This window comes from Dermacentor andersoni, chromosome 3, assembly GCF_023375885.2.
Source record: "Dermacentor andersoni chromosome 3, qqDerAnde1_hic_scaffold, whole genome shotgun sequence".
Classification (NCBI taxonomy): Eukaryota; Metazoa; Arthropoda; class Arachnida; order Ixodida; family Ixodidae; genus Dermacentor; species Dermacentor andersoni.
The window spans coordinates 178,065,365-178,137,453 of NC_092816.1; the positions used below are offsets into that span (position 1 = coordinate 178,065,365).

At 47.1% G+C, this 72,089-nt stretch overlaps 1 protein-coding gene and 1 long non-coding RNA gene across 2 annotated transcripts; both read right to left on the bottom strand.

The window, feature by feature from the left end:
• Positions 1–6,086: 6,086 nt before the first annotated feature.
• Positions 6,087–24,400, bottom strand: LOC129382959 (uncharacterized). The gene is made up of 4 exons (XM_055067167.2): positions 23,675–24,400; positions 21,561–21,597; positions 14,100–14,163; positions 6,087–6,355 (listed from the first exon to the last, which is right to left on the bottom strand). Exons 1-4 carry the CDS (start codon positions 23,850–23,852, stop codon positions 6,149–6,151), a joined length of 486 nt encoding a protein of 161 aa, XP_054923142.1. The 5' UTR covers positions 23,853–24,400; the 3' UTR covers positions 6,087–6,148.
• A 394-nt stretch (positions 24,401–24,794) lies between these two features.
• LOC140216480 (uncharacterized) lies at positions 24,795–45,215 on the bottom strand. Its single transcript, XR_011893166.1, has 3 exons — positions 45,129–45,215; positions 34,080–34,218; positions 24,795–24,835 (listed from the first exon to the last, which is right to left on the bottom strand). It is a non-coding gene; the product is annotated as an uncharacterized lncRNA (long non-coding RNA).
• Between the last annotated feature and the right edge of the window lie 26,874 nt (positions 45,216–72,089).

Genomic DNA, 72,089 nt, shown 5'->3' on the forward strand with positions numbered 1-72,089 from the left:
ATATGTATGCGTTAAGAGACAAAGCTGGCAATATCATTACTAATATGGATAAGATAGTTAAAGTGGCCGAGTAGTTCTATAGAGATTTAAACAGCACCAGTGGCACGCACGATGATAATGGAAGAGGGAATAGTCGAAAGGAATTCGACACCCCACAAGTAGCGCCGGAAGAAGTAAAGAAAGCCTTGGGAGGACTGCAAAGGGGGAAGGCAGCTGGGGAGGATCAGGTAACAGCAGATTTGTTGTAGGATGGGGGGGGGGCAGATTGTTCTAGAATAACTGGCCACCCTGTATACGCAATGCCTCATGACCTCGAGCGTACAGGAATCGTGGAAGAACGCCAACATAATCTTGATCCGCAAGAAAGGGGCCGCCAAAGACCTGAAAAATTATGGAGCAATCGGCTTACTGTCGGTTGACTACAAAGTATCTACTAAGGTAATCGCAAATAGAATCACGAACGTCTTAGACTTCTGTCAACCAAAGGACCAGACAGGATTTCGTAAAGGTTACTGAACAATAGGCGATATTCGCCCTATCAATCAGGTGATAGAGAAATGTCTGGAATATAACGAAACCTTATACATAGGTTTCATTGATTACGAGCAACCTTTTGATTCAGTCGAAACCTCAGCAGTCGTGCAGGCATTACGGAATCAGGGTGTACACGAGCCCTATGTAAATATACTGAAAGATACCTATAGCAGCCCCACAGCCACCGTAGTCCTCCATAAATAAAACAATAAAATACCAGCTAAGAAGGGGGACAGGCCGGGAGATACGTTCTCTCCAATGATATTGACAGCGTGTTTACAGGAGGTATGCAGACACCTGGATTGGGAAGAACTGGGGATAAGTGGCAATGGAGAATACCTTAGTAACTTGCGATTCGCTGATGATATTGCATTGCTTAGTAACTCAAGGGACCAATTTCAATGGATGCTCGCTGACCTGGACAGGCAAAGGAGAAAGGTGGGTCTACAAATTAATCTGCAAAAAACTAGAGCAATGTTTAGCAGTCTCGGAAGAGAACAGCAGTTTACGATAGCCAGCGACGCATGGGAAGTGGTAAGGTCAGATAGATCACCCTAGGCAGATCTACTTAGGGCAGACAGTGACCGTGGATCCGGATCATGAGACTGAATAATCAGAATGAGAATAGGCTGGGGTGCGTTTGGCAGGCATTCTCAGATCATGAACAGCAGGATTGCATTATTCCTGAAGAAAAAAAGTGTAAAACAGTGTCTTACCAGTACTCACCTATATGGCAGAAACCTGGAGGCTTACGAAAAGGGTTCTACTCAAATTGAGGACGACGCAACGAGCAATGGAAAGAAGAATGATGGGTGTAACGTTATGGGGGGATAAGAAAAGGGCAGATTGAGTGAGGGAACAAACGCGAGTTAATGACATCTTAGTCAAAATCGTGAAAAAGAAATGGGCCTGGGCAGACTATGCAATGAGCATGGAAGATAACAGATGGTCATTAATTGTTAGGGACTGGTTTCCTAGAGAAGGAAAGCGTAGTAGGGGGCGGCAGAAAGTTAGATGGGCGGATGAGATTAAGAAGTTTGCAGGGACATGGCCACAATTAGCACATGACTGGGGTAGTTGGAGAAGTATGGGAGAGTCTTTTGCTGTGCAGTGCGCTTAGCCAGGCTGCTGATGATTATGATGGTGATGATGATGACTATCAAAGTGAAGGAAATTATCTTTTTTCAAGAAGTGCGAAAGCCTGTAGGCTTTGTCCATACCGCAGGGTATGCTGTTGGGGCGCGAGAGGGGGCGACGCATCAACATCAGCAAAATTTGGACGCGGGAAACAAGGAGGGGAGAGAGCACAGGTGTAATCGAACAGGGAGTAGTGATAGGCGAGAGCTGCATATGATAAGGCATTTGTCCATTTCCTCTGGTGACGTCACACCGCAGATGCTGTCTACATGAAGACATCGCCAAATAGCTAAACTGCCTACGCCGAGCGAATATAAGGGTCCTACTTCTCAGCGTCGGCTAGTCACCCATCGTCCCCTTTACCAGAAACGCAGGTTCGTGCACCATGTGCTCGGATTCTGTGGCGTCGCAACACACCAAACGCGTACCGACCACTGAGACCATTTGCCTGTTCATTGTTACTTATATATTTTATGCTCTTCACTTGCAACATTTACCTGTGGTAATTCTTGCTGTCATTGGTGTCGCACTATTATAATAGTATTTGACGTATATAGTAGCATTAGCCAACATGAATGAAATTGAAGCAACTGTTTTTAGAGACTCACTGTGGATAACTATTCCAAACGGAGACCAGTAATGCGAAGTCAATTGTAAGGTTGACCAGCGTTCATTCGTAAGTTTCTAGCTATCTTGCCAGGCAGCGCAGTATATTGTCCGCTTGAGCAATGGTTACTACACCTGCTATATTTATGGAGCGTAAACGTATACTTTCAAGCAGTCATTCTAAAATGCGTGTCGGCATGTGAATCGAAATAAATAACGAGCAAGGTATTTTTCTAGGAGCAAAACGCTTGAGGGAAACTTAAGCTTTTTTCTGGTACGCTTTCTTTTCTTTTACGAAACCGCATGCCCGTAATTTGTGGGAACGTTTCACTGGGTGAAGTGGGCAAGTATGAAACGCGCTAATGGGCAATTTGATTAATGAGGCGTTGCGCAGTACAAATAATAAGGGAATTGTGGGTCTACAAACTTCTTTCGATAGCATGCAGTTGAAACTTCGCCTACTGCGTACTCCCACCTCATCGGTATGGCCAAAAGTCCAGAATACGAAGTTTGCAGATGCGAAGATAAGATAGCGCTGCTTCGCAGTGATTGTTGTCGTTTCGATTCGCAAAGTCCACAGCACACACTGCGCAATATTTACAACCATCCTCTTACGGAAGCGAGAATTATATGACCCTGGTCGCAGCCGACGTCGGCCCGAGCTCGTTTAGAAGCGCTAGAGCGGTTTTTAAAAGAGATAAGACTCATTGGAAAACTATAGAATGTGCGAACGGATGTGACCCTCATTGGTTAATTCTCTCTTGTTTTCCTTACCTTTTCTTCCCTTGTCCTATCCTCCTGTGCGATGTAGCCAACCGCGCACTTAATCTGGTGAACTCACTGCCTTTGACCACTTGTGTTCCCTCCTTCTTCCTCCTTCTCTACGAGAGCTTCACTTTGCACATGGATTGCCTCAACGCTGCAGACAAAATTGACGGAAACCACGTATAAGTGGACTGAATAATTTACTTTTGATGCTAATCCGTGGGAGCTTTAACAAAGACCATTGATGTAATTTTAAATGAGTTGAATGTTGGGCTAGTTGGCTACTCTTCACGAAGCTTAGGAGCAATACTACTCCAGAGGCATGAAGGTCGTCTGCACCCAGTATCTTACACAAGCCGTAAATTACTATCACGTCAATCAGCCTACTCTACAATTGAAAGCGAAGGCCTTGTTCTAGTTAGAGCAATTCATAAATATGTTTTTCTGTATGGCCGACCGTTCACACTGTAGTGCGATCATCTCCAACTGACATACGTTGAATCAGCGAAACACTCTAATAACAGGTTCCTGCCTTGGAGTTTACTCGTTATGGAGTAGAACTTGCCAGTTGAATATAATCGCGGTGTGGACAACGTCGGTGCTAACTATATGACTCGGTGGATTTCACTGAACCGTTGAAACGTATGGTCGTTGTACACACCGTCTCATTCTTGAAGCATGCTTGTGGTGCGCTGTTTCGTCCCTTGTAAGGTGTTGTTACTTTGTGCTTGAACTTGTATCCCACGTTCAGGAACTGCTAGCTAAGTCTGCACAACGTATTGAAGACCGCGGTTAGTGTAGTAATAAAGTAGTATGGCTACCTAGAAGAAGCCAACAGAAGCCACGAAGAACTGAATGCGCGTGCTCGCGACGAACGTCGATGGAAGTGCGCGGCTCTCGGAACGGAACACAGCTGAGCTACCGCTGCCAGGCTAGCCATGGCGTGTACAGGCTCAACCTGAGGCACACCACGGACCGTATCGGTGCTACTAGAGCAGGCAGGACGAGACTGGCGTGTTCTGCTGCGAAACAGTGTTCGAGGATAGAACTAAGGTGCGGACGAGACAGAACGGGTCGGTGTTGTTCCTGCGATGAACGAGCGTTCGAGCCCGGCGGTAGCAGGGTACCCTAGTCGAGAGTGCGATGTTCGAGCGAGCCACGTGAAAGGGTCCAGCACAACCCGCCTGCTCGTGTCGGGGCCAGGGTGCCGCGTTGCTGTCAGCGTGTGCCTGCCATACGGTCACACGAGCAGTTCTATCTCTGCTCGTGCGCTGGTCACCCGTATGATTTCGTCGTAGAACTGCACTGCAAGTCTGCAAGCGCCGATGCCTCAGATCTGGTCACCAACTACTGTGAGTGACCATCTTAAGAAGACTCATCGTATCGTCAGTAAGGACACGAGTTGTAACAACTCACATGAGCCATAGACAGCGCGGACGGCTATAGAATAGTTCATCGTCTTGCCGGCTCATCATAAGTGTAATTGTTGCCGCCTGCCGTTGATAAATTTTTGTTGCCCCATCTATGACTTTGCTACCTCTATCTGAGACCCTCTGCGCACGAGCCATCACAACCACGCATTTCGGATGCCACGCATTTCGGATGGGACTAGCTAGGCAGGGGGCAACCCCTTGTACAGGACCCGAATAAAGTTTTTTCCTGTCCGTCCGTCTGTCTGTTCATCCATCCGTTTGCCTGTCTGTCTGTCTGTCTGTCTGTCTGTCTGTCTGTCTGTCTGTCTGTCTGTCTGTCTGTCTGTCTGTCTGTCTGTCTGTCTGTCTGTCTGTCTGTCTGTCTGTCTGTCTGCCTGTCTGCGTGTCTGCCTGTCTGTCTGTCTGTCTGGCTCGCTATCTGTTTGGGTATCTGTGTGTCTGTCCGCTTTCGCCGACACACTGACTCCCTGTCTGTACGTCTGTCTGTCTGTCTGTCTGTCTGTCTGTCTGGCTCGCTGTCTGTTTGGGTATCTGTGTGTCTGTCCGCTTTCGCCTACACACTGACTCCCTGTCTATCTGTTTGGGCCTCCACTAGGTATGTGCTCCATGTTGTTATGCATCGTAGTCGTGCGATTGTCGTTATTGCAGCTCCCTGACCTCACCCATGTAATGCCTTGGTCGTCACGAGTTCAACCCCAAACGTATGGCTCAAGTTGTCTAACAGCTTATGCCCTGAGGTAAGGAATCATGGTCGAGATGCGGTCCTGGTCGCTGCATCCTCGTCATCCTAGCTTCATCATCAGACACTCGTGTTGTCGTGTCGTGGCACCATGTCGTCACGCAGTGGCCATGCATTCGATGTCACACCACCATTCCGATGCCGTCATGGTCTTTCAATCGTCATCATCCCAGCTTCGTGGTTTTACGCGTCATACTGTCGCCGCATGGCCTTTTATTCCGACCCAGTGGTCCAAGCTGTCCTACAGTCTGGGTCCGTTATAACAGCATCATAGTTTATGTATCGAAATCTTATTGTCCCCATGCCGTTGCTCTTACACGCCTAAGTCGTTCCACCGACATAACTTCGTCATTCCATCGTCGCTGTGTCGGTGTCATATATTCGTCGTCATCCCTCCATGGTCATGGGCTCCTAGGCAAGCGGGTGCCATAGCGAAGTGGAAGAGTATCGCAGTACATGCCATATAGCAGTGTCAACCAAAGGTTGAGAGTCACTAATAGATGTGTTAAACAATATTCACTACAGGAATATGGTCTGTCCCTACATCGCTTGATTGGGTTTCGCATTACCGTCGACATTGATCGTGAGCTTAGTCCCACCGTAATATTGTTGTGTGGCATTTTCTAAATTCAAACTGGTTTCGTGCAAACCACTATTACCGTCTCCCGGGACCTGTTCAAGCTTCTTTCGTTCAATGCATAGTTGCAAGCAGAATATTACTTTTCCTTAGGGATTTATCTGTTATTATTTTGTGTCTAATATATCCTACAAGCAGCCCGCATTCTTCTCCAAGGCCCAAACCCCGTTAATAGAAGCAACTTTAGGGAGTGCTGTCCAAAATGTACGCTGTGTCGACACCTCATAGTGAGCTATTTAACTTTATTAGAGTGCGCACAGAATCAGGGCAGGTGATTCTGCGCTTGAATTGCAAGTTTCAATTGGCGGTAGGCAGATCTGCACCCTTCTTTACCGCCAGCGTTGCCGCCATTGGCCCGACTAGGAGACTGCCACCATCAACCGGCAGTGAGTGACCGGTGATGAATGAGGCGCGGTCCGAGGCCAGAAAAGCAATTACGCGGGCGGCTTCTTCGACGGTTCCAATGCGACCCATCAGGTTTGATTTTTCCAGCCGAGATCGGAGCTGAAAGAAATAGAAATATTGCAATGAATAATAACTCTTACACTCTTGTAGGCGTTGGCGAGAAGATTGTTAGAGTTATGGAGAATTGGCGAAAAGATTTTTCATTTTTTATTACGATGTCGTTTTCTTGACAATGGAGAACTCCTATAGAGCTGTGGCATCGTGAATTTGGGCTCTGTTAGCTGTATCAGGTCGCCAGGTGCAGTGATGGTAAGGTCTTGCGTTATACGCATGGAGTTTATACATAACCCGTCTTCTCACTGTGACATGGCAACTGGTGTTTACTTTCCCAGTTATTTTCTTAATGAACATCGTCTAAGGCCAACAAGCGTAGAAGTTGTTCAATCTAACCTGCAGATGTTCGCACGTATTCAGACGATTTACATTCCTAAAGAACGAATACATGTGATATTGAGAAGGGTATATTTCCCAGGACAAGTGCAGCCACTCTCTCATGTAAACTAAGAAGAATTCTTCAACTTTTAAGCCCATTTCTCTACCACACCGCATAGTTCTTCGTTTGCCTTGATACGAGGCTTTTTCGCGGTGTCCTTCAAGAGTGCTACGAGTTCGAGGAACAGTCAGACATCGTGAGGCGCTGTCTCGAAAGACACCAGCGACCAGCAGCGCCAGCAGAGCGAGTCGAGCGCCGGCGGTGTTGCTGCACGCAGGCGCGTCTTCTTCTTAACAATCGTCCTGCAAAAAAGAGCCATCCCGGCGGCCTAAGATGTTGGAGGCTGAAGGTAATGGTAGGGCTTGGGATGCACCACGTTGGCGAGGTCACATCCTCCCCGGCGCAAGTCGTAATTATGGTGAAGAAAGTTGCCCGATCAGAAAATTCACCGGCGACGCCCGCTCCAAGACGTGGTAAGGCCCTTCATACTTTGGGACTAGTTGTGAGGAAAGCGCGCGGGAGTTCGCCAACAACAATAAAACACTAGAGACCCTGGGGCATACGTGGGATCTGCAATGGAGTTGGCGCGGCCTTCCTTCTGGCGCTGTTGTCCTTGTGATGTAAAGGCACGCGCCACTTGACGACAGTCTTCGGCTTGTTCGGCAGCCTCGTGCTCAGGCGGGCACTCGGAAGCGTGAGGACCGTATGGAAGGAGACTGTCAATGTTAAGCGAATTAAGGCTCCCGTCCGTAAGGAGGAAGAAAGGTGAAAATCACGTACTAACTTGTATCGCGGTGTTCTATGCCAACGTTACAATAGGGATTACGCAGACCTAGTTACCATGATCAGGTACCACGTACATCGTGAGCGTATGACTTGAGAGCGCGGTTAAACTGTTCTGTGAGCCCGTTGGTCTGCGCATGGTGTGCCGGGCTCGTCTGATGAATAATGTGGTAATCCTGAAGCAGAGCTTCAACGACTTCGCAGAAGAAGGCACGACCTCTATCAATAAGGGGTTCTCCAGGTTCACCATGCCGACGGATAAAGTGACGTAGAACGAAAGATCCTACATCCTGCGCTGTAGCAATTGGTAAAGTAGCAATTTTGGCGTAGCTTGTCAAATGGTCCCCATCAACTATGATCCTCCGACTGTCATCTCGTGTGATAGGAAGCGGGCCGTAGAGGTCAACGCGGCAAGATCGAAGGGTTTGGCAGGACAGGCAAGTGGCTGCACGGCGTCAGACGCACGTAAAGGTGATAATTTGTGTAGTTCAGAGTCAGAGCATCCCTGAACACACTTTCGTACAAAAATGTTCATCTCCTTGCAGCATTAGCGATGGCGAATACGTTCGTGTATCTTAAGTACTTTGGAGTGACACATTGCGTATCTTCTTGAAAGGAGGAACATATTTGTTATCTTAAGCCGCGGGAATGACCAGTAGCTATGCTAACCATCTACGCCATCCATCTAAGCCCTCTAATAACTAAGAACACTTTTCTGTAGGAGGGATCGAGATCAGGGATGGACCATGATTCAGAAAGATAGGTGAAAGGAAAAGTGGTCGCGGGGTCATGGCGTTGTTCGGTGCCAAATTGAATCAAAGCAGGAGATGACACAGAGTGGGTTCAAGTGGTTCCTCAGGTCGAGTCAGGAAGTAGAGTTGAACAAGACAATCCCTGCGTCAATGTGCTTGCGTCCGCAGCGGTAAGTGACGCGAATATTGTACCCCTGTATTTCGAGTGCCCTGGATGCTACACGGCCAGATGGATCTGTCAACGTGGCGCGCAACAAAGCACGTGGTGACATGTTACTAGGTCAAATGGGTCGCCGTATAAGTATCGGTGGAACTCGCCAAGCGCACAAACTAGAGCCAAGCACTCTTTTTCAGTCACGCTATAATTGGATTCTGCTTATGTCAGCGTACGACTCGCGTAGGCCATGACCTATTCGGAGTAGCCGGGCTTGCGTTGGCGAGGACGGAGCCAAGGAGAACCCCGCTGGCATCTGTATGTACTCAAGCTGCAGCTGTCCGGTCGAAATGGCGAAGACTAGGTGAAGAGGTAAGAAGACGACGCAGCGTTGCAAACGCGACGCATGAGGTGCGGCCACTGGTGGCTGGTTGTGTGAGCGACGGGAATAGCTTGAGTGACCTCTTTGGCAATGGCTGTGCGAAGCGTTGAATGTAGATGACAGGGCGGCTACTGAGTCAAGGGAAGTTGCCGAGACTTTCTCGCCCACGCCGTCCTGAGTCTGCTGAAGCTGTGGATACTGTTCCAAAACGGTAACAAGACTCGACAGCGAGTCGGCGGTGGACTGAGGCTGTCGAGTTCGGGTGCGTTGCTTCTTCAACTAATCGTAGCTCTGACATAAGAAGACGACTTCCGGAGTGGTGCGCGGATTCCTGGCCAGGAATGCGTGGAATTCACCATCGTCGATGCCCTTGAGAATGTGCTCAATTTTCTCAGCTTCGCGCATGGCAGCACTCACACGTTTACAAAGGTCGATGACTTCTTATACCTCTTGTAAGGTTCGCCAGTCTGCTTTGCAGGGGTCCGCAAGTGCTCTTCACGGCATACATTGCGGACAGCAGGTCGACCAAACACCAAACGCAGAGTTGGCGATGTCGGCGTGTTGCTTTCACGGTTATGGTATCAGAGCTGGGCAATGCCAATAAGATAAAACATGACATTAGTCAACTTCGCGCGTCGTCCCACTTGTTAAGTGCGCTAAAGCGTGTGTACGACGTAAACAAGTCCACTCGTCGGTTACATCTGTATCGCTGAAAACTTTAGGCCCAAACAATGAAACGTTCCTTTCCTTCGAGCGCTTCCTAACCTTACGTGAGGCCTCCTTACAGCGAAGGACCGATGGAGGAAGCAAGCGTACTCTGAAAGCTCCCTTCACCGTCCTCACGTAAGGAGCGGTTGTCGCACGCCTGGGTTCGAGATGATCTCTTAAAAGCTTTACGCGAACACCATTATTCAATAAAAAATGATGTATCGTCACACAATTTTAAAGTTGAAGAGCTAATATAGAGATGCGTGGGTGTGTTTTGTAGTTTTGTTCACTAAACGTAAAAAAAGTACCACATCACAGTGCAAAACTTGATGTGCTCCAGCAACGCTGGCACGCCGGCGTCGTGCAACGCCCACCAAGGCCTAGCAACGCTTTCATGCCGCACGCGTGACTAAAACGAACATGCCTGGCAAGACGTACCATTCCCGCGCTTCTCCGCAGGTGGACGACAGCGCGCATGCGCAAGGAAACGTCACGTGGCTGTGCGTTGAGGTGAAGCGCTCGTTCAGGGCCAGGAGCGGCGTAAGGACGCATGAAGGTAGCTTCGGAGCTACCTTACGCTGAGGAAGCACCAAGGAAGCCTTCATTGAGGGCCCCTCAGTAAGGAAGCTTTCAGAGTGACACAAGGCGGCCTCACCGCAATGAAGGCTTCCTTACTGAGGTAACGAAGATCTTGTTGTTTGGCCCTTAGTATCACGTTTCCGAGGAACCCCTGTGCCCATGACGGACTCGGGCGAAGGCACCGGGAGGTCTGTGTTGTCGTCCATGATACGCGGAAGCGTTCGTGCTCCAAGGTCCAGGGTGGTGGCTATGGGGGAATTTCAGTAACCTCCATCAATCGATAAGAGGTGTACTGGCGGTGTCCTTCAATGCCACTGCGAGGTCAAGGAACGGCGAGGTAGCGTGAAGCACTTTCTAGGAAGACACCAGCGACCAGAAGCGCGAGCCAAGCGTTGGTGATGTGGCTGGACGGAGGCGCCTCGTCTTCTTCCCAACCTCTTTATTTAAATGTCCATATTGTGCCTTATACTCTGAATAGCAGATCACGTAGCTGTTTTTCCATCTTTGTAAAAATTGTTCAAATAATGTCAATACAGCATCAAGAAACCCTTATCTACGGTTTACTAAACTCCCTGCGCAATACCACATAACACAAACGGCTACCATGTTTGTATATCATAAATTTACAGAAAGCGTCGCAGACAGAGAGAGAGAGAGAGAATGTATTTGAAAGAAGGCAGAGAGGTCAGCCTGAGCTGACGCGCTCTAGCCTGCTACTGTGCACAGGGGGAGAGGGAACGGGGACATAAAGGTGTGATGAGGAGTGATGATGACATAGAAAGAGGGATGCACAACGGTGAAGGAAAGTTCAAGATTGTGATGATAAATATTCAGAAATGTCATCTATGCAGTCACTATCGGGTTACGTACTTTGTCTGTGGTCATTTGTTCAAGTGAACCTAGAGATAAAGGCGCTAAGGCGAATCTGGTGTGTGGGCCTCCCCTGCGTGAGCAGCACAGGCGCCCAACCAAAACTTTACAACAGATAAAGAGTTGCGATAAGCGGCTGCAGTACGGAGAGCGCCTGCAGGACAATTTTTTTTAATTATGGGGTTTTACATGCCAAAACCACTTTCTGATTATGAGGCACGCCGTAGTGGAGGACTCCGGAAATTTCGACCACCTGGGTTCTTTAACGTGCACCTAAATCTAAGTACACGGGTGTTTTCGCATTTCGCCCCCATCGAAATGCGGCCGCCGAGGCCGGGATTCGATCCCGCGACCTCGTGCTCAGCAGCCTAACACCATAGCCACTGAGGAACCACGGCGGGTCCAGGACAATTTTACCGGTCGTATTCTGGAGACCACCGAGAATCGCGCGCATTGAGTGGACCAGGTGCTTCAGCATTTCCTGAAGGCTGTCCTTCAAGCTTTCTTTCCTGAAGGCTTTCCTTCATCTCCTTGCTTGCCCGTAGTGTCACCAGTTTTAAGGGCTCTATCATTCTTGGCTTCATGGCGAGGAGGACCACCAGGGCTCGCTGTCATGGCTGTGGGTGTAGAGGGCAGCAAAGACTATTCTGTGTCTGTATCAGCCGGCGTGGGTGAATATTCACCCCGTGCTCTCATCGACCTCGAATTACCAGTAGGCGCCGTTAGCGTCGTCGATGTACGCACAGATAGAAGGGGTCGTGACGCCTGCGCCTTGCTATGTAGTTCATCTGAAATGGCTTTGTGGCGCTTCTTGTTCATGTTCACTTTGGCGAACAAATTGAGCAGCCGCTTTACGTGAAAATTGTTGTCCTGCCATTTTTCGAAGAATAGGAACTTCTTGTTTCATCTTCGGGAATTCCTTAGAAGTCACTCGTGAGAACCAGTGCACTTGCGGTGAACCTCAAGAATGCGCACCGATGGCCTCAAAAGAGTCTTGAGGTCCGCATATTTGATTTCAAGCTCCGCGTCTCAAATCGCGCCAGTCGTTATCTCCTTCCCGTAAGTACTAAAGGAGTGGACGGACATTTCGCCTAACTGCGGAGTGGTCTTTAACTTCTCCAATATTGCGGAATTTTTCACATTTATTGTCAGAATAACCTTGCGAGCGTTGATCCTGATCTCGTTGCTTTGCCCAGGGGCCACACTTTCAAAATATACAGTTAGAAACTGCCTGCTGAGGGAGTTCATGCTGTGTGACGTCGAGAGTGGCACGTAAGAAACCATGAAGGATTCCTGCTCACTCTGATTCGATGAAGTCGTCTCAGTCGACATGCGGCGCATCTTCTTCATATGGCGGCTCATGGCTACGGTGTACTCGCTGTCAGAGACCATGACTTCTGGCAATGAGCACTCCCAGCAATCAAGCTGGTCCGAGCTTCGAAAGGCACGTCGTCCAAGATTATCGATGAAGCAGATTACTTCCCTTGTTCAGGCGGTCATGGGAGCGTCTTCTTGCTCATCCTTGATGAAATGTCTCTCACAAAAATGGTAAACACGTAAAAAATGCACAAAGGCGTCGCAGGCTTACAAAGCGACGCAGGCGCTGGTACGTTTCACAAAACGGACTGGCCTCAGTGAGCTATTATAGGTGTGATGTTATGAACAACCGCACGTATTCATACTAATAGTACGTTCTCCTCTCCCTCTGCTTTCTTTTCTTCCCTTAAACCCTTGCCCTTGTATAGGGTAGCAAACTGGACGTGCGCTCGGTGACCCCCCTATCTTTCCTTTCTTCTTTTCCTCCTCATCCTCCTCCTCTTACAGAAAGCGCGCTATGAGCTATGTCGGAAACACCACGAAGATTGTGCATTTTTGCGAACCTGTTCAGCTCAACCTACTACAAACCTCTGATATCACCAACAAGAAGCTTAAAACACGAGAACTTCGGCACTGCTAAGGAAAAACGCTTTGGAAAAGCCTTTTCAAGCACGTATTTTGGTTCTGGGTAGTAGTTAGAACATTCTAGTAAATAACAGAGCCAGCGTCACACAAACACTCATTGTTCCAGTTTTGTTCTGGCTCACCAAAAGCGGTTCAGTTGCGGTTGACCTCCGGAGAAAAAAATAATGGTTCAGACCGGTTATAACCAGTAGAAGGGTACTTGCATAACCGAGGAACAATTGCAGCAATACAGGCCAACTTTATTCTGCACGAAAACTCGAAACTGCAGCTAGGCTGCACTCTAAGGTTGCGCTTCCTGTTTGTTCTTCACGCCGTATGTAGTTACAAAAGAATTATACAGATCAAGCACCAATGCCAAAATCTCTGCGAAGCGAAGCTTTAGTGAAGAGAAACAGAAGAGTCTATTGAGGAAATGCAGAGAGGCCATGCAGCCTGCTGCTCTACACAGGGGGAAAGGCAAGAAGAGAGAAATAGTGGACTGAAGAGTAATGAGGAGGAGGGGCAGTGGGATTCGTTTGAATTACACGGCCTTGTTCGAATGACCCACTCACACCTTTGTATATAGGACTATGTCAACTAAATATTCTCCGATTTCTGATGGCTTGCTTCATTATTATGTCCGGTCGATGGCCTGGCAACCGTTCTTTACTGGACAGCCTGTTGGTAATTGGCGCTAACGTACTGATCAACACCTACAGTCCAACGTCAAGCTTCGTACAAGCAAAAAGTATATGCGCTCTACGTCGCAGGTACTCCACATGGCAGTTGCTTTGGACAAACTATAGTCTGACGAGTCCGTGCGCAGGGTGTGATGCAAAACACACCCACGTTATCACTACACCTACTCGCCTTCACGCAATACGCTGAAAAGCGTACTAACGGTATGATCACTTTTAAACTCACGGGATGACGGTGTATATTTATCAAAAGAGGCAGCACAGTTGAGTCACAAGTACAGGCGATGCATGGATGAAAACATGCAGAGAAGATATAGAACGTGAACCACATATCGATATTTGTTCTTGTGAGTGAAAAAAAGTATTGTTTTTATTCAGTTGCGGTGCGAGCAAAAATAGTTTTTTTTTCGCTTTTCGGATGAGTTCAAACTCGATGCCCTTGATACAGTCATTCTTTATATGATGCGCATCAGCAGGGCTTACCGTTTTTTGTGTCTCGGAGCTCATTTCTTCCCTGAACACCATTTTCGTTTCAATTGGTCCCGGGCTGAAGAAAAAATGAAAAACAAATTGAACCAGAAACGCACGTGTTATGTATAAAAGCAGTTTCTCAAGGCACAGAAAGTGTAGCGCTTGCATTGCGGTAGATGCCAAGTTCGTACTCAACCTTGAGGCTATAGGCCTTCTTTTCCACACTTTACCATGTGTCTGCGAGTGATAAATGTCAAAAAACATTATAGCAGAACTCATCTCTAAATGTTTGTGGATGGCAATGCTATTAGTAGTGACACACCGCATATCAAAAATTACTTTTATTTAACATCTTTTGTAGCCATCGTGACTACCTCTTTCGGCTACATGCGACACACACTGTACCCGTTATCAGCCCATTTTCCTGTACCACTCAAATACCAAGGCGTGCCATCAGCGTGATGGCATAACAACGACTCGATTGAACGACGAAGGTCTCATGGCGATGGCGCCATGACAACAGTGAGATGGCAATTTTGAAATAATGACAATACTGTAATGAATACAGGCTGACCACATCAGCTTCTGAGGAATGCGAGGACGACGAGTGCGGGATGACGGTGGCATGCCCATGACTGTATCACCAAAAGTGTATGAGCGTGACGATGACGGTATGACAACAACCGTATGACGAAGCTGCAATCCACGACGGCATGACGGCGTTAGTATGACGAAGCTGCAATCCACGACGGCATGACGGCGTTAGTATGACAAGTGCATGACATCGACGGAACGATGAATTGAATTGAGTTTATATCCGAGAATGTTGCGGGAGACCAGAAAAAAAGCTGATCAAACAACTTGATAACTGCGGCCACTATAGGCACACGTAGGCATTACGAATGTTGCAACAAGAAAAAAGAAACAACGCAATGACAACAATGACATGACAATGCCGGCCTAATTACGATTCAATAACGAAGAACTACTGACGTCGACGGAACGACAAAGGTGGCATGATGTTAATGTCATGACGGCGATGGGTCGACGCTTGTGAAGTGATGATGTTGGTAAGACGACAGAACTGCGAAGATGGTATGACGATGGTGCTTCGACTCTATGCGACCTACTCCGGTATCGTGCCGATTTGCTATGGCGCTTGCTTGCCAAGGTATCTCACGGGCGTGGCTTCATGATTATGATTGTATGACGCTGACACAGTGATCACGATGGAATGACAAAGAACGAATGACATGGAATAAACAACAGAGGGCGCTTAATGACGACAGCGTGACGACAACATGAGGACAATGCGATGACTAGGGTGTGACTGTGACGTAGTGATAATGGTGTGCACAGTCATGCACACGCGCAAGCATAGCGTTGTACGCCCCCTTGCACGGTGGCTACATAATCCCGGAGAATACTGGCGAAGAGCTGTGAGTTTGTTGAATCGGAAGAGCATACGCTGAGGGGAAGAGAATTATCCTTGGCATAAAGGACAAAAAGCTCCAACAAAGGCATGTTTCGGAAAACGCTTCTTTCGCCAAAACAGTTAAAATTTACCGCTCTCGAGAGCAAGGGAAAGAACAGTGCGCGGAAATCGAAGCAGGCTATAAAAGCCAAGCTGAAATCTACGCAGTCGAGGAATTTCGGCGCTGTGGAAAGTGGGCCAGAAATCATTAGGCTAATAACTGCCCAGCTAAAAGACGCGCATGTAAAAAGTGCAGCAAGAAGAAACCATCTCGCTGCAGCCTGACAAATGAAGAGCGAAATGCTGCACAAATCCAAACAAAGTGTCTCAGCTGTTCCAAAAGGACTTCTTCTTGGGCAAGTTGGTGCTTAGATTTCCTAGGTATACTTTGTGGCGCAAAATACATTTCTGGAAAAGGGACAGAAGAAAGGGAGACAGTGAAGCGCCAATGGCGCTTCACTGTCTCCCTTTCTTCTGTCCCTTTTCCAGAAATGTATTTTGCGCCACAAAGTATACCTAGGAAAGTGTCTCAGCGGTAGAGTCCCGGGATTAAAAACTTCTGTATAGAAGCTCCATCACAGAACGGCAAGAAAGAGGAGCGCTTGTCAGCAACTATAAAGATAAAAGGACGCCCGTTCTTTGTAAGCTAAACACAGGCGCAAATTGCACGGTGATAGCACGAAGCAAACTGCGAGAGGTAACGAAGAAAGAAGACGAGAGCTGTGACGTTGTCTTGAATACCTTTTTCGGTCCTCAGGAGCAACCGGCCGCATCCATCTTCATCTTAACAAAACTGATGCTTCCTTTGAAACAGATTTTTTTGTTGTCGAAGACGACGTCCCATTGACTTTGAGTGGATCATTCGTTGAGAAGCTGGGTTAACTCCGCAGAATTTTCTCAGTGGAGCAACCAGCGCTCTATGAAGCCGGGAAACGTTATGAAGATGGTTTGAATGGTTTGGGAAGGCTGAAAGGTATCGCCTACCATATTGATGCATGCATATTGCGTGTTTCTTGTGGTCGACGCACTTGGGCGCTCCGACGAAGACGACGAACGCTCTGTGGCTCTCGAGCTGTCGGCTGAACTGGCCAGTGCTGCATTATACCTTGTAAATATACTTTGTAAACAGTCGCCTGTCTTAATCCTTCGTCTGCGTAACATTTTGGTGGAGGATGCCGTTCCCCGTCCTCGCCATGGAGCTCCGCAGCGGCCGCACCGCCCTGCTTTCCGCCATGGCTCCCGGTGACGACACCTCGTCTCCTTCTACTCCTGCGACCACGACAACAACGTACGTTACGGTTACCAATCCTCGCGATCCGTTCGCATTGATGGTCACCAAGTAGCCGCTCTTGTTGACACTGGCTCCCATTTTTCAACATTAGGCTAACAGCTCAGTGACGAACTAAGCAAAGTGAAGACGCCATGGCACGGGCCCAGCATAAGAACCACCGGATGTGAATTGATGACACCTGTTGGGAAATGCACGGCCCGACTCTTAATCCCGAGTTCAACCTTAGTCCCCACCCTCGTCATCCTTATTGAGTGTTGTAAGGAACTTATACTGGACGTGGATTTCCTACGCGAGTGCGGCACCGCGATTAACATCCGTGACAGAAGCGTCACGTTTGCCACGAACTTAGTGTCACCCATAAGGAGCAACAACCTCGCTTACGTATTGCCGCGGATGACGGCAGACTTTTGCCTCGGAGTTGCTCTCTCGTAGCCGTGCACTGTGACAGCCTGCAGAGCGAGACTGGAGTCGCTGAACACATCAATGCGCTTGCACTGCATTGCGGTGTCTCCATTGCCAGAGAGCTTATCAATGTAATCCATGACAGCTACGACTATTGTAGATGTTTATCCGACATTAACGGCGCTTGAGTGAAACCGGCTTCTCGAACTCACCTATCAGTACCAGGTTGTTCCTTGTCTGCGTCAACAGTTGGTCAAACGACACTTACCAAGCACTGCATCTTTACTTATGTCGACGCCAGACCCTTTCGACAAAACCCTTATCGTGTGGCCCTAAAGGAACGCGAAGCAATACAAGAACAACTGAAGACGACTGCGGAAGATGCCGTTATTCGACACCCTAACAGTCCGTAGGCATCACCTGTAGTTTTAGTGAAAAAGAAGGCCGGTAACCTGCGCTTCTGCGTCGACTATTTGAAGCTCAATTAGGTCGAAAAGAAGGACGTTCATCCGCTGCCACGTATTGATGACTCCTTGGATAGGTTGCGAAACGCCTCCTACTTTTCGCCAAGCGGCTTGAAAAGTGGTTATTGGCAGATCGAAGGCGGATGACAGAGGCCGTGAGAAAACCGCCTTTGTGACACCTCACGGACTGCATGAACTTCAGGTACTTCCCTTCGGCTTGCGTTCGGCGCCAGCAACATCTGAGCGTCTAATGGACACTGTGCTCTCTGGAATCATGCCTGGTGTACCCGAACGACGTCTTTTCCGCAACGTTCGACGAAGTTTTGCGAAGGCTGAAAACTGTTTTTGAAGCAATACGCTCTGGCGGTCTCACTTTGAAGCCTGAAACGTAACATTTTTGTTTTCACGAGCTCCAGTTCCTTGGTTACGTCGTCAGTAGCCAAGGAGTCCGACCTCATGCGGATAAAATTGCTGCCATAGCTAATTTCCCAAACCCATCAGTAAAAAAGGCCGCGCGATGTTTTCTGGGACTCTGTGCATATTACCGGCAATTAATTGCGAATTTCTCGCGTATCGCATGGCCTTTAGCACAGCTCACCAGAGAAGATATCCCTTTTTCTTGAGGCGAAGCCTAGCCCCGGGCATTTCACGAGCTCCGGCGACGCATGGAAGCGCCTCCCCTGCTAGCACATTCGATAAAGACGTCCCGAAGATATTGCATACAGACGCTAGTAATGTCGGTCTAGGGGCGGTGCTCATACAATGGCAGTTAGTACGAGCCAAGGCTAGCTACTCCACCACTCAAAAAGAATGCCTCGCAATGGTACGGGCCGTTCTGAAATTTCCTCCGTATTTGTATGATCGGTCTTTCACCATCTTTAGCGATCAGCATTCTCTCTGCTGGCTCATTAATTCGAACGATCCTTCCGGCCAGCTCGCACGCTGAAGACTTCCACTCCAAGAGTTCGCCTTTATTGTCGCATCTGGTCAGGAAAACAGCACGCAGATGCCGACTGCCTTTCTCGGTCTCCTCATGAACCGGCAGCACAAGACGATGACGACACGGTCTTTCTGGTGCTCGTGGACACTGCCGATCATTCACGCCAGCAATGGGATGACATCGATTTGCTGCCGCTTATTGATTACCTGGAAGGATGAACCAACAGCGTGCCGAGGCTATTTGCAAGAGGGCTGGCATCATACTGCGTGCACCGCAACGTCATCTGCACGAACTTCTCACCTAGCGACAGCAACTACTTACACGTTGTTTCTTCATCGCTTCGACGTGAAATCTTTCACGCCTACCACAACGAGCCGACTGTTGGGCACTTGGGCTACACTCGCATATTGACACGGATTTAGCAGAATTATTACTGGCCGAGACTCACTGCGGTCAATAAACGTTACATTCATACATGTCTGGATTGCCAATGTCGCAAACCGCCACCCGTCAAGCCAGCCGGCCTACTGTACCCTGTTGAAGTACCGGCCACAACATTTGCACAAAGAGACGAGGATTTTCTGGGCCCCTTCCCAATGTGTACTACCGGCAATAGGCGGATAATTGCCGCCACGGAATATTGCGCTAGATATACCGAGACAGGTGCTCTGCAGCGGTAAACGGCAGCTGAAGCGGCACGACTTTTTCTCGAATCTATCATTTTAAGGCATGGCACTCCCACAGTAGTCATCACGGACAGAGGTACTGCGTTCATGGCCCTAGTTTTTGGATATCGTTTCACGTCTAAGTGGTACCGTCCACGGGAAGACAATGGCGTATCACCCTCAAACAAACGGTCTGACGGAACGACTGAATAGCACACTGGCTGATATGGTAAGCATGTACGTAGATGTCGAGCTTAAGAACTCTAACGAAGTTTTTCCTTATGTCACCTTCGCGTACAACACGGCTCGTCCAGAGACCACTCGCAAGACACCCTTCAGTCTCGTATACGACCGTGAGGTTGTGAGAACATTAGACCGAATGGTCCCTTATGAATTTGATGACAACCAAGCGGGTGCTAAGAGATCACAAAACGAGCAGAGGCAGCTAGGTAGCTTGCGGGTCTGCGAATCCACGAACAACAGGTCTGTGACGCCAGACGCTACAATCTTCGGCACAGGCCCGTAACATACAACATCGGCGACAAAGTGTGGGTCTGGACAGCTATTCGTCACTTTGGGCTCTCTGAAATGTTCCTGCGCAAATACTTAGGGCCCTATATAGTTTTCCGACGCATCAGTGACGTCAACTATGAAGTCGTTCCAGACGGTTCTCACTGTTCGAAGCACCTACGGCATTTACTCGAGGTAGTTCACGTGCTTCGTATGAAGCCGTACTATGAAGACCGACAAGACTGCGCAGTTTTTTATCACTGTTTTTGAAGCCTCTATCATTGGGGTGATGACCTTTTCTAAAGGGGGAGCAAATGGCACAACCAGATTTGGCACAACTATATTGCCGCGGGTATGTGCCAGTAGGGACGAGGTTGAAGCAACACGGGTTTTTAGGTTAGGTGGGGAGATGAAGAATACGTTGTTGGTTTTCTTTGAGGACTGATAAAATATATTTCTTGGTGGTGCTGCGCCGCATCCTTGTCGATCCCACGTCGTTGCAATACATTTGCGGCAGGGTCGTAGGATATTTCTTTAATGTGACTGTGGACACTAAACCGAGGTCGCGATTTGGTGTCAAAAATTGTATTGTGCCAAATGCACCCATCTTTATTATGGCTTTATTAAAAATTTGCGGTGCGCATTGCCACCTATGAGCACGTTCCCTTCAAATCTGGGCAGATTGGACATACATTTATAGAACTTTAAGTAGAACTGACAACCGGGCTAGTTGGTAATGATTCATCTGGAGGGTGGCAGCGCGACACAACACCGAGACAAGGAAGGAAAAGAAAGCATGGCATTTTTTGCGTGAGTTTACGCACGAGTATCTGCATCCAATCGGGAATATAGAACGAGTAATTCTGTGTTCGCAAGTTATATTCTGAACTGCACAATAAACTACAGACAATCTTGAAACAAGGCTCCGAACGGCATTAAAATCATACATTTAGGACAGAGTGAGCGAAGCAACGAAAAACAAAATCACATAAAAGCGAAACATCGGAGGCGGCTTTCAAATTTCCATAATAAAGGGGTGGCCGCATGTCATGCATTTATGAAATATTTGGGGTGGTGTTTCCGCTTTCTTTTAAAGGCGTGGTAGTCTCACTCTAGAGAAGACTAAGTGTTCTTTGTGGTCCAACGAAGAAAAAGTGGTTAAAACCCCCTCTAGTCAATCAATCATTTACACATATGTAACCCCGCCTTTACCATAGGCTGTCGTGCCTGCTTAAGCTAATGACGACTGGGTGCAGAGTTAGCCATGAAAACGCCACCGAAGATAGGAGTTATCGCGCCCACAAAAGTCACATTCTTGAAACCCTGGACCAGACGGGATTTTTCTGGCGCCTGCTGTAGATCTCTGCGTTTGGCGGTAATTTGCATAATGCAATAAATGAAGCAGCGCGTCTTAGGGCCTTCATTTCAATTTAGATCTTCCCGATGCAAAATAGACAATTCTACGTCAGATCGACTATAATTGGAAGATACGGTGTATATGGCTACGGACAAGACAGGACACTGTCCAAGTGAAACTGAAAAACACGCAGACCCTTCGGAGCCCTACGGGTTCCCTAGGTCACGCCATATTGTTGCGGTTGATGGGGCCCACACGGAGAAGTAAAGCAAAATATAAACGTGGACGGAGGCTTTAGCGATGGGCTCCAGCATTGCATGCGCCGCTGTTCTGACAGGAATAAAAAAAGAAAGTATTGATAGGCACTAACTTGATAGAGTTTACACGAATTCCATACGGGGCATATTCTGGAAGAATAAGAAAAGCATATATTTCCACACTCTATTGCGTTTTGAATCAGTTGTGTTAACTGTTTTCATTGTTGCTGAAATATAACGTGTAAAACGCGAACACACTTTGCGGCGAACGAGTCCCTCAAATGACCAAAATACAGGATTCGGCATGGAATGCACAATAAAGGATTCGCATCCATATATATCACTCCTCCATAGGCTTACGTTCTGTCTAAGCAAAACGTCTTGAAGCAATTGTCCAAAATGTACGTTGAGTACGGCTGTACAAAGCCCGCCTGGCTCAAAATGATATAACACATATAAGCTTTAAATATGTTTGAGGAAAGCAGCGTTTTAGCTCTAGGCGGAAAGCGTGTCACAGGCAGTGCTGTAGGTCACAACTATCTTGTGCGTCAGAACAAAGTTTAGATATCTTTATGTTCCTAGGGAAAAGCAAGAGGAAGGCGGGAAATGCGCATTCAAGACGATGAGCAAAACAAGAACGTGGTAAAAGCCGGAGCCAGCGTTTTGACAAGTGGACTTGTCTTTCTCAATGCTTTGGAAAAGACAACTCCACTTCTCGAAACCTTGGCTCCCACTTTTACTTTGTTCTCGTTTTGCTTATGTTGTTTGGTATTTTCTCGCGCAATAGATTTCAGGACAAAGACTATTCCCAACACGAAGCCTTATTTTCAGCAAAATAGAAGATAGCCAATATTGACACAGTTTCAAGGGCAGGACCCTTGTTAGGAATAAAGATTCACAGCCTCAATAACGATTTTCGTTATGCTTTTAGTCGTTAAACATATTTGACGTAACAAAAGATTAACTATACTTTGGGAGCACACTACTACTCGGTCGGCTCCTAATACTCTCAATAAACCTTGTGGATCGAATGATCGCAAATTGCATCAGTTATTGCTTATTTTTAATGGAAACGAACATACACAAAAGACTCAGCCCAGCTGCTTCGTGATCAACATTAGTATTTGCATCAGGCTTGTAATTTTCTTCTCAACGTCCACTTTATCCCAGTAAGATTTTTTATGCGTCGCTCATTTGTCCTAAAGTACAATAAATTGGAAAGTGTTGCCGGATTATCTGTGGTATCCCAAAAGCATTGTCTCAACGTAACCAGTGCTCCTGGATTTGATTATTTGTTCTATTTTCTCGAAGCGGTCTGCTGTAGCCTTAAAAATATTCTTCTATGAACAGTTTTGTCTCTTGTGAAAAGGCAATTCACTTCAACCCTCATTTCGAAGTTTAATCAACGCACAGACAGCACGTACAATTTTCTTATGGAATTTTTCAAGCATCGCTGAATTTCCATCACATATAGTACAAGAAGCGTTCTGTGCCGTTACAGTATTTAGAATGGTACTTTTTAGATATTGATGATGTGTAGTGTTTGATGGTGTAAGAGCCACGTATGGTTAAAGAGCGCCATGCACTTTGCGATGACTAGTCAATGCTTTGCCACTGATGTGGTAGCGGATAACAGATGTAACCTGGCTGTTACTGGTTTAAAGATTATGACTGCGCCTTGTCCGTTATGCCGTAAACGCTTGTGACCAGCGTCCGGATTGAAAAAAAAACTCCTGAAAGCAAAACGGGGTGCCAGCCGTCACCGAAGCAAGACGTTTCTCGACCATCAGAAAGAGAATTTTTACCTTTTACGGTATTATAGACCCATTGCGTTCAGCAGCTGCGAATTAGGATTATGCAACAGGTGACTGTATTGATAACAGAAACAAAGACAAGAAGACACGAGGGACGTAAGCAAAAAGGCTATCACAGACGCCAGGCAGTTCGTTTCATTGAGGAGGTGCCGCTGTGGTTCTCAGGGTGCAGTACGCCCCGCAGATGTTTTTCTGAGCTTGCCTTAATTCAGTGTGTTTCTAGTTGTAACGGACCGTAAGAGCTAGGCACCAGCTAGCCGAGCAACAGGTAGTTATGAGCTACAGAACACTCATGTTATAATATGTTACTTAGTGTCTTCTCTTCCATTGACGTTGCGGTTATAGTCTACAGACATCTTTCCATACCATACAGCAAAGTATGGTACGGAAATAAAAAAAAGAACGACACTTACCCACTGCTGAAAGCCGTGTGAGCGCATCAATTCCTGCTTTGCTGATGCCGGACAAAGCCACACTGGGCACCTTACATGAACGCAAACAAGTATGATACATCAATCTAGCAGAAATGGTTAAGTGAATCATGTCGGCGCTGACGAAAGTCCCTCGATCTTGCTGTCGTTTTAATGCCATTCAAACATAGGTTATCAATCTGTAGCTAGCTGTAGAGAAGAACAGGCTCAAATCTCTTATTTCCAGTAGCCGAATGAGACCTCTAAATTTAAAAGTTGTTTTTTTTTATTTTTTTCCCTCCTTTTGTTTCCTTGGCACCAACTCAGGTTAACATTTCCGGCTCTTCCAGATTATTCCTCTTTCCCGCGGTACACCGTAGGCTATAACGCTGAATATTTCCCAATGATCGTGTCAACTTATCTGTCCTAGCAGTGTTAAATTTTGTAAAAAACAGACCACCTCAGACGTCTTACGCGGAGAACTTAAAAAAAAAAAGGGGGGACACTTCCTTTGCGAAAAGTATCCTTGAATAATTCGGCTCCAGACACATCAAATGCACTCAGGCGCTTAAGCTACTAACATTCAAACATTGTGAATATTCCAAGCAGCCTTAAGGACACAAAATCAGGTGCGTTGTCATTTAGCTAAGCACAAATGCACCTAGGCTCGGCAAACGGGAAGGTCAATTAGAAACAGACAGACTTTCTAGAGCCCGTTTGTGTTGTAGAATAGCAGGGACGCGAAATATATTTTCTCTAGAAGTTGGCATGTTTGTTTTCCTAATCAGAAAGAAGAAGGCTTCGGTGTAATGAAAAGAAAAGAGGCGGCTTGATACTAAATGCACCGGTACGAGTTTGAAATACCCAGGGGATATATTTTTGTCTGATTATTTTAGGGGTGTTTTCTGTGGTCGAATGGACTTTTGTTGGAGCGAACCCAGCGCGCAATATTATTATAGCTCATTTTCAACGGTTAATCGATGCCATTAGTGCATCCAAATCTTCGGTTTTCTTTTTATGTCCACATGAGTTTCAGTTCTCTGAAAGCGAAAGAGGCAGCAGCCTTCTTTGTTGGAAACTTCGCAGAGACAGAGAGCCCGTGTACGAACATAATTGCACTTACCGGCCTCATTGTTCCAATGCTCGATACGTTTACTATATTTCCTGGAAATAAAAAGAGAATAATAACAAAAAGCTATTTATTTACATCAAGGGAAAGCGAATAAATATTTACGCCGCTAAAAGCAGCAAGCAATTTAATTTTCTATTCCTGCATGAACACTAGAATTAGTCGCCGTAATCGTTTTAGTTTTTAAACATCAGCTGTAACGACTAAGCAAACTTTTGTTTGTATACCTTTGGTTGCACTCTTCAAAACACTGCCTTAGTACAGGAAACACTTGATAAGCGATGTATATTTACCTAGTTTTTCAGGTTAGGAGTAACAACATTACCTTCATAGGAACCTGTCGGGCAATTTAACGACAAACAGTGCCACCGTATAATGCAGGAGTTTACACTCACGGCTCTAATGCGCTCCCTGTAAAATGTTTGCTCAGTTTGAGTTCCTGTCTTAACTTACGACGCCATTACCTTGACAAGGTTTCCCGTATTCAACAAATCATCCGTGAAACACATTCGATGCTATACAGCCCCTCTCATATGGGCCCATTTGGTGAATTGTTTCTCAGAAAACTTGCTTAGTCTTGGGGATTGATAACAATGCAAAATAGCTTTCGCTGTTTGTCAAGCACCCTATGACTCACGTGATGCCAAATGTAGTATTCAGTATCTATGTACCAATGCTAGATATTGGTTCTATCGAGCAGTTTCAGCATGCAAGTGTAACGAGCTGGTCGAGCGTCGAACTTTTTATCCCCATCTCTTCATTTGAGAGATTAGTTTGAAGACAGCTTGTAATTACCTCAGTTTTAACTTAAGTCAAGCGAAACTTCTAAATATCATATACGGTTCTCAAATTGAAGTCAGGGTGGATAAGAAGAGCCCAGTACGAAGAATATACCACACCTACAGGCCACACCAGCAGGCGAAATCTCGTCCATGGCGATCATTGGGCTAAGCCAGGGATTAATGTTTCCCTTCGGTGCAGGCAAGACCCTCAGAAAGTGGTTTGGGCACCAGACCCCCATAATTTATATATATAGTAGCTATCCTGGCGACCTAAGGACAGGATAACACAGGGGGGTCACGGCACTGCTTGAGCCAGGAGACGTGGACAATTTCCTGGCCGCGACGGCGCTGGTCGGAAGACGTTTCGATTGGCTCGATGAGGTAGTTGACCGCGGATGTTTGTTTCAATACCCGATAATGACCGTGGTACTTGGAAAGCAGCTTGCAGGAAAGGCCTGAAGGAGTAAACGGCACCCACAACCAGACCAGTGAGCCAGGAGCAAAGCACGTAGCCGTAGTGCATGAATCGTGGTCAAGCTTTTGGCGCCACTGGTCCTGGGATGTGAAAGAATGAGCGAGCTGGCTACATTCTTCGGTGTAAGCAGCCGCTCTAGAAACAGTCGTCCACTCCGAAGCCTCTGACCGTTAAGGTAAAATCGTGTCTATAGTGCATTAAAGTTCGTGTCCGTAAAGGAGAAAGAAAGGGGAGAACCCAGTGGTGCTTTGCGTGGCGGTATAGCAAGCGTAGGTGACGAAAGGCAGAATGCGATCCCAATTAGAGTGGTCAGATGAAACATACTGGGCCATCATGTCGCCAAGGGTGCGGTTGAAACGTTCTGTCATCCCATTTGTTTGAAGATTATATGCTGTGGTAATGCGGCGAATGATTTGACACTCCTTTAGCAATTCTAAAAGGACGTTGGAGAGGAGAACGCGTCTGCGGTCGCTCAGTAATTCTCGAGGTGCTCCATGGCGCAAAATCAGGTTTTGAAGGATGAAACTGAGGACACTTTTTGCTATGGCAGATGCTAGGGCTGAGGTTTCAGCGTACCGCGTGAGGTGGTCGATAGCAACAATAACCCAGCGGTTGCATCTTAGAGTGTTGGCAAGCGGACCATATAGGTCAATGCCGACGCGGTCGAACGCGCGCGCGGGGCATGGTAAAGGTTGCAAGAGGCCGGTGACATGTTGAGGTGGCGTCTTGCGTCGTTGGCATATGCGGCATGACCGCACATACTGGCGAACGAAACGGTACATACCACGCCTGTAGTACCGAAGCTGGAGGCGAGAGTATGTCATTAATACACCAGCGTGGCCGCATAGTGGGTCGTCGTGGAAAGTGGCGCTGATGTCGGAGCGGAGATGTCGGGGTATAACAAGCTACCACTTGCGGCCGCTCAAATTATAGTTGCGGCTGTACAGCAGGAGATCCCGAATGATGAAGTGCGCGAATTGACGACGGAGCCTCCGAGAGATCGGCGCCGGCGACTGGCTAGACAGGAAGTCAATAAGCGAAGAGATCCATGGGTATTTAAGCTGCTATGATGGCATGTCGGAAATGTTGAGAGCGAAGGCACCGCAGGTGGAAATAGACGAGGGGACAGGACCAGAGGGCAGGGGTGACCGGGATAGAGCGTCTGCGTCTGAATGCTTTCGGCCTGAGCGATAAACAACGCCTATGTCGTACTCTTGTAGGCGCAATGCCCAACGGGCGAGCCGACCAGTTGGATCTTCTAGTGAAGATAACCAGCATAGGGCATGATGGTCGGTCATGATGTAAAATGGATGCCCGTACACATGAGGACGAAATTTTCCGATAGCCCAAATGATGACCCGGCATTTCGTCTCAGTAACCGAGTAATTCACCTCAGTTTTGGGAAGGGTGCGGCTGGCATACGCCTCGACGTACTCTTCGAAGCCATCCTTGCATTGTGCAAGAACAGCGCCGAGCCCGACACCACTAGCGTCCGTATGGATCTCAATTGGAGCAGAGACATCCAAGTGTCGCAGTACTGGAGGCGAGGTGAGAACGCGTCGCAGTTCTTGGAATGCGTCGTCGCACGCCGGGGACCAGGCTAATAAGTCAGACCTGCAGGTGAGAAGCTGCGTTGAGGGGGCCATGATAGAGGCAAAGTTACGGATGAACCGTCGGAAATATGAGCACAGGCCGATGAAGCTGCGAAGCTTTTCATGGTGGTTGGTTTAGGGAACTCGGATAGGGCGCTAAGTTTCGTCCGGTCCGGGAGGATACCGTCTTTTGAAACTACATGGCCGATAATAGTAAGTGTGCGAGCGCCGACGTGGCATTTCTTCAAGTTGAGTTGCAGTCCTGCAGTGGAGAGGCACGCAAGTACTTTCTCGAGGTGTACTTGCTCGAGGTGGCTGAGGTGCGACACAAAGTCGGTGGAAAAAAACCGCAATCTCTTCTAAGTACCAGAGGCACGTTTTCCTCTTCAGCCCTCGAAGAATAGCGTCCATCATTCGCTAGAAAGTGGCAGGCGCATTGCAGAGGCTGAACGGCATGACAGTAAATTAATATAGCCCATCAGGTTTTACGAAGGCTGTCTTTTGGCGATCGGCCTCTGCCATTGGCACTTGCAACTACCCGGAGCGCAGATCCAGTGAGGAAAAGAATTCCGCTCCCTGCAGACAGCCCAAGGCATCGTCGATGCGCGGCAGAGGATAGACATATTTGCGCGTTATTCGGTTAAGGCGGCGATAGTCTACGCAGAATGGAGCCATGTCTTTTTTTAACGAGGACAACCGGAGGTGCAAATACAACGGGTATGTTCGCCTAGCAGCACTAGTTTTGTGTTGTAGCGGTAGGCTGAAACAGGCCGGCGCTATATCGAAACAGGGAAGGCAGCACTTCTCGTCGTTTTCTTCTCTTTCACCAGCACCATGCCTGCTGCCCAGTGCCTTCAGTACAATATATATATATATATATATATATATATATATATATATATATATATATATGTTGTGACGGTAAAGAACAGTAAGACTGTGAAAGACGCAATTAACTTTTATTGGGCGAACCTGTGCCCATAAAACCGGTCTACGCTTAAAGCATAATGATGGCGGCAAACAGTAGGTGATCGCCGAAAAACTCTGATCAGCGGGTCAAGTGTATCGGCTTTTATACATAAGTTATCGTTCGTTCCAGAGGAATCGCTGGTGCCCGCGTGTGTTCTAGAAAGTTCTACACCATTGGCATTGCGCAATCACGCAATCTGATTACACAAGGTTCGGTGACAACGGACAGCGCATAGAACAATCGATAACATTCCAGAAACTTTAGATACATGCAGGCGCGTCCTACACTGGGCGATAAAATTTCCGTGCCTAACAGAAAAAGATATACAAGTCCACGTGTCAGGGCCAGCCTCTCAGAACGCATCATCCCGATGCTACAAACCTAAGAGGAGATGCCCAAGGGCTTTTCGACGGCTGGATGATGTCGTCGTGCAGCATTTCGTCGACTTGTTGCTTAACAGCTTCAAGTTCTCGCGTGTTTGTTACGGGGATGTTAGGAGTATAGAAGATTGTATTTACAATATATAGATAAAATTAGTCAGATTAGATAACATGGCTGACCACCAACAACACGCAGCAGCCAGGTCCCGCGATCTTCTTCCTTCTTTCATCCTTCCGTAACAGGACCCCAGTTTCGTGAAGCACCGCCTCTGCGCATGGTAGGCGAAGAATTGCGCGCGAAGTATGGCTTCAGACGCGAAACATGGACGACGACAACAGCCGTCGGACTTGAGGACGCATCAAACGGCAGCGGCGCAATCTCGTAATTTACCTCGTTAACTTGACGTAGGACTTCATAAGGCCCTGTGTAGCGAGAGAGAAGATTATGGGAGAGGCCAACCCGACTACATGGTGACCAAAGGAGCACCTAAGCACCTGGCGCGAAGTTAACATCGCAATGGCACTAGTTGTAACGCTCTTTTTGTATGTATATGCTACGAGGCTAATAAACGAGATCCGGCGACTTCACGTGCCATGTGAGCGCGATCGATGACGTCACAAGGGTGCTCAGTTGCAACTTGTAGCGCAGAAGGTGGGACGGTGTGCAATAGCAATGTGGGTTTACGAACATATATATATATATATATATATATATATATATATATGTGTGTGTGTGTGTGTGTGTGTGTGTGTGTGTGGGTGTGTGTGTGTGTGTGCGCGCGTGCACAAGAAGAAGGGAAACCGAGGGAGGTGCTCGAATCTTGTTAATCATGGCCGTAAAAAGGCAGCAGAGAATGAAGCCAGGAAAAGCATAGATAAAATCAGCAGGTTGTTGTTGAAATTGAAATCTATAAAGAAATAGCATTGAATTTGGACGAAATGATAACATGCTGCCGGTGGGATTCGAACCTAAACCTCCGAATTACGCGAGCGTTCCACTACCAAATGTGCTACGGCAGGGTTTATCAATTTATGTATATTATGTTAAGCGCAGGATCAATAGACTGGGGCAGTAAAGGAGGCAAATAAAAGTATAAGCACGTAGAAAAAACAACAATATAATTTTGACCGAAAGGCGAAGCAATAATTGCGATAGCCAAATTTATAAACAGCTATAGGAAGTAAGGTTAGAGCCTTTATGGTCGTATATACGGTCGTATAAACACGGCGGCCTTCGCTCCCATCCCTCTCTTTGCTCCGGAAAGTGATCTGTCGTTTGGATGGCGCGTGCTTTCTCTGACTCCTATGTGCTTGCAATATGGCGCTGAGGACTGAATCGACTACCGGTGTCCATCGTTAAGGTTGGTAACAAAGAAAATGGCGTCACCTTTACATGTAACGACCTTTCCGCAAGGAAACTGCCAAAAAATGGCAATTCTTCAAACTCTGGAGAAGGCTAAGCTTTTGGTCGAAAGGAATAGTTATATTACAGAGGAATAAAATTTTGAAAGGACATCAAGGCATACGTACGGTGAAGACCGCGGAATGGCCTTTCTTGTAATATTAGGTTTGATGTGTGTGGAATTAGGGCCTTACTTCATGGCCAAGTGTGATTCTAGTTGACAGTAGGTTTCGTTACCACTCCCACAAGCCGCAGAAATCGTGTTTGGGACGTTCACATATTGGTGACTACATTGGCGCTAAAGAAAGTCAACTTCAAGCTTTGTATTGGAGCCAACTTTCTCTGGAATTAAAATATTCTTTATTGGTGCTCTGCTGTTAACATATTATTCTGAGTGTACTTCAGGCATTTACTTAATGTGCCAATTCAAGCAAGCACATAGAAAACATTGACATTTCAGAAACTTTTTTTTTCAGAATAACTTGGGAGGTAACGGATTAAAAAGATGTGTTGAAAAAAAAAATGTATGTGCGACACAAAGCATTAGTTACGTTGTTTCATTTAAAACCCCAGGCGCTACAATATGTTTTATCGCTTCAAACCTACTTGCTCACAGAAGTGGGCAAAATGCATGCGATTTTGCTCCAACACATCACTCAGTGAAGAATTGAACGAATGACAATTAACTGATGACCAAAAGAAACAAAGGTCAACCTTCACTAATTCCCGAGCAGGTACCTTCGCGCTCAGGTGGCTCATGAAACACTATGCTGTGCCAAGAATCTTACTCGAACGAGTGTGATGACGGTCATGAGCAGTGCCTCTGGGAAATGCATGCAGCAGTAGAACAGTACCTGCTTGCCTGTTCTTGCACATATCCCATGAAAATATCATTCGCGATTAAATGATTAATCGAAAATGTGAGAAACTGGATATTACGAATTGCCCTGCACAAGGCGATACTCTTCATAAAATCACGTCCTGCGCTTATCGATTGGGTGCCGCAGTACTATAATTAACCTGCGGAGAGGGCATCCGAGCCCCTCCTGACTTTATGCACTGGGCCACGCTCTTAGAGGAATAGTAAGGAACATTTGGCGTTGCTCGACGCCTTCACATCTAGGATGTATTTGATGGGCTGAGTTTATTCAGAAATTTTGCAACATATGCATTATCTTTGCCTGTACAATGTGCTTGAGAAGATGACCAAATAAAACTGCGCAGAAGGCATCGACGCCCATTGTCAATATAAGCGAACAGGCGAACGCTTCGAGGAAGCTATTCACTGCATTAAAGGAATGATGTGCATGAAATCGTATACTTGTTGCGGTGTGCATATATAGGTAGCCTTTGTTTTAAGCATGAAATGCATTCAGTTCCGGTTATGGGCAATCTTCAATTGACCTTGAGCTAAAAGCCAGAGCCGTTATCCGGGCACTCAAACGAGAATATCCTGGCTATATATAGGTGCGAGAACAAAACGAGATCAACTAGACAACCCGTCAAAACTTAACAAAATGCGGTCTCTGGCCCCCAAACCCTTCTACAGGACCTGATTACATACGCTAGTTGCTTCCCAAAGAAGCTACAAAAATTATTGCTTCCGAGTTCTTCCTAATGTTTGTTCGCAATATCACTCAAGGTGTGCCTTCTAGTACGCTGAAATTTAATTTGGAATTTCAAATAGCAACGTTCAAAAGGCAGATACAAGGCAGCATTGTCGTGTTTTGGCACTGAACCAAGGTTGCCTTTGCTCTTTTGAACGCGAGCGGTCCGTGAGTTCCGCGGCGCAGATATTGCGTCGCCTCAAGTGTTCGAGCCACGCTGCGTGGCGCCTCCTTCGGGTGATCTTATTTTTCTAGCTGGGCAGCGCGCTGTATTCCCGGCGTCTTTTGCTGCCTGCTGTGCCGCCTTTCGCCGCTTTTCTTCTTCTAGCACGGCAGCGTCATTGTGGACAAGTGTACAGCACGGCGTCGTGTGGTGTGGTCTACAGGGGTGTCCCGCTGTGAACACGAGGTACACCCGTTTTAAGATGTTGGCTAGTATTATCTCGAACCAATCTGCCTTGCCGGTTGCTATTTTATGCTTACATCTACTCTCGATTACAGGGCAGTCGGCAATTTTTTTCACCGCGTATTTCCGGGAGAACACAGGCCTTAACCAGAAAATCCGTAGCGTTAGTGCAGGTGGAAAGCGCGTGCGCGTCAATGAGCTATGACATTAATGGCATTAACCGATGAACGTGCCAAAAAAAAAATGGTTTGCGCGAATGAACGTCCCCATTGTATCGGCACCTTCCTATCGGCAGTGAAAGCCTGACCAGAACCTATTTGCAATTCCGCAAAAGCGGACGAAAGAGCCGAAAGAGGCTAGTCGGAATGCCAGGTCACAATGATTGACTTGTTCCGAGCTGCACTCAAAAAGCATTGCTTGTTTCAATCACAATTTATGCAGTCTTGTTTCATCTAATCATGAGTATGTTTTCTTTTTAACAAGGTCAAGAGACGTTGAATGTTGCATTGAAATCCGATTGATTAGATATCAGCAGACATCATACACTGAGACAAATACGTAACTATTAGAAAAAAGCGCGACAGCGTTTAGTACGTACTGTTTATCATGACGTGCACATCAAAGTGCGAGCAGTCGTCGGGGCTGACAAGACGGACAAGGTAAAGACGTTTGGATCAATATAATGTCGTTGGAAGTTTGGCTTGTCCGTCTACTCGGTCGTCCGTGTATTCCATTCGCGCTTTAATCTACTTGCTATTATAATTCACACCTAGTCTACTGACAAATCTTTCTTATTATGAAACACAATACTCAGTAGAGGACAGTTAAAGCAACGTCACACATGAAGTCGCAGGAAAACTTGTTTGAATAAGTGAACGTGTTAAGTGTAACTAGCTGGGAGGCATTTTGTTTTCAGCGTAGAAGGCATATAGGAACACGATAAGCACAGAGAGCGAGCGCTCAGGCGAACAGCACATGACGCAGCTTGTATAGTGTCTTCATTCTCGTGCGCCTATGGTCATTTTGCGCTGCAAGAAAAAAATAGCCACGCATATGCTACGAAAGCCGCTACGACTAAGGCGCACCGAAAGGCAGTACTTTGCTTCTAAGAGCGCAGCTGCTTCAACTTGCGCTTTTTTTAATGATTTTGTGTTGGTGACTCCGGTATGACGGCGTAACCGTCATGACAGACGTGTTTACGAGAATACAAGTGTGCCATATGATATATTTGCCTTAACATTATGACATGCGCAAGACAATGATTATGTACACCAGCAACAGCCAAGCATATTAGCAGCTGTTGAGTCATCACAAATGTGGCATTGTGCACAGTTCTAATCCACAATTTTGGGGTAACAGGCATCACATCTAAACCGAATAAAGTCAGTAGTATGACGCTGATAACAAGCACAAAGTTATGCTGTTTAGGCTAGCGCCATTTACTTAACTTTAGATGAGTGAAATATCATTTTATGAGACCAGCTTGTGATACCAAAAAAGTAGGAACATCACCACCTTGCACAAACCGAACGACACATCATTTTTATTGTGTGAGTTTTACAAAGCTTGATAATTTTATCCTTCTAAAAGCACAAAAATAATGTCCATTCCTGCATCTGGGGAAATATAATTCAGTAACGCCAAAGTAAGAAAAACCAGACAGACCTTTCGTCTCTTTGAGGTAGGGCAATACTTCTTGCGTTATGTGGAACACGGAGCGAAGGTTTGTGTTAAGTTCGGCATCGAATTCGTCGAGCGGAATTTTTCCTATCCAAGTGATTGTCGCTGACCCAGCACAGTTGACCTAAAGGAAATCAGAAAAGCAGGGATAATGCTCTAAAACCATTCTGGTTGTTCTATCTCAGGGGCGTGCTGAAACAGAGAGTGGTGATTAGATAAATAAGTCACTAGTGCGGCAGGGAGAAATAAATATAATCAATTGCTTTTGTTATGGAGCTGAGCGGAATGCTATAATACGGCACATTGCCTGGCCGTGTTGCTTGATAGAAGCCAAATCGCCAATTCTTTGGCCTTTCAATGTGAAGTTTGCAGAGCAATGACGGTTTTTAGAACGCAATTGCTCGTGTAAAACAGGTAAATAAGCTGACATTCGTGGTACCGACTCGCGCATTTTATTCTGAAGAAGAAAAAGGTTGTCGCTACTTCGGTTAATAGAATATTACCTTCCCGAGCTCTGCATGCTACTTTCAGCAAACAAATTTTTCTATGCGTTTCTCACCATCAGTAATATCATGAAAATTTATGTTTCCTAGCCTCGGACGACGGCCGAGGAAGCCCCAATCTCAACAAGAGAAATGAAACTTAGCAGTCGTCACCACCATCAACCGATTTATGTTCACTGCAGGACGAAGGCTAATTACACCTGTCTTGTGCTGCTTGTTATATTTCACGCCTCAACATTAACTAATTTCACCCCACCAACTAATTGTACGCCGTCCTGGGCTGCGCTTCATTACCTCACGCATTGCAAGGCCTGCCCAGCTGTATTTCTTGATCCTAATGCTCACTGGAGCCCGTTTGCTCTCCATACACCCATTTGCATTCTAATCCGCTCCGCTCTTTCCTGTCCCTTAACGATACCCCTAACAGTTACGTTACGTTCCTCTTCGCGCAGTCCTTAGATTCTTCCCAACCTTTTTGGTAAACCTAGGAATTAGTGTCCCACATGTTTGTACGGGTATACCATAATCACTCTACACTTTTGTTTTCAAGGATGGCGTTAAGCTGTACGTCATAACTTTGTAATGCCTGCCGTAGGGTCTCCAACCAGTTTTTATTAATCTCTAAATGTCCTTCTTATCAGGGTCAGCTGCGAGTATTTGCTTTACATAAATGTACTCTTGCTCAAATTATGGAGTTTCGCTGCCAAGTATAAATGATCGTTCTCTTGCGAGGCAATTGAAAGTTACCTTTATCAACTGCATATTAGTCTTCAACCCTGCTCATGCACTTTGTCGGTTAAGGTCCTTAATCATTTGTTGCACCTAATCTCCTGAGTTGTAGAACAGGAGAATATCATGTGCAAACCATAGGTAGCTGATTTATTTGCCATTAATTCTTCCTCCTAACCCTGCCCAGTCTAATAGCTTGACTGCTTGCAGTGAATAGCATAGCATTGTGCCTCCTTGCCTGACGCATTTTCTGATATGTATCTGCTTGCTTTATTTTTGGAGAATTAAGGTTACTGTGGCGTCTTTATGGATATTTTCTACAATATTCGCGTGTGCTTTCTACAACGTTCACTACACAATACCTCCATTGCTGTTGTTATCTCTACTGGCTTATAGTGACTTATGGGAAGTCTTATAGAGAGCATGTTCCTATGGGTGGGCAGCGCAGTCCGGAGGAAGGACGAGAGGAAATACACAATACGAACGCAGTATTGCGCTCGTATTGTGTACTTTCTCTTGTCCTTCGTCCGGGTTGCGCTGCCCACCCATAGGAACATGTTCAATCACCATCTCGCCCAGCTTGCCGTGTTAAATCTTATAGAGAGGTAAATTGTACTCCGCAAATTAAAAATGGCAAAGATCTGGCTCATTGCACAATGCCGTTTCCCGAAACCAGCTTGTTTTCTCCCTTTACTGAAGTCAAGCGTTGTCCTGATTCTATTAGAAATTACCGTGGTGAATATAGTGTACAATAACGAAAGCAAAGCTAAATGTCTTCTAATTCATCAAATATTTAACCCTTCATTCTTCGGAATTATGGCAATGTTGGCAGTCTTTTAACTATCAGGTACACTTGAAATCGCGAGGCCTGCATATAAAGAGATGCAACATTTTCAAGTATAATATTTCTTCCATCTTTGAATAAATCTACTATTATTACTTATTGTTACGCGTTATTCCCGCGCACTGAAGCACGCATCCTGCCAAGCATCAAAGAATGCCCAAGAAATAGGTTGAAGACGATTATCAGATTAGCGCTCGTGTTGTTGTTCTGCCGTCTTGCCTGCAGCCGTCTCTCTCTGTATATAATTTGTAAATACAATTTCCTATCCCTTTTGGCTACTCTCATCCACGTAATATTTTTGGTGGAGGTGCGCGGTGTCCCCACGTTACAACGGAGCTCCGCAGTGGCCGACGCTTGGGTTTCTCCACGATGACGGCAGGGGGATAGGCGTCCACCGACGTGACTTCAAGCACAACGGTCGCCCAGGCTCAGCTAAAAGACCCAGGCACATTCTGTGGGACTGACAATACCGACATCGAGGACTGGCTGCCCCTGTACGAGCGTGCAAGTAATAATAATCACTGGGATGAGAAAATCATGTTGGCAAACATATTATTTTACCTCAAAGGACCAGCCAACGTATGTTTTGACAATAACGAAAACGAAATTCGGAGCTGGGATGTATGCCAGCGAGCGAGCGAGCGAAGCAACTTTATCAGGAATGCCTGCAAAACGATCAGCCTTCCCCTGTAAGGCAGTCGTCAACGTGACGCGGCCATGACGTCTTCCCGGCGTGTGGCGCCTCTACTCCGGCCGTGGCCGCACTACTCCCTTAGGTACACCGCGCCTGCCAATCTTTTGAGGTGGCAGCCTCCATCCGGTTTTGCTCGGTTGTTGCCTTTCGAGGGCCGCCGAGATCTGCTGGACGGCCTGGGCTTGGACATCGTGATCGTAGCACCTCGTTGCGGCCTCGAGCCGCGGCGGGATCGTTGCCTGCGTTGCAACTTCGTGCGAGTTCTTGGCACAGTCCCAAAGAATGTGAGCTGCAGTGGACCTTTCCTTTTGGCACACACAACACAGCTCACTAACATCAACACTCGGACACACGTGCCTCATCAGCACGGGGGCGAATAACGACGCCATCTGAAGTTGTCGGTATAACACCACTTCCTTACGGGTCAAACCAGTATGAGGTGGCGGCATATTCCTTCTCTCTAGTCTGTACCACTTGACAATTTTGTTGTAGGAGGTCATTCAGTCCTTGGTTTCCCACCACCACGACGGGTCGACCGCAGTAGCAGCGGCACGGTTGGGTAGTCCTCGCGGCGCCGCGTTCGCCGTCTCGTGGTTGGCGTTGCCATGATCCGAAGCATCCCTGCCCATGTGCGCCGTAAACCTCTTTCTCACTACACACCGACTTTCACTCGCGAGATCGACCGCACGCAACACACGCGCGGCTTCACCACACACCCTTGTTCTGGCGTAATTTCTCACTGCCGTCCTAGAATCCCAGAGCAGAGTCGTGCCCTCGGGGTCGGCGATGGCCAGGGCAATGGCCACCTCCTCGGCTCGATGCGCCCCTCGAGTCCCCACACTTGCAAGAAAAAGTATGCAAGAAAAAGATGCGTCCTTGTTTGGAAAGCCAGCAGGTAAAAAGGCAGCAGCAAAGAAGGAGCAGGCATCCTGTGCGCAGACAGCCACAGAGTCATACCTGACTTATATACGAGATGTGCTTGTCCTTTGCCGCAAAGCCGACGACGGTATGACGGAGTCTGGAAAAGTGGGGCACGTATTAAGGGGCCTAGCAGATGTTGCCTTCAATGTGCTAATCTGCAAAGACTGCGACACCGTCGATGCCATCATCGAAAAGTACAAGCGCTTTGTGACCTCCAAAAGTCAACGCATTGCCCATCATTTCGCTCGACTTCTGAACACGGCAGCAACGTGGTCGTGCGAAGACGTAACTGAGCCGCCAGCGCCGCTCACCGTAGAACACGTGAAGGTCATCATCCGTGAACTTGACGCTGTATCTGCTGCTTCTACGTGCAGCCGTACCTGTTACCATAGCTTTCAGATGGTGCCACTAGTCCAAGCTGTCGTTCATCAGGAGCTCTCCAATGCTGGCCTGGACTCTGTGTGCGCCGCAGTTCCTTAGCAGCCGAGCGACCGCCGTCCCTCACATTCGCGTGCCCAAGTTCATAGGCCGCTGTTCCCTACTCGCAATCCAGCCGAGTGGCCAACTGTGATGACCATCCCATTTGTTCCAACTGCCATCATATTGGCCACGTGACCCGTCATTGTAACAGCCGGTGGTATTGGTATCAGGCGCCCTATGGATACAAGCGCCGCCCCGACATGGATCATGGCCGATTTCAGCCCTACCACAAGCCTCCTCAAACCACAGGCGGCTATGTTCCCTCCATTCCGTATCGTCGTTCACCATCCCCACGGGGTCACTAGTCCCGTTGGCTGTTGTCTCGAAGCCAGTAATCTCGCTCGCCCCAATCACCTCGCCCTTTGTCGCCGATTGAACGACTCCCTCGGGAAAACTAGACGATGCAGCTCCCAGAGTTGACGCTGCATCGATGACTCGCCAGCGAAATCCTCCGACCACACTGTAGACCAGAAGGAACCTGATAGACGTTAAACTGGATGACACAAATGCTGTTACTCTAGTGGATATTGGGGCTCACATATCAGTGATGAATTCGGAGCTTCGTCGCCACCATAAGAAGGACCCAACACCACCCTCAGTACCGTTCATTCGTGTCGCAGATGGCGGAACGTTTCCAGTGCTAGGGATGTGCTCCGCTCGAATAAGTGTTGCTGACCGACCCACAAGCGTACTACTTGCTGTGCTTGAGAAATGCTCCAATGAACTCATCCTCGGTATGGATTTTCTGTCTGCCCATTCTGTCCTTATTGACTGTGGAACCGGCTTGCTTCAGCTTGACCTATCGCGCTACCATGGCGACCTACTGCAGGCCAAGCGCGTTTGGGCTCAGTGAGTTACCTACGTCTACCTCCTCAAGCCGTTATAGATGTGAACTTGCGGTCTTTTTCTCCCACTCTCGATGGCGATTACCTCTTGAACACGATCGTTGACGTCGCATTCGCCAAAAACGTCACTCTTCCTCATACCCTTATTAGAATAACGGATAATCGAACTTTTCTACCCATATTGAACTTTAGCTGGTGCACGCAACATATCCTACGCGGCATGACTCTAGCCCACATCTCTCCTAACGATGAGTGTGCCGTTTCTGCACTCGTCACAGACACTTCTTGATCCTCTGCTCCTTCCCCTTCCTCGCACAATCTCGTCGACGGTGATATTGAGAAGATGGTAGCGTCTGACGTCCTTCCTGCTCAGGCAGCCGATTTGCAGTGCATATTGAAGTCCTACCCGACATCTTTAGCTTTAATGACCGTCCTTTGGGGCAGACATCTGTGGTCGCTCATAAGATCCATACTGGGGACGCCAGCCCAATCAGACGACGTCTTTATCCCTCGTCCGATGCCGAGCAAGAAGTGATACAACGTGAAGTCGACAAGATGCTTACCAAGGACGTCATTGAACCTTCATGCAGTCCATGGGCATCACCGGTCGTCCTAGTCAATAAGAAAGATGGCAGCTGGCACTTCTGCGTAACTATCACCACTTAAACCAATTAATGCGAAAGGATGTCTACCCTCTGCCGCGAATCGATGACGCTCTCAACATCTACACGGCTCTGCCTACTTCTCTTCTATCAACCTGAGGTCAGGATACTGACAGATATCCGTCGATGACCGAAACTCTGAAAAGATCGGATTTGTTACGCCCGATGGACTTTACCTGTATAAGGAATTGCCATTTGGACTGTGTAATGCCCCAGCCACATTTGAAAAGATGATGGACTCCCTCCTTCGTAGATACAAATAGTCAACATGCCTCCGTTACCTTGACGATGTCATCATCTTCTCACCGACATATGAAAGCTACCTTAGCCGCTTGTCGGCAGTTCTTGAAGTTTTCGTCAAGCAGGCCTTCAGCTCAACTCTGCCAAATGCCGTTTTGTCCGCCGCAAAATAACTGTGCTTGGCCACCTTGTGAGTGCTGAAGGCGTGCAACCTGACCCAGAAAAAATTCGCGTTCTCAAAAACTTTTCAATGCCACATTCTACTAAAGATGTACCGAGCTTTGTTGGCTTGTGCTCCTATTTTCGACGTTTTGTCAAGAACATTGCCGACATTGCCCGTCCACTCACGCAACTCTTGAAGAAGGAAAGTCATTTTTGGGGGGGTCCTAAACAGGCCACTGCCTTTCGCACGCTCACGAGTTTACTTACCTCCCCACCCATATTGGCCCATTTTGACCCCTCAGTCCCCACTGAACTTCGCACCGACGACAGTGGACATGGCATCGGCGCTGTTCTCGCCCAGCAGTAACAAGGACGAGACCGCGTAATAGCCTGTGCCAGTCGCCCTCATTCCTCTTCAGAGTGCAAATTTTCGATCACCGAGCGCGAGTGTCTCGCACTAGTCTGGACTGTCGGCAAGCTTCGACCATACTTGTACGGCCGGACGTCTTCGGTGATCACAGACAAACATGCGCTTTGCTGGTTGCCTTCCCTCAAAGATCCCACTGTAGGACTTGGTCGCTGGGCACTGAAACTGCAAGAATACAGCTTTGACGTCACCTACAAGTCTGGCAGAGTGCACCTAGATGCGGACTGCCTATCCCGTCATTGCGTGGATTCTCCTGACTTTGTCAGCACACGATTCGGACGCCTGTGTCTTCGCGATATCCGATTTAACCGACATACGCAGCGAACAGCTCCGCTAGGCCACTTTGCGGTCAATTATCCACCGTCTACGCTCTCATCACTCTGCCCCGTCCATACAATTATTCGTGCTTCGTGACGGAATCTTATACAGACGCAACACCAGCTCCGATGGCCCAGTGCTTCTACTGGTTGTTCCCTAAACACTCCCTTCCACAGTTCTCGAACAGTTTCACGACGCCCGAGCCGCTGGACATCTCGGAGCAACACGCACGTACGATCGCGTTCGGCGCCGGTTCTTCTGACCTGGCCTCCACCATTCTGTGCGCCGATACATTGCTGTTTCTGAGTCCTGCCAGCGCCACAAACATCCATTCTTGTCTCCAGGTGGTCCTCTTCAGCCCATAGACATTCCCGGTGCCCCGTTCTACCACGTCGGCCTTGATCTCATTGGGCCATTCCCAACATCTCTGGCTAGGGAGAAGGTGATTGCCGTAGCTACGGACTACGCGACACGATACGCTATCGCGTGGGCACTACCGACAAGCTGTGCCACTGATGTTGCGGAACTTCTGCTTTACAACGTTGTTCTTCACCACGGCGCTGCTCGACAGCTGCTGACCGACCATGGTCGCTCATTTCTATACCAAGTCGTCGAAGACATTCTTCGTTCGTGTTCCATACGTCATAAGTTAACCACTGCCTGCCATCCGCAAACCAATGAGCTTACCGAGCGCCTCAACCACATACTGACCACAATCCTCTCCATGTACGTTTTCCAGACCAGCACGATTGGAACAGCACCTTGCTTATGTGACTTTTGCCTACAACTCGTCAAGCCATGGCACCGCTGGCTTTTCCCCCTTTTATCTCTTGTTTGGGCGCAATGCCACATTGCCCTTCGAGACTCTTTTACCATCACCTGTGCACCCTGTTACAGACCACGCCCGCGATGCAGCTTCTCGGGCTGCAACGGCTGGCCAGGTTCGTCTTTATGCCTCCCAGCTGTCCCAGAAGGCCCACTATGATGGCCATGACAGAGCCGGTAATTACTCTTCGGGCTCTTTGGTACTGCTCTAGACGCCTTGCCGCCACGTTGGCTTGTCGTCCAAGCTTCTTTCCCGCTACTCCGGGCCTTACTAGGTCCTACGCCAGATCACTGACGTCACGTACGAGATCGCTCCATTGGACAGTCGATCGTCTGTCGCGTCCTCCACTGATATCGTTTGTGTCTACTGGCTTCAGCCTTATGTTGCCGGACACGATCCTACTTATTTTTAAGCGCCGAGACGGCGCTCTCGCCGGCAGGGGTTCTATGTTACGCGCTATTCCCGCACACGGAAGCACGCATCCTGCCCCTCATGAAAGAATGCCCCAGAAATAGGTTGAAGACAACGATCACACTAGCGCTCGTGTTGTTGTGCTATCTTGCCTGCAGCCGTCTAAGTCTGTATATATCTTGTATACAATTTCCTATTCCTTTTCGCTACTCTCATCCCCGTGGCAATATTTTCTTCCGCTTTCCTTCGATGCCTGTTTTGCAAAACTCTTCTGATCTCATTACTAGTTAAAGGTTCCTGCAGAAATAATGTTCCCATCAATTTTGGAAATCGACAACATTGTTTCTTCTCATAGAAATTTAAATAATTGGAAGGATGAAACTTTGCTCTGTTTTTCTACGTAATCGCTACCTTTTCCTACGCATTTCTGTAGACGGTGCTCCAATTTCTGTATCCCAATGTCGTAGAAGTCCGCCGCCAAGCTGTCGAGGAAGCGTTTAACCTGTTCTTTGACTTCATCTTGGCTCCGGAAGCGTTGGCCACTCAAGTGTTCCTTTAACTTGGGGAACAAGTGATAATCACGGGACGCCATCGCGAACAATCGTAGCAGTATGAGGTGGAAGCGCTCCAACGACGTGGTCGAACATGGTCAACTGAGAACTCAGGCGGTGGCGACGGAACAAAGATTCCTGGCAGTGAACCAAATTCCGGACGACCAGAACTCCGTGAACTTGAGAGCGGAGCCCTCGGGCTCACGGGTTGGTGGCGCTGACGACAGCACCCTGACGGCAGCACTTCATCGGGGGCGAGTCCGAGGCCATGAGTTACTGGATAGAAGGCGGACTGTAAAGAAAGCGGCGCTCGAGCTCCTTGGGGTGGTGGGCCCAACGAAGCGGGTGGGGTACCCGGAGCTGAGAGCGATGACGCGAAGTCCGGTGCCACCAATTGGTGGGTGAAGTAAAACCAGACAGACGTTGGTGCGTGGTGTCCACGAACTATATTTTATGCGACACTTTTGAAGAAACTGGCGAGCACAGTCAAGGCATATCTCCTTGTGGTCTGATGTCAATAACCGCGGTACCCATCGAGCACAACACTTGTGATACCCCAATTTTTCAGTCAAAGCTCTTTCCGCTGTACCGTAAGAACTCTCAGGTATCTAAACAGCAAGTTCACGGATGGTGATACTCCTGTTTCGAAGTGCTTCGCGATGGACCATCTCGATAATCGCCTCCCAAATTGATGGTCTTCCACTCCGTTCTTCATCGTGGACTTCCTTTCGACCGGCACTACACTCCCTGCACCCCTTTCGGACGTGTTGAACGTACATGCACTTGCCGCCATACACCTCTGTATGCTGTATGCAATCTTATACTGAAGGCAGTTTCCTACTGTGGACACTAAACATGATGGTGCCACACACACGGATAATTCACGGGTAGAGACCCTTTGACGTGTGAAAATCGGGTTACTGAACGAATCTCTCACTTGGCGGGATCAAAAATGGGAACCTCCATATTAATATTGGACGGTTGCTGAGCCAAGAATGAGCGGCGCAGCGAAGCGCAGCCGAGGGGACTCGAGAGTGGGGGAACAGCCGCGGGCAGCAGTGTTGCCCGATTTCGCCTCGCACCTTCCCGTGTAGATGGAGCTCTTTGGGAACCTTATTTCTGGATCAACCGTTACATATCGAGGTTCTATATCCTGCTCGTCATGACTTTCAATGAAGGTTCCGTGTTTACTCTGGCTACAGTACAACTCAGTATAGAAGTCGTCTGCTGCCTTTACTGTTTGAGCGAAAGTGCTGATGAATTTCGCGTGCTTACCTTTCACTGCCAAGTTTCCGTCTCACTAATGTTATGGGAGCCTTTTCTTCTAAAGCTTCCTTAATAATTCCCACGTGATAATTTCGGCTATCACACACTGTTTTCCTGTTTATCAGTATTGACATATGGTTTCTTGAGTTGCAGGCTTCCATGCGTTTCCGTTCCCTAATTAGGTCGTTTGTTGCTTGGGAGAATTTACTTGTAGTTTCATTGGTGCCTTACCTCCCACACCCATTGCAGCATTTAAAATCTGCACAAGCACGGTCTTCATTTTCGCTACGTTATCATTACGTTTTTATTCTAATGCCGTATGTTTATTTTCGAGCACTACTCTGAATTTACCTACTTTTACATAGAGTGCTTCTATATTGGCCTCCTTCTTCTCGACCTGTTTTCGTTTTTCTCCTTAATTTAAAACAATAATTCACCTCACTAACCTATGGTTTCGGCCCTTACGCTACTTAACACTTTTACATCGTGCACTATGCCTGTGCCAGCGCAGAACGTGAAATATAGTCAATTTCTTGTCGCCCCGTAAGCGCTTTTTCAGGTCCCCTTCCTGTTATTGCACTTTCGTCAGAAGGTATTAGTCATTTGGAGTCCATTTATTATCGCAAATTGTACCCACGCACCTTCTATAATATGGAAGGAATCGATGCTGCCGTTGCCAATTACCTGCTCTTCAGCCTGTTTCTTTCCCCACTTTGGCATTGAACTTATTCATAGCTTCAAAATTCTCAGTTTGAACGTTTTTCATTGGCGACTCAGTGTCCTTGAGAACAGTTCTATGTTTTCATTATCATAGCTAGACGTTAGAGCACATATTTCTCCTGTGCAATGGGGAAATGTGGAACCTTGTGAAATGCATATTACTACCGCCGCTACACGCATTAAGCGCACAGCGATCAATGGTCGTAAAAACTTTCACAACCCGATATCAAACGCTAAATACAGTTTTTCTTTGTTCACTCAGATTTACTGTTACCTGTTCTAATAAGGTGCATTGTCACGGTATTACATACCTCCTTACTGCAAACTAAGAACTTCGTAAGATTTCGGCTGCGAGGCCACCTACTACAGTACTGTTCCTGAAAAGCAAAGGAAAGGCGAGCCGCCATTCATTTTTACGGATGAAACAGAACTCACCACAATATCAATTCTCCCGAAGCGCTCTGCTGTATGTTTAATAATGGCAGAAATGGCTTCCGCATTCCGAATGTCACACGTGGTCAGGAGTACCTGAAGAAGACATATGTTTCCAGTCACTGCATTGTGTCACTTTGTTAAATTATTCTAGCCTGCCCACATTCAAAGTACCATTTTGCAGCATGATACACGAAGTACGTGAAAAACAGTTACTAATATTAGCTCGTGCGCCAAGGTGCTCGTATATGGTTCGTTTGTTGATCAGGCTCCGGTGCATGCAAAGGCGAGCACGATCTCCTAATTTGTATTTACTGATACAAAACCAGCAATCTTTGATTTTAATCCTAGAATAAAGATACCAGTTCTTCAAAAAGAGGGGAAGTTCTTCGATTGTCGAGAAAGTGCTTACAGAAGTGAAAACAACAAATGTAAAATTTTAAAGTGTTAAACCGTCATCAGCAATGTAGACAACATGTACAGATGACTCCTTGCAAAACAAGTGATTAAAGAAGCTGCAATACCAAGGAAAAGGAATAATGAGATACAAGTATATGCTGAATAGGTATGATTAAATCCCAGCTTACGGTATACTGTATGCCATAATGCGCTACCTCACGGATAAAGAAGGACACTCACTACAGTCCAGCTTGATGAACCAGTGTATTGGCTCGTTTCTTAAAACAAAGAAGCAAACACACAATGACCCACACAAAACGAAACATGCCTATGTCCTCTACCCACGGTTTACTTTGCCAAATGATTCTTACCCCAGCACAGATAGGCTAGGTCTTCCTTCCGTCGGTGACACCCACCACGACATCAACACATCATATCTCTCAATATGCGACTGTGAATTTCTCTCTTAAGCACGCTTCTGACTACATTACAGATGGCTAGGTCGTTCTGAGATTTCTGTGTTGGAGACGAAGAAGAGAGTACATACGTGAGCGCACGGCTATGAAGGCTGGGACAGTAATGCTCTCCATATTTCAAAGCATTAGCACTAGGCGCCAGTAATATCAACAGACAGACCTTTCCAACATCGTTCCGTCATTCCGAAAGCTGGAATGTACGTAAGCACATTTAACACCATAACATCGCGTGGCTCAGGTTACCATTTCTGTTCCAAAATAGTGGTTCCAAAGGCAGGCAGTGGTAATTCGAAGGCTGGCTCTTTCTCTGTGTGTATTCAGATAGAAGTATGGTTAAACTAGAAATTTGGAAATTTCTGAAGCGGGCAAAGAAAACCGATTTACGCCTTGCCCTTCTTCGAAATAAGCACCTAATTTCCCTGGGATATCGCCAGTAGTATGGCTCGGAAAACTGCAGCATGGGAATACTGCGCGAAACCATCAAAGAAGACAATATTGGGCGTAATATCACGAAACAGTGTGTAGACTCATGTGCTCTAAACACGATGAATTCCTGCAAATTTAGTAGGTTAGCAGTAGTAGGTTCCTACACCTAATTTAGCAGAAGGGTGTACGTGGCAAGATGAGCGGCGGATGGCGGAATCAGCGTTGCATGCTTCTAGAACGGGCTAGCGCGTGCCGTGCTTGCGCCGCGAGCAGGCGCCATGCGGCGTCAGTGGGCACTACAGGTCCCCCTACCCAGATAAAACGGCGCTAAAGCAAGTCAGTGAAACCAAGTGTCAAAAGGGTCCGTGGATAGCCCAAATAGTGCGATTCCATTGAAAGTGAAGTGGACTAGCAAATCCAAAATCCCGCCGCAAGTCCTTCCGCCATATTAGGCTGCTGGTGCCACTGCAGATGAACGGCACACAGATCGCGCGCACGAAAAGTGTGAAGGCAGACGCCTCTGCAGCCGTTCACGCAGACCATGCGAAACAAACGGAGACCGGGCGCTGTCAGTGGTGGACAGGACAAGCCGCAAGCTCGATCGTAACGCCATCGCAGATGATGCATCAGCCCTGGTGGACGCAGCATCCTCACGCGCTTGTTCGGTCTTGCCCGATTCGCGGTCGACGTCCTAACCTGCTGACTTCTACGTGTGACCTCGCTCACGTCACGACACGAGGGTCAGGCACGCACTGGTCGTAGCCTGGGCGCTACGGTCATCGGCCTTGGAGGCAAGTGGCGCTCGAGACGGCAAGGAAAGCGTCGTTGGACACCGTTCGATGACGGCACCGGCGCTGTTTGGTGAAAGTGTGAAGGAGTGGGAGCAGCCACAGCCGATTCATGCTGCTTGGCGAGGTCCAATATGGGCACGACGCGAAGGACAGGAAGAAGTGCTGGGTGCGAGACACCATCAGGAATTGCCTCGCTGGATGGTGGTGTCAGTCCATCTTCTTTATCCGCGTATCGCGACGATTGTTCACAGCCTCCAATATATGTCTTGTCCGAGCGGTCGCCAGAGGGACACGAGTCGACCGAAGGAGAAGACGGACAGGGGAGGGGAAAGGATGGAGGTCGGCGCTGCCACTGCGTCGCTCTTGCTGGATTGTAGGCGTGCAGCGGTGCAGCGTGGGAGCAGTCGCGTGAGGTGGAGTCAGTTGGCACCTGTCGGAGGCGAGACCGTACCGTGGCAGATCGAGGGAAGAAGACTGGCCTGATGAGGTTGGCTTAAAGGCAGATGAAGAGACGCGCTGGGTGCCGGCCGTGCGGGTGTTGGCAGAGTTGTGGGGCTTATCGTGCGATCAACATCGGCAGGAGGGTATTACGTAGCGCCGTAGATGTGCAGCACTGCCTGTCGTACCTCGTCGTATGGAAGCGGGCCAGGCGATGGAGTGCCGGGACGGATTTGCAGTTCAAGTGGCAGGACGCAGAGAAGGACCTCGTGCTTGAACCCCTGGATCGTGATGTAGTTAATCTGCGTAACCGCCTGAAACTGCGCGAACCATGCACGAACGTAGCGTGACTGCAACGGCAGTAGCGGTGAGCGGAACTGGGCCTCCAGCATGTTAGCCATGGCAGGCAGTCGCTCGGTGGAAGGCGCATTTTCGCAGGTCACCACTGTAGGTAGTCACAACGGCGGCCCGCTAGCCATGCCGTTGTTCCTATATTTACTTCAGCAGAACGGCGAAGGCGACTGGCGGAGCGGCAGCTGCGGCAACCAGCGTTGCTGGCTTCCAGAACGGCGACTTCAAAGGGTCTGGACGCGAGCTCGTTGGTATGCATCCATGGTGGAAAAACAGCGTTGAAACCCGGCCAGACGGGAGAAACACTGGACGGGTGCTGACGGCCAACGGTGTCTTTATTGTTCGCAGAGAAATATGTAGCTTGAAAAAGGAGGGAGAAAGGTAGGGGAACCGAGGGGTGGGGCTTAGGGCGGTAAACATTCAGTCGCACATGGGTCTGGTGGTAAAAACAAATAAAAACATAATAATTCTTTGTTGGTGAGGAAGCTTCTAAGGGGAGTTGACGCAAATCGGGCCTTTGCGCAACATCGCAAATGTTTCAAAGATTTCACGTGTTCGACCGTTTCGGTACCGACACAGAACCTTTGCGTCTTGAAGCACCGGCTTGGCAGCAGCAATTGGCACAGTGGATGGCGAGATTGCTACCATTCTTGCTTTGACTCTACGCATGTTCTAGCAACCGGTCGTTTAGACACCATCTGGTCTTCCCGAAATAGGGTTTTTCCACATGTGGTGGAGATACCGTAGACAGCTTCCTTGCTGCGCTGCATAGGGCACGAGGTGTGATTCTTACAGAAGGCGCGGTTGTGGGATTGACTGGCGTTCACTTTTATGCATAAGGAGCCGAGCTTGTTGAGGGCTGAGAAGACAACACGAACCACCAGGACACCCGGCTGATATTTTGTTCCCGTTGGAAACGTCATGCACGTATGGGATAATAGCGAGTTTTCATTTGTCGAGTTCAGGCCGTGCTTTATCCCTGGCAGATCTGATTTCTTGAACAGGACCTTCTGCCAGTGAACAAAAAAGTTCTTCCGGGTAGTCGCTTGCTCTAAGGCGCTGGATTTCGCTGCTAAAACTTCGGTGAGTTCGATGATGGCAGGAGCGGGTAAGGGAATTCTTGAGGGCTTCTAGTGCAATGACACGCTGAACAGGTCTCGAACGACCCGACGTGAAGGGAAACAGGTGTTTCTTGAAGCGAGGGACGTATTCCCAGCAGATGTGGCTGCTGCTGAGGAGGCGCTTGAGGTCAAGAAAGCTGATAACTCCTTCTATCGGCAGTTTCTTAGTGAAGGTGATGCCTTCGAAAATAGACTGGAAACGCACTAGAGCGAGCCGTACTTGCAGTGCAAGCATGCCGCCACACAACTTATTTTCTTCCTTCGCAGCCTGCTGAGAGCGTTGATCAAAGCACCCCGCGGTGAGGCGTCGGTGGGCCCTACAGTAGGATAAATACGTCTGCTGCATTCAGCAAAAAAGAGGAAACAGATGAGCATTTACGTTCTGCACTCTAGCTCGTTTTCAAAATTCCGCGATTTCTGGTCCATCGTCGCACTACAATGGCGTAGCCGAAAAATTATTTGTGTGCTCCTTCTGGTTATCCATTTTCAAAGCTTATGTGACACGTTCAATGGCGTACACATATAATTTCAGCAGGTACCTTTACTCCGGGTTGTTTCGCAAGTGCTATGTGCTGATATTCCGCGTTACTCCAGTCTCAACAGCTGTGAAACATCCACCAGACCGTCAAGCGTACGATACTCTATCATTACTGGCCGTTTCCATCGACAAACCATGGGACAACGGTCTGACGCAGCAATACCATTGAAGGACATCCAGGGTAATATACTCAGGTACGCGTGAATCAAATAGTGGAGGCAGTTTCCTGCCGTGGACACTATAGATGATGGTGCCACGTGCACGGATAATTCACGAGCAGATTGTTTCTTCGGGATGCACTGGCAAAAGTGTGAACGCGTTGGTGGATGGCCGCAAGCTGCTAACGGCTTATGTTGCCGTGGTGAGTGGTCACAACACCTTGACCCGTGTTTATTGAACAAATACAAGAGAAATCATAGAGGCAGCTTCGGTTTAGCTGAAAATATTTCGCCATTGGGGACGTAGGCTGTCCACACACGCAGACTGAACAACTGATTCACCACTAAGTGTTCCACGTGCTCCTCAGATCTCCTACAAATCAATCGCAGCTATGTCGAAATGGTTTTCGGGTAAAGTAACCCTACATCTCTTCCCGAAGAAGAATAGATAGGTAGTTTCAACGACTGATTCATGAAATGATGGAAGAAAAATTGCATGCTGGGGCGCTATAACGTAAAACTTTTCCAAAATTTTCTATTCCAATACTGCAATCAGCCCTCCACGATTGGTCAAAAACTTTTTCAGTCCAACCTCATTTCACATGTCTATCACGCGACGTCCCGAAAACCAGGATAGCTCCCCATCTCATATGACGTGTACACACTGATTATGCATGATTTGACCGAACAAAAGCAATATAGTCATTTCTGATTCGACGCCTTTTCGCCGTTAGCCATCGGCTATTGGTGAAAAGTTTTCGCGCTGCATCCACTTCATCTGCCTATCACGCGACGTCAGAAAACCACAAAAACGCAACACGTCAAAGTGACGTGCCCGCGTTAAAGATGCATTAATATCCCGAACAAAACTGAATTTTCTTCTGAATAGCCACAAGCTGCCCCGCTCGGAAAGGAATAAAAGATGGTTGCCACCGATCACCCAGGCATTGGCTACTCGCACCGGCCGGAAAGCATGGGTTTATTTGCGTATAATAACGCTTATTGAGTGGCCGTGTAACGTTTTCGAGCACTTTCGGCACGTTTACGATCTCCTTCTGCCCACTCTTCTTTGCTGAGAGGATCCGTTTTAGCGTTATTAATAAGCTTCCATTGCATGCCGCCGCAATTTTCGACCGGCCACCGCAAGCTAATTAAGGGAAAGCGGACCAATCGCAGACGCTGGCGCCGTCCACTTCGTGCGGCTATCTATTTTCAGTGCGCTGGCTCGGCCCCATCGACACCCTTTCCATTTGAGCGTGCTCCTTACCTCCTGGCAGCCAATTACAAACGAAAAACCGCTCAACGTAGGCAATGTGATCTGAGAAAAGTGACCTCCTATAAACTAAGAGGGCGTTTGATTGGTCTGTTCAGACAACCCTGCGGATGACCACCCGATGCTTGCGTCGGCGGTTTCGCAAATCTGGCGTCAGGAGATTGGAATAAAAACACATTGGAATAGTTTTACGTTATAGGGCCTCTGCAAGCTTACTATGGAATGATTACAGTGGTTTCACAAGCAACAAAGAGGCAGCAAGACAAAAAGAACACTGGGGCCCTATAACGTAAAACTATTCCAATATGTTTCGATTCCAATCTCCTGACGTCAAATTTGCGTAACCACCGACGCAAGCACCGGGCGGTCACCCTCAAGGTTGTCTGAACACACCAATAAAGCGCTCTCCTCGTTCATAGGAAGCCACTTTTACTTGCTTGAAAAACGAATAACATTGCCTACACTGAGCGGCTTGTCGAATCTAATTGGCTGACAAGAGGCGAGGAGAAAGTTCAAGTGGAGAGGGATTCGATGGGGCAGAGCCAGTACACTGAAAATCGATAACCGGAGGAAGAGGGTGGTGCCGGCGTCTGCGATTGGTCGGCTTTCCCTTATTTAGCTTGCGGTGGCTGGTCGAAAATCGTGGCGGCATGCAACGGAAGCTTAAGAATGACGCTTAAAAGGGACACTCAGCAAAGAAGAGTTGGCAGAATGAGGTGGTAAACGTGCCGAAAGTGCTCGAAAACGTTACACGGCCACGCAAGAAGTTTTATTACGCGCAAATACACCCATGCTCTCCGGCAGGTGCGAGTAACCAGCGCCTGAGCGATCGCCGGCAGCCATCTTTTATTCCTTTCGGAACGGGGCAGCCTGCGGCTATTCAGTTTTGTTCGGCATATTAATGCATCTTTAATGCGTACACGTCACCTTGACGCGGTGAGTTTTCGCGGTTTTGTGACGTCGCGTGACAGGCAGGTGCGGTGGATGCAGCCCGAAAACTTTTGACCAATAGCCGGAGGCTAATGGCGAAAAGGCGTCGAATCAGAAATAACTGTTTTTCTTTTTTCTGTCAAATCATGCATAATCAGTGTGTACACATCATATCAGATGGGGAGGTATCGCGGCTTTCGTGTCGTCGCGTGACATACAGGTGAAGTGGGGGTGGTCAAAAAAAGCTTTTGACCAATCGTGGAGGGCTGATAGCAGAATTAGAATAGAAAAGTTTGGAATAGTTTTACGTTATAGTGCCCCTGGTTTGAACATAAGACTTCTGTCCTGTTTCCTTTCTCTTGTTATACGTGCTGCAAATACGCAATGGCTTCCTGAAAACACTTTAATAAATGGCGCTATCGCGGCTTGATCATTTGCATGAGAAAAAACGATGACCACAGGACTACAGACCAATTCGTTCGCCACTACGAAGGACGTGTAGTCAGGCAGCGCAACATTACGTAGCTTCTAGGTTTCTATTTTTATTGCACTTACAATTGTCCGAACACTTTATAAAACGCAAATTGCCTGAAATTTCCACTAATCATAGCGCGAGTCGTAATTCTCGGTGAACGTAGTCGCTCATTCTAGACAGTACTTCCCGCGCAGTACTTCACGACCTTGAAGCCGTGCAGAATCGCGCCGTCCGATTTATATCATCATGCTATTCAAGAAAAACCAGTATTACCGCGCTGAAACACTCCCTGCCCATCCCATCACTCGAGTCACGCCGCATTATATCTCGCCTCTGTCTTCTTCATCATTTCTACTATCACCCACACACGAGACACGAAAAGCTGCAACCCCCGCACAGGACGTGTAGCCGCCTAAGCCATGACCATAGATAGCATCGCACGCATCAACTGTCGCACCTTAGCTGTAAAGTCATCATTTTTTGCGGACGCGATAGCACTATGGAATGGCCTGCCAAATACCATCGCATCATGCACTAACCGCAAATCATTCCGGGATAAACTAAATGACCATTTTTCATGAGGGCAAAAGGTTCCTGTCATATTCAATTCGGCACTCTGAACAGCTGATTATGTTTTATTTTTACTTGTTTTCCGTGTGATGCCTTTTTCACTGTATTTTTCTCGTGTAGTAATTGAGTGTTTCATATATATATCCATATTTTTTTTCTAGTGTTTCAATCCCGTGAATTTTACTTTGCATTGTATACGCGTGACAAGAACATTTAACTGTTACATACTGTTTTTTTTGTTATTATTCTCTTTTGTCAATTTGTACTTTCTCTTTGACCTTTGATTTTGCTCCCCCCTTATGTAATGCCTTCGGGCCTTTAAGGGAAAAAATAAATGAAATGAAATGAAATCTAAGATTGAAGGTCGAAAGAGGGTTGGTCACCATGCCTCGTGTAAAGCTCAATTTTGGTCTTCGGCAGATGGCCGTTGACGGCAATCATCACTGCTTCACTTCAGCAGCAGGACGATGGCGTGTACTTGCGATAATTAACACACACTTAATTAGCAATAAAGTGAACCAGGATGCCTTCATAATGAATGAGCAACCTACTTCCACTCCGTGATCGCTGTTCCCCATGCACTGTGCAGCTACCTCGTCCAAAGCGGTCGTGTTCCTCGCAGTGAGCGACAGAGAGCAGCCAAGGCTGGCGAAGTGCTCAGCCGTCGCCTTGCCGATTCCAGAAGATGCACCTGTGATCCGAGTGAAAAAAAAGAGCAGTCAAAGTCGTTCTGAAACACAAAGTGTGCCAGAAGTATAGGTAGGAGTAGTACTACTGTCATATTCTCCTTTCGAACATATTTACATGGCAGAAGAGTGCACAAAAAGTTATACCAGAGTATGCTGCAGAAAGGAGCGCTCTTGGTATGAAACACAATAATGTGCGTTAAGTCGTTAAAAAGTACCTAATCGCTAAGCGAACGCATTCGATGCAATTGCATTCGCCTCCGTTTTGGACGGCTAGTGCGATATGTTGTGGTGAGCTGATTAGGAAGTAGATGAATATGACTGAATAATAGTCTTAAACTGGGGAAGTAAATACTGATGTCTGTGTCCGATTTCCATTTTTCGCCTTGCGCCTTGCTATAAGCGCATTTTCTAACAGATATCTATAAAACGTTTTCTTGAATGTCCTATTCAACGCAACGTTTTTTCCAAGACACGGAGACCGGGTCTTGAGAAGCACCCTACGGATTCGCCGACCTTTAATATTCGTATTGAGAGTTTACTTTCGCGAGCTTGAAATAAGGTCCACTTAAGCTAAATAAGTACCACGTGACGAGGCACTCGCGTACTGCGTTGTCGCTTGTGTACTCAAAGATGATCCGAGAAAATTGGTGCCGCCACATGTAGACATTTATTAATCAGCTATAAGCAACGGTGATACCGATTATATACCACCAGCCTTCGCATAACATTTATTGAAATGCGTGCTCACGTGGGACGGCAACAGGACATAGCACTGAGACACTTGTGCCTTCTCACAGAGGGAGTGCGACGTTTTTAAAATTAAGAGAGTGCTAGGTTATGGCGGGTAATGGCGACCTAGATCGTGGATGTTATGTCAGGGTCGCCATTTTATTTATTGTTAACCTTATCTACATCACGTCTCTCTGCGTCGAAGTTTTGTGTGCCATGCAATGTTTGGTCGTGCAAAATACTGTAGCTTTAGGCTGGCAGAAAGTGGTGCAGCACATTTTGAGGTATTGAGCGTTTTTTTTGGAGTTTCAAGACATTTACGACACAAAAGCTACAGTTCTGCAATGAAATCGGCGAAATATTTAATAATGAGATCACAAGTCCACCATTGAGTGCATCGTACTTATTCGACATGTTTTTACCACTGAGCAGCATAAGCTTCGCTAAATATAAATAAAGCAGATGACCAACTGTGCAGTCAAAATACTTCATTGCTAAACATATCGTGTACAGGCTTTTTTGAAGTTAATGCGTGTTGTCTAAAACACCCTGAGTAAAGCAGAAATTGAGCAAGCACATTTTCAGCCTGCCGTCAGAGCACATGGCGCACAGATGAGTTGTCGTTTATTGGCCAATATCGTGCCCCCGTAGCCGGTCTTCATGATTACAAAATGAGGAGTGGCGTTTATTTTACATTTACAGGAAGGCATGCCGTAATATCTTTATATATCTCGTGACGCAGCGTCGTTATAATGGCGTGCATAGCGATCGGTTGTGTCTGCGTATAATTATGCACACTGAAAAAGCTCTCTTTACCAACCAAAAAAGTGCGATGGCAAATTTAGCAAATGTTGCATTCCAGAACTCAGACAAGAGGAAGCGCTGCTCGTACGTAAATTCGGCCAGTCTACCCTTGCGCACGGCTGTGGCGTGTTCGTCAAACAGTCTTGAGCGCCCCCATCAAATTGATTCGCAATCTCTCCACTTCCGGCTTAGCACACTTCTTTTATAGTCACCGAATACTGTATTATAGAAGATTCTCATTGAAATATGCCCACGAAGGCTTTATATATCGTTATATATCGAACTATATCGTTAAAAATAGTCACAGTAGTAGGACCTGCTCAGACAAGAAAGGGCATTTTCTAAATTCAGAAATCACATACCTGTGATGAGTGCAACTTTGCCACGCATATTGGGCATTGGGATAACGTTCATTAGTAGGTCGACAACAGCTACAGTTGGTACCAACGTAGAGCAGTTTTTCAGCAGACGCACACTTTGTTGGCGAGCAGGTGCGTGAGCAACGAGGTGGCTTCCTTTTATGGAAGAAAACGCTTGCTTGCTATCACGCCCCCTGGGATTGAAATCAGAAAGCTCCCGTTCGTTATAAAAAGGGGAGCGAAAAATGAAAACCGTATTTTTTATTTGGTTGTTCTTCCTACTCATGGTCGTGGTTAAAACTGGCTTCAGCTTTCGACCTAATCTTTTACTGTCTTTAGCGTTTTAGACTTGTTTTCTCCATGGTCAGGTCGCTTTCTAGCACGTTACACAGCGAACTATATTGAAGTTATAGTACAGACACACACGCACAGCACTGCAGCCTACAAGGTAGCAACAGGACGTGTATAACATTGCAATCATGGAGGAAAGTAATACCTTACTAGGGTACAATTTTACTTTTCCGATACAGGCGGCTTCAGGACGTTTACGCGGCTCCTTCGGGTTTTCTATTTTTTGAACTCTGCAAACTTCATTTCCATTTCAAAGTTGCTATTGGATGTTCACACAAATAAATTTGTTTTGCAGCGCAGTAGAAGATGATGCCGCTTGAGAATGAGAATTTGTCGCACTTGGGTCATCTCACACCAAATGTCCCAGAAATGTGCATCTTCCATCTCGGCTTTACTTTTTTAAAAAGCGTATTGCTATTTCTTCTCTTGCAGAGAGTAGTTATCGCAAATATTTTTTTCTGAAAAGAGCCGTGTTTTCAAAGTTGTCGGATGAGCATAGAAACGGAGTCAGGAGAAAAAAAAGCGTCACATAAAAGTACTTCCGCTGTGATACGCTGCAGAACTTTGCCCTTAAATATGCAGGATTCCGCAATATTTTATAGTGCCCATTAGAAACTTCAGTAGAGAAGCGTTTCTTAAGAGTCCCAATTTCGAGAAAAATCCGTTATATTCATACATTCTTAGCTCGGAACAGTACGATTTATCGTATTGACTTCATTTGACTGATCTATCGACCTGTCTTACAGCAAATAATTTCCTTCCTGCAAAAGAAATTACTTCCTCAGAAAAATTTACATTATATGTTTTTTAGGCAACCTAAGTTACCACAGGAGCTGTGACGGCTGGTTGGTCAAGGGGACAGTGAAAGTAGTCACGGATAGGTTTGCAAGCAACTAGAATTGAAGGTTGTTCGTCGTGCAAGTATAGCGCATTCTAGTAGCACAGACAGGAACGGAAGAATGTGTAGTCCCGATACTCAGCGGACCACTCAATTTAAAATCATGCAGATTTCACATACATTGTCACACACATCGCGGCCAGAGACGCGCAGTGAACTTGGGCGATGAATGCGTCCCTCGACCGGTGAGCAAGTACTGGCTGTAAGCACACTGAACCTGCCATGACATCGACCGTTGCTCTCTGAAGAGTGGCGCTCGCGGCCATTATGTTGTCCGCGTCGGGAAAGGTACGTGGACGCTCCGCGCAGCAGCCGCGCCACGACGGCAGCGGACGAAGCTAACGACGACGGTGAGCTGTGACACATGCCTAAAGTGGTTGGTTTCCTGGATCTGCACGGCACTGAGCTTTTTCTCCGAACAGATATGTAACCAATGGTTGATTCTTTTACGAAGGAGGCCGAGTCTGTGGAGGTTTGAGGCCCCTCTGTTCCTCAAACACGGATAAATGTGCCGTCTAAAGGCCAAACAACACATACGCGTTCGCGCCCACGCTTCTTGCGTTTGCCGTGACTCACGAGTAATGGCCATTTTAACCGACAAGACCTGCGCCAGTAAGCGCCCGCTTGGCCCTTGGGATGTGCTCATCCGCGCCGCGTCAACTGCGTGCCATCCTGTCAGTACATGCTCCACGGTTGTTGGATTGACGAAAAAAAAGATGTCTTGACGCCATAACCACAAGCTTTGTTTACATGCGTGCGACAACGGGGCTTCGCTTTGCCGGTACTCTTCCACCTGTATGGTTGTTGAGGTATTCATTACGAAAGCAGGCTGGTTCACTTATGTTTATGTTTATGGCTAATTCAGGGAGTGGCAATTTTCGGAAATTCAAGCCATTGCGGTCCTGCTAAACTACCAGTCGCGATGATTGCCATCAAGCGCCACCTGCCGAAGGCCAACATTGAGCTTTACACGAGCCACGGTGACAACACTCTTTTTGCATTCAAGCTCAGATACGCGTGAAGTAATGTGCAGAATGACCGACTACGTTAGCCGTCAATTACGACTCGGCCTAGGGTTTCTAGAAGTTTCGGCAATGTGCGTTGTCTAAAGAGCTCTGACGATTGTTGGCGCAATAAAAAGAAGAATCCAGAAGCTTCATAATGTAGCGCTGCCTAACTACAAATAACTTTCATTGGCGCAAACATTGGTCGGCAATCCCGCAGTCGCGATTGTTTCAAGCAGCGATAGTGCCGTTTACACAAAGTGTTTGCAGGAAGATTTTTAATATTTGCAGCGCATGTAAGAAGCAAGAGAAAGGGAACAGGACGGAAGGAACAATTTTCTTCTGTACAAGACCAGCGTTGATTTTATCTTCTTGGCTTTTTGTCTGTTTCTTGTTTTTTATGGGGGCAAAGTGCCAAAACACGCCTCTGCTTAAATTCAGGTGCACGTTAAAAAAACCCTGGTGATCCAAATTATTCCAGAGTCCCACACTACGGCGTGCCGTATAGCCAAATCGTGATTCGGGCACGTAAAAGCCCTGCGTTTTTTATCCGATGATATCGCTGTAATTTTCCGCAGTAAGCTTCCAACTATTTCTTGAATCTATAGTCTCGGAAGTAATAGATGCATCTGAGCACCAACTATTTTTTATTCTGGAAGACATGCAGGGTTACATTCACAGAAACAATTTTGACAGATCTGCTATTTATTCCTTGAATAAGATCTGATCTGAGAAGCACGCGAAACACTGGGTAGCGCATCAGTTGTTCAGGCTTGATCAGTTCAAGCCTGATCAGTCATCAGGCTTCGCTGGCAAATATGACACTTCGCCGTCGACATAATTTTTTTCAGCTAAACGCAAACTGCCTCTATGGCGACGCTCTAGCCCACCGTGCATGAGACGCGCATAGATGCAGGACGACGACTGTGCCTATGCGCCTTGAGTGTCTCTGGGTGGTTAATGTTTAGCATTCGATAAGTAACCTATTTGAAGAAACGAATCGGCAATATTGAGGATCTTCAACAAACACATCAAAACCATGTCTGAACGAGGGATAGGGCAGCTGTAGGTTTTTCCAGTGGTGGCTTTTATGTACGGAATGTGGCATATCACCGTCTGGTTGAAAGCCTTGCGTTGCTGTGACGTGATGAAAGAAATGCAGTAAAATGTGGCGGCTAGGATGAAGCCGAATGCACGCAGCCATGTTGAAATGTACATCTCCCTCGTACGTGTGTGGCAGCCTTGGAGATCTTCGCGCTGTAGTTCGCAGAATATTGAGGTGTTTCTTTGAGTGCGATTAGTTTAACGCGACAGGCTCTGAAGTCGCAGGAAATTCAGTGTCGGCGTCGACAGACGTGTCCGTGAGCGAATATTGCCGTAAATATTTAGGTATATATTGCTACGTGTTAGTGATGGTCAAGTACACAGTAGCGTAACTGTGAATTGCGAAACTAACTCTTTATTGGACGAATCCATGCCCAAAAGAACAGGCTACATTTAGAGCACAACAATAGCGGCGAACACAATCGACGACAGTCGAAAATATGATCTGTCGGTCAAACGCGCCGGCTTTTAAGATGAGTCATCGAAGGTTCCAGAGTAATCGCTAGTGTCCGAGTGTCTTCCAGAAAGTACAACACAATTCGCCTCGCGCATATAGTCAAATTGCACAAGCTACGGTGACAACAGACAACGGATAGAACCATCGACGCCATTCCAGTAAGTTTTAATCATGCAGGCGCGTCCTGCGTTAGGTTGTTAGCGGGTGAAATGGTGCCCCCAAAAAAAGAAAGTACACATGTCAATATATGTATAGAACTGTGGTTGAACAGCGCGAATAAAACTAGGCCACGAGGAAAGAAATACCGCGGACAAGCGCTTGTCTGTGGTATTTTTTCCTGGTATCATGGTGTTATTCGCGCTGTTCAACCTCAGTTCCAAATATCAAACAACTAGCCCTCGTCAAGATCTTACCAATATATATGCCGCGAATTGCTGTATGACATGCGGTATATGCGGGTCGTATGGCCACACCATTCTGTCACAAATTTGCTTACACCTTGTCTTACATCCTTGACAAAGATTTTCCTCGTAGTTTTGAGAATGACAGCCCACAAACAGATGTCATGAAACAAAATGGCGACAGCGCATGCATTTTACGTTAAATATTCTCAGACCTAGATATTAAAAGTGGAAAACAATAATAGAAACATGAAAATGATACATTTTTTTGCCGCTGCTGTGCAATAACTCTGGGATCCGCGCACATGATGCCGCGTTTCTGCCAGAATACTAGTCTTCTTCATAGCGTTTGCCGCCAGCCTTTCCCGATAAACATTACAGTCACATAAGCTGCTGCCGGGAAGCATGAGAAGCAGTCAGGGATTTTTGAATTGAAATTGAAATTCAATCCGCAGCCAAGAAATGTTGCGAGGAGGACAAGTAAAAATCTGTAAAAACAGCTTGAGCAGTTCTGACCTCGCAGAGTACAGAGCAACAGATTGGCGTGCGGCGAAGGCGATACACATATATACAGAATTTGACGTATCTTCGAGCAAAAAAAAAAAAAAAAAAGAAAGCAAGCAAACCAAGAAAGCAGGGCAGGAAAAAAAATATGAAGAAAATTAGATCATTATTATACAAACATGGCACCCAATCGCACTGATGAATTTGTTGATATCTCGCTATTTGCTTTCCTAAAAATGGGATTTAGAACCGTCGGCAATGATTATTTTACCATTTGGCTCCCGAAGTTTGTTCGGAATTTTGTGACGTACGAGGTTTCCAAGTATCGTACGTTATAGGTAGTGCTGTTGTTCTGCAATGGGGCCAGGTTAGTTGAAGCAACATTATTTTTTTAATATTGGTAGTTTATAAAGGCGGCATAGTTTGTAGCTGTATAATGATGTAATAGGAAAGATATCGTGTTCTTTGAATAGATCTGCAGTATGGGAACGATACGGAACTTTGTAGATCAGGCACAAGAACTTTTTCTCTAATATTAACACTTTGCTAATGTTTGCAGCTGTTTCTGTGGACAGCTGTAAACATAGTTTCTAACTATGCCTCTATGCAAACATAGAGGCATGGTTTAGTGTAGAAGAAAATAACGAATTATATAAAAGTACGTTAACTGACGTAGGGAAATAATAACAGTGGCGGCGAGTGATGCCAACAGTCCTTGATAATTTGTTGACCATTTACTTCAAGTATTCATCACATGTGAGATTTTCTGAAAATTATGCACCTAATGATTGAACTGTCTTTGCTATTTCGATGTTGCTGTTGTTTAACACAAAGTGTGGCAATTGGATTTGTCTGTGACGGGGGTGAAATAGGACAGCTTTTATTTGTGACGGTTAAGTGCTTAACAATTACTTGGAGCCCATGTATTTATTTTAGGCAACGCACTATTGAGTTCATTAACAAACTTTTCGAATGAATTGTTTGAAAAGGATAAAGAGGTGTCATCCGCATAGATCATTCACTGGCGTTCTATGGCGTCCCACTCTTAAAGACGAAGCCCATAAGCGTCCCGCAAAAATTTTAATTTCTTTTTTCGCAACTAGCCAAAATTTATGGTATAAAATCTGCACAATGGCACGGACGTCATCTTCAAGTGCCATTGTCCCTGTTTTCTTGCGCCAAACACGGGTCGGAGTGCTGGGCCACTTGCCAAGGCAAAAATAAGCCGAATAGCAGTATACGACCAACCATATGTGCCGCAACGCATGTGTTCACATTTTTCTATCTGTACCCTGAAGATACAAGCTGCTCGCGAAGAGCCCGTGTGCGTGGCACAATGGGGCATAGTGTCCACGTTACAAAACTGCGTTGTGTATGTGGTTCACGTATCACTTAGAACAGAACTCTGGGCGTCCTTCAAAGCAGTCACTGCTGCTAGTCAGGTCGTTGTCCCATGGTTTGACGGCGCAAACATCCAGAAATGATAAAACAGCGTACGGTTGAGGGTCTGGCAGAAATTCCACAGCTGCTGTAAATGGAGCGCTGCGGAAAATCAGCGCGCAGCACTTGCAAAACAACCCGGAGTGAATGCACGCGTTGAAGCTACATTGAAGCGCCCTTAAACGTTACATTTGGCCATTTCAAAGGAACCACCAGAAGGAGCGCACAAATAATTTTTCCATTTCTCTGTAATAGTGCTGCGATGAAGCAAAATTGCAGATATTTTAAAGCAGCATAGAGTACAGAACGTGAACGACCCTGTTCACCCGTCTCCTCTTTTTGCTGAATATCGCAAGAAGTCCCATATGAGAGATGTGTTGTGTATGCCACGGTGGGTGTCAAGGGCCTTAGAGGAGGCCTAGCCTACCTGTTCTGGCATGATAGTTATTTGGGAAGTAAATCGTGGGACGAGCAAATAGGCGTTACTAGGTGTTTTTTTTTTGTGTGTGTGATCGCTTTATGGTTTTAAGAAGCTAGCCAAAACACTGTTCATGAAGCCTTTGTACCATCACTCCCAACCCTGCAAAAATTCCTTAACTTTACGGAGAAAGTTGAAGGTGGAACGTCGCCGCGGACACTTTCCCGTAAATGAAAGACGGAGTTCCGTGGAACGTACAGTCTTTGAAAATGACTATCCAAGAAATGTGAAAAGGTGAGCTCCGTAGTTGTGACAGCAGAAAACTCGGATTTTGCATAAAAAGAAACAGCGAGTTCTGTAAAACGTAAATTCTCTAAATTGAGCTCCATTCATGCAATTACACTACATGCCGTTAGTTTGATATTGCAGGAAAGGGGCTATGAAATGCGGAGAGACCGTGGTAAAGAAATGTATACACATAAAAAAGACAAAAAAGAGTGGGAACAAAAATATAAAGACCATTATTTTCATTCGTCTTGTGTCCAGTCTGCATTTCCGTATATGAATCCATATGAAGTTGCTCAGCTTTATGTTGCTTCAAATCAGCAGGTGAAAATGCTGTCTGCAATATTTCTATATTTTGTCAACAATAATTCTGGGACTCTTAGCACTCTCTGTCGCGTCGCAGGTCTGACCACCGCCTTGGTCAGATGTTCCACAGCCGCTCGGGGCTGAGGGTCATGGGTTTATCGTAGGGGTCATGAAGGAGGCAGTGGTCAAATACTGCACCAGAGAGGCCAATTCCAGTCCTGTTGCGGGAGTGTCATTGTGGAAGCTTAGTGGTGATTCATAATTTGGTTGCACTTGACTACTATAGCCCCACTGGCTTTCTGCATGTTTTGCCGGTGTCAAGCACCACTGCAATCCTGGAGGTGTAGTACACTGCAGGAGGATTCGAACCCACGACCTACAGATTAGAGACCCGGTGTTCTACCTCTGCTCCACGCCACCGCCTCAGTCACATGGCTACAAGTGGTGCAGTTCCAATGGATTCTTATACCATGCTGCTGGCCATAATTACGTTCCAACCACCCCAAGCCGTGCTCCCACGAGCCGCTTGAACGACACCTAATTTGATTAAATGCGTACTGAGTTACATGTGCATTAGTAGTCATCACATCCCACCGAAAGGAGTTAAAAGAGGCAACCAGAACAAGCGAAAGCGTCCCCATGCTAGCGTAAGGCTATATTCCAGCGGCGGCTTCCTTCTCTAAAACAAAAAAAAACAAACAAGAAAAACGATTTCGACTTCTTACTATAGCATCCGAGATAGCTCGCTCAATCACAGAACCCTGTAGGCGGCGAGGTGAGCTTAAAGGGCAGAAGACCATCAAAGAGGAACCTACATGCCTAAACACTCACTTGAATAATCCACGATAGATGGGTTACTTCTAGGCATACTTCTGTGGAAAGCGTACAATCAAGCGCTCGGCCTACCACCGGTAACAGCCGCACTGAAGCTCGAAAAGCGAGGAGCCCAAAATTAAATAAGAGAACTCATAGACATCCACCTCGCAAGCCAGTGGAAACGCCTAGTGGTCACGCCAACAGACAGCAAGGTGCTAGCGCACCTAGACTACACCCCGAAGGGCTGAGGATACGAACAAGCAATGTATCTGGCCTTCAACCTAAAGACCCCCCGGAGAAGATAGGGCAACCTCCTCACCACACGCTACACATATGCCACGCAGTACGCCTGAAAAGCAGCCACGACACCCAGCGTTGTCCACCATAACCTTCAAGAGGTGGTCTTGAATACGGTCCGCAATGTCAACGCACTCGAAGCGGAGGAGACAGTCATCGTCTTGGCGATCATCACCACGAGCTAAAGCAACCATCAAGTTGCTTGTTGTAACAACGCCAGAGGCAGGATATCTTCCATACCCCGCCAACTCCTCAAAAAAGCCTCTCAATACCCGTACGTTGAACTAGTAAGAACTCCATGACACGAGTCCCTCCGTGGAAGTCAGCGCGCGCGCGCGGTAGCGAGCGCTGTAGCCCGCGCTTACGCCACCTTAGCTGCATCTATGGAGCCCGTACCTTCACAGCACAATGCCATCATAAAATACCACAGCTAGAACAAACAACAATACCAACCTTCTCAATAGATCCTCTTTTGCGAAGAGTCAGTAGAATAGCGACAACTAAAAACCAACACATACCCCCTTTAAGCAGGCTACAAGAAGTAAACGCAAATCATACTCGTACACATGTCCCCTTTGTAACGAATAGCTTCGCTATATCAGTTCTTGGGCAGTGCACACACAAACAAAACAAGAGAAAGAAGATACGAAAGTGCCTCTTTCTTGCTTTTCGATTGTGCGTGTGCTGCCCATGAGTGAATAGGTTCTAACTCGCCCGGTGTTCAAATCCTGTATCACACCACATGGGTGTGCCCCGACTTACAGGCAGCCTCGCAAGTACTCAATTCCGCACATGAACAGCGGGAGGCCGTGCTGACTAGCTCGGACCTCCTGCCCAGCAACAGCCGGTGCGGCTGGCGCTGGAGACCGCAAGAACCACAGGAGCCCTAGCTGGACTGATGGCAACTCCCCGAGAAGCAGGAAGACACCTGCTTGTTTGTTTCTTATTATTTTTAATAAATCTATTTCCTCCTGCGAATTAAGCGAACTTACGAACAAACTTTGGCCTAAGTCTTAAAAAAAAAAGCCTGTTCACAAAGCTCAAGCTGTTCCTACGAGCAGCAAGCTTGCCATCTCCCCCGCTGCAGAGAAATGCGCTGTAGGCGAGAAAAAAAGTGTGTATGTCATGGTAGCACTGCTACGCACTTCATACTTGCGACAATGGTAACCGTAAGTCGATTCACAACTTAAACAGCCGTCGCAGCTGCCGTCGTAACAAGGGATTTCTGAGATAATTGGTAACACTCTTACGAACAAGATCATCTCTTATGCGCCGCACCAGCTGACTAGGGTAAGCATTGTAATGAGCTGTTTCCTCCGACTAACCATAGGTCACAACTGATAGCCGAGAATGGCGCATCCTTATATATTTGGAGCACAGTCTAATTTCTCATTTCAAGGTGCACTGATCAGTTTAATGCATAATTGGTGATGATTATTAATACTGTGTTTTGTGGCGCAAGGGCCAAGTATGAACAAAAATATTTGACCCTTGCGCCACAAAACGCTTGCATAATTGCACGTGCACATACACGTGCAAAACACTTGCACGTGCATAATTGAATTTGGCGTGTGCTGATGTGGAAGTAACATTAATGCTTCGTTGTCAACGTCTGCTTGTTGTCTGATAGGCTGTGTTTCTCTATGCGCCCATTGGCTATGATGATTATCATGATTATTATATTGTGTTGTCTGTAGTGGAGCAAGGGCCAGCGATGGACAAAGAGTGCCTTGTAGGTGGCGATGTCGAGCCTTTGGTTTGTAAATGAGATGGATAGGTGAATCGCTGGTAGGTAGATGTCACTTGGCTGTAGAAAGGCCTAAAGCTCAGTCGCTGTAAATTATCTAGAATGTAGAGGTATTGAAATAATGACCGTGAGTAAGGGTGTATGCTGTTATCACAAAAACTCTACTAAAGGTTGACCTACTAAGAATATGGGTAGTACTAGCACTTGTACCTCACCAGTTAGCCCTTGATTACAAGGGCTCGGAGGTTCGTGCTTTACAAAATATGCTGGCTCTCCCGTAATCGAGATTAATTGTAAGCATGAAATGGCTACTGGGAAAGCAGATCGGTTGGAGTAATTATGAGGATTACTCACAACCATCTCACAGCCATTCATGGCGCGCCGGACGCTACCGGTCTGGTCACGCAGCGTGGCACCATCTCGCCAAGGCGGTGACGCAAAACGTGCGCCGCGGAACTCCCGGACCGCTGGCGTTGAAAAGAGCGCAGACAGCCCTGCCTCGGCATGGCATGGCAAGAACTTTATTTTAGTCCAGAGAAACTAGGGTCCGAGGGCACAAGCCCCCAGGCTAAGTCGGTGGCTCCGCCCACGTAGGCACCGGTAGGCCAAAGGCTTTCCCGATGTCGTGAGCTCTCCGGACGGCCAGGAGTTGATCTTGGAGGACTTCGCTGGATATGCGCCGACTCCAGTCCTCCTCACTGTTGAGATCCGAAGCCCTTTGGTTGGGGCACAGCCAGAACATATGATCGAATAGACACGGAGTGTGTCCACAACTTTAACATTCCGCGGGAAAACCCCGGTCAATTTTGTCAAGCACAAAAGGTGTGGGATAAGATTTAGTTTGAATCATTCTTAATGTGACTGCCTGTGCTTGGTTCAGCTTCTGATGGGGGGGAGGGAAAAACCTCCTGCCATCCCTATAGTGTGAGGTGATCTCGTGAAAAGTAGTAAGTGGGTCTTTGTAGGAGCCGCAGTCATCCTGGAGCAGTTCCTGATCTGATGCGCGGCATGTGAGATCTCGCACAGCAGAGTGAGCTTGCTCGCTAGGATTGCAGCCACTGGGGCTGACCGAGTGGCCCTGATGAGCCGGAAACCAGACTAGGTGTGAGCTATCCAGTTGGTCGTAATTATGAGTATTAATACTGTGTATAAGTAACTTTTGTGCTTCCACTGAGACGAAGCCGGCAGAGTAATTCCTAATAGCTGTACGGGAATCGGAGAAAATCGTGGAGCCTCTCCTCATTGTAATTGCAAGTGCTATGCTTGCTTCTTCGGCGGCATGAATGGAGGTCGTTCTTAGTGACGCCGCGTTTATTAATTTACCGCTCTCATCGACCACGGCAATAGCGTAGCGGTTGCCCGATCCATAACTAGTTGCATCGACAAAAAGAGCTGAGCTGTGTTGTTGGTGCAGTCTACCCAAAATGCATTTGGCCCTGGCGTCCCTTCTGCCCTTGTTGTACACAGGATGAATATTTCTAGGTATGGGGTCTACAACTAATTGTGTCTCCACCTCCTTGGGTATTTTGAACTTAGAGACGTCTACTCCTAGAGGCAGTATTCCGACTTCATCTAGAATTTTACACCCTGGCTTAGTGTTGGAGAGTCTTGGAATTTGTGACATCGAATGTGCCTCAATGAGCTTATCTATAGTGTTATGAAGTCCTAACTTGTTTAGGAGTTCAGTACTCGTTCCGTGCGGGAGTCCCAGAGCCCTTTTGAGTCCGGAGCGTATAAGTGCGTTTAGCTTAGCCTTCTCTCCCTTCCCCCAGTTCAGGCATGATGCAATGTACGTCACATGACTGATGTAAAATGCATGATATGCTCTGATGAGATTGTCCTCCTTGAGGCCTGCATTTCGGTTTGAGACCCTGCCCAGGAGCGTTAAAGTACTGTTGGCCTGACCTGTGAGACGGTTTAGGGCCGTAGCGTTACAGCTCCCTGCGTCAATGAGAAGACCCAGAATTTTTATTTGCTCTACTCTGGGTATGACCCGTCCTGTGTTGTCTGTGATTTTTATTGGCAGAGTTTCTAAAGGCACAAGGTTTCTAACACCTTGTCTCCCCTGTCTGAAGAGCAGCAGCTCAGATTTACTAGGTGATAGCCTGAGTCCGGTGCCCTTAAGGAAGGATTCTGTGGTGTCTACCGCTGCCTGTAGTGTCTGCTCTAGTGCTTGGCTCAGCACAAAAAAATTTAAAATCAAGTGTATGGTGCACTGCACCTGACTTCATCGTACTAGAAGTTACAGCTTGAGTGATATTGTGGACAGACATTCGGAAGAAATCGTAGAACGACAGAAAGGTGAGCTAGTTGGTAAGGATTCATCATGCAAAAAAAGAAGTGAGGCGTGCAGACAGGACACAAGAGTAGAAAAGTCGACAAAACGAACGCCGGCGTTCCTGTTGTCCACTTCTCTACTCTGGTGTCCCGTCTGCATGCCTCACTTCTTTTTTGCACAATGGAAGAACTCGGAAGCAACATTTATTGTAGCTTGTCTGGACGGTAACGACCGTATGTAATGCGGTCCTGTACTTAGGGTTGGGGGCCAGAGACCTCATTTTCTTAAGTTTTTACTTGTCCGGAAGATCTCGTCTTGTTCTCTCAACGATGCCCGGATAACGGCTGTGGCTTCTGATTCAACGTCACTAGAAGGTCGCTGACAATGGGAGCTAAAAGCACTTCACGCTTAAGACCTTATTACAGCAGAGTTCTGTAATGGGAGGATGTGCTACTTATACCTTCGGTTGATAACATGCAATGTTCCAACGTCACGTAAAAATGGTAAAACTGACTTATTGTCAAATAGTTGATCGATGCCTAAAACATTGCCGGATGTAGGGGAATATGTTTATTGTATGCCAGGCCAAAGTACTTTCTTTAGTTTCTGCTTCCCGACACTCTAACAAGGCACGAAGGACTGTCCGCGTCTCGCCACATTTATCGCAGACAGGAAAGTCGTAAATGGTGAGAAGGTAGGAGTGAGTGCAAAACGTATGGCCTAGTCTATGACAACAAAAATAACGTAATTTTCTCGTGTCTTTATTATTGGTGGCCACTTTCCTACCTTTGGCTTAACGTGAAGCTTATTAAGCGCTTCAATGCCCCATGTATGTTGCCAATGGTCCCTTAGTTTCTTGCGCAGGAAGGATACTAAATCAATGACAGGGGCAGCTGAGGAATAATTAATTGGTTTGGGGTTACTGATGTGGCTAACAGTCGGCGAGCATATTACTATCGATACCTCTGTGGCCAGGTACCCAATCTAATGCGATATGTTGAAGAGATGCTTACAAAGTGCAGAGGATTGCACAAAATTTAGTAAAGACAGAATTATTTTTAGAGGAATTGAGGCTTTGACGACGTTCAATGAACCTGCAAATGCTGAATGCCCTTATTGCATTCGTATAAAACTAATCTACCCTACGGAGGAGTAAAAATTTGGAGGACGTTTAAGCTTCGCCTTTAAAGTGCTTTACAAAAAAAGAGAACTTGCATGTATAGACACTAGAAATGGACTGACTAGCTGAAGGACTGGTTGATTGCAGATGCCTTCTGCTTTCCCTGAAAAAGAACAAACACCATTCGATCAAGACTCTTCAATTATTACCGCCATTAGCACCATTTTTACTCTGATAGATAAAAAATAAATGATTTCTAATTCAGAAATGTCGTTACAAGTGCTCTTGTCAAAACAAATGGGTCAGACTCAGCGTTGTTGGTACATGTTCATAGAATTATAGCATGAAAAGGTTCCCATGAAAAGGACCAACGTCAATTGATGGTTTGCAGGAAACAGCAAAGATTTAACCCACACATTATCGCAATCAGAGATTAGATTTTTTGCGCTCCAGTTGGGGATATTGCAAGGAACTGCGCGCGCCGCTCAGTGGCCCCCGAGACATCCACGCGCCGACGTGCGCAAATGGCGGACGCCGTAGTCGGTCTGTGAACTGTAGAAACACCGCAAAAGGCGTTTCTTTGAGTTTTCGCGTAACATAATTATGTTTTCTCATATAGTGAAATTACAATCAGAGAGCTATTATGTGTAGGTTGCGCCTGTGTCGTTGCTTACGACATTTCCACGCAGTTTCACTTCAGAAATGGAATTAGTTCAGCAAATTCCTTGCGTCACATGGATGGCTTGGGTATGGGTGGTTCGAAAATATTTTTGCCACTCATAACATTAACGCTCTCACGTTAATAATGTCCACCTACAGGTACACTTACTGGTACGGTAGAGCTCACGCCCGGAAGCCTACGCATGCGCAGATGGTGCGGGACAAATTGTACGTGTTAAAACGCTGCACGAGCGCACTCACAGTCTAACAAATGTCGGTGCTCTGGCTTCCTAATATATATATATATATATATATATATATATATATATATATATATATATATATATATATATATATATATATATATATATATACGAAGCGATGTCTGCCAAGGCGAAAGTTGCTGTTTGAAACCGCCATTCTTCGCGAAGAGCGGCAAACGCAAGGCCTGCCGGCGCGAGTCGCCCGCCGGCAAGCATTCGTGCACTTTGGCCTTTAGCCGCCATGCACTTCACACACTCTGAGATAGCACGCTCGCCTAGGCTCATAAAGGCCGACCACCCAGTAGACGCACGGGAGGCGGACGCGGCGCTTTCGCCACCGCGCACGCTCGAAAGCATGTGCGCTTGCGCATGCTTTTTCGACCCAGCTCTCCTTCCTCCCTAGCTGTAGCATGACTCGATGCGCACGCAGAGCGAAGCACCCAATCAAACTCCAAACTTACTCTATATATAGCATAGGGTTCATAGTAATTCAGTGGTAAATGTCTTCCAAACGGAGTCAGAGTTGTGCGTCTGTCTTCTGCGCACCGCTCCACTGCCGTCGACCGAGCACAGTCATGCTGTCAGGATTGGGGGCTCAATCCCATCGCTCGTGATCCGTTGTCAAGCTTGGAGTCCGGCATGAATTCGAAGTTAGCTGGCCCATGCCGTCGCCCAACTTAGCCGCGCTGATGACGTTGATGAAGCGAAGGACTGCTTCTAATCGAGAACGAGGAATAAGGGTTTATTTACAGTATTTATATCAGTCTAACATGACTGCTTGAGAGAGAGAGTCTCAGTCCAACATGACTGCTTAAGAGAAGTGTCTCTTAGCACTCGGCATGGTTTGCCATTAACTTGCAGGTCGTGATGATATGGACTTAAAAGTGCCATATTCTCGTCTTTTTCCTCTACGTCGGAAAAAACTACGCTAGGCTTCCCGCAGTTTACAGCTATATGTCCCAGTTTGTGGCATTTATAACAGCGAATCGGCCTAAAAGATTCGAATTTTCTTTTCTGTTCCCTTTTTGCGGTTTCTACGTAAAGTTTCTCCTCGCTCTTTTCTGCGGGCTTTTCTTTCATGTCTACAGGCTCCGAACGTCTAGTCTGCGAACCCTTTTTGAACAGAAATGGTTTCCGCGGTCCATTTCGACCGTCCCAATTTCCGTCCTCGGCGTTCAACTTTCTACGGGTTGCGTACTCTTCGGCTAATTGAGCCGCCCTTTCCACAGTGTTTACATTCCCTCTTTCTTGCTCCCATAGTTTCACAGCTTGGGGGATGGTTTTGTAAAACTGCTCTAGACACATGCATTCAATGATCCTGTCTCTGCTGTCGTACGCCTTCGCGCTTTTCAGCCACTCGACTAGGTTGGCCTTTAAGCTATACGCAAACTCCGGATATCCCTCGCTATCTTTCTTGCTTGTGCTCCTAAACCTTTGCCGAAAAGCTTCGGCTGAAAGGCGGTATTTCTACAGGAGACTAGCCTTAACTTTTGCATAATCATATGCATCCTGTGCACTCAGTCTGGCAATTACTTCTGCCGCCTCACACGGCAACATAGACAGCAACCGCTGTGGCCATGTACTCGGGCCGAAGTTCATCTTCTCGCAAGTCCTTTCAAAATTGCTTAGGAACAAGCCTATGTCGGTCCCGACCTCAAATGGCTTCAATAGCCTGTTCATGCGGTACGATTCCGCCTCACTTGATCGTCCCAGAGCGCCTTCACTTCCTTGAGACAACTCCAAACGTTTGCTTTCAAGTTCTAGTAGCATTTTTCTTAACTCGCGATCTTTATCGCGTTCCTCTGTCTCTCTCTCTCTCTCTCTCTCTCTCTCGTTTTTCTCTGTCCCGTTCTTCTCTTTCTCTTTCCCGTTTCTCTCTCTTTTTTAGAAGTTCCAATCCCATTTCAATTTCTTCCTCACTGGCCTGATCGCAAATTAGCTCCAATAACTCCGATTTTAGCATTTCCTTGCGTACATCTAGGCCCAGTTCCTCACCAACAATCAACAGCTCGTCTCTCAGCAGTGTCCTTAACTCCGTGATTGCTGCTTTACTGCCTTGATCCTGCTCTCTAAGTCTAGCTAGGAAAA

Coding starts and splice junctions, on each gene's coding strand:
- LOC129382959 (XM_055067167.2), bottom strand. CDS start 23,852: ATGGCATTAAAACGACAGCAAGATCGAGGGACTTTCGTCAGCGCCGAC. Junction 14,164..21,560: donor ATTCGTGTAAACTCTATCAA/GTTAGTGCCTAT, acceptor TTTTTTCTTCAG/CCCGGGACCAATTGAAACGA. Junction 6,356..14,099: donor GCTCCGAGACACAAAAAACG/GTAAGCCCTGCT, acceptor TATTTCTTTCAG/CTCCGATCTCGGCTGGAAAA.